Raw genomic sequence first — 63,125 nt, forward strand, 5'->3', positions numbered from 1 at the left:
TTGCTTTGTTATCATACTTACCACTAGGCCATCGGGACATTAGTATAAAATAAAGAATTGAGAATTTTCCTATCAATAACAATCAATTGGTATAATATAGTAAATTACGGAAATTAACGAAAAAGCTTCCGAAAATTAATGAGTCTCAGGTCAATATTGCCAAACAATACTTAATACACTGTGACCTACTTTGATCAAATTTTGAGGTATCCACAGCCTCTGCGGAGCAATACCCTTTTGGAAACGAAGAGTTTGGTTGTTGCCGAAAGTTGTCCTCTTTTATATAAAAATCATCGGCCACTCTCTAATAACTGTCTTCTGTAGCCACCATATGTCTGAAAATAGCAGAAACTTTGCAATAAATGTTGTGCAGATATAATGTGAATATGTTTACAAATTTAACTACAAATAAACAACTTAGAAATAAAACATTACAGGAATACCTAAAATTTATAATTAAGTTCTTTTGATGAACATTCTTATAATGTTTTTCCATGAAAAAATAGGTTACTTACATGTTAAGCATTTGAAAACAAATGAATTCAAAATGTTGTACATAATACTTTATGTACTTATATAACTACTGGGAATGGACTGTTATCTTGTGAGTGCGTGAAAAAATTAGATCATGAGACCCTGTATTTTGTCACATTAGGAGAAGTCTGTTGTGCTGGGGGCAATACTTTAAATGTGATCCCTCATGAATTATAAATCAATTGACCACCTTTACCAGTCATCTATTGACAGTTAAGGATTATGGCTGTTGCAAAAACATGACAATAGAGCAGACAGTCTGCACAGGTCTGACCAAAACATATCCATGGACACAATATATTTCCTAGACAATATTTTTAATTACTTTATTAAACTTTAATTTTTATCTTGATACCCCAAAATATTTAATACAGTCGAACTTCGTTCGCTCGAACTCGGAGGGCCTGTGCAAATTTGTTCGAGAGATCGGTAGTTCAAGCCAACCGAGGTTGAACTATTATTACGTTGATCATATGCCTAAAGGTTACATCGGTCGAATGATAATTAATTAAATGCGTCAAGATAATTGTTTGTTAGTATATCTGTTCGTCGAATATTTCATATTCAGAATTATTATCCCAGTGTTTTAATTAAGTATTAACGGTATGCTGTGTTAATCTATATTCATGCATATTGTAATTGGTTGAGTTCGATTGGGCAATCACACCAAATTTGTTGAACAATGTTCAAAATATATTTATATGTTTATAATGGGATGAATTTAATTAAAAAAAAATAAAAAATATTAATTAAAAACATTTGCAACAGCATCTATTTGTAGTCATTTACTAAAATAAACACACATACAAGTATCATTCTATAAATATATAACATTATTACGATTCACTTTACATGAACCACGGTTGTAATTAAAGCTGTCCGGGTAAACGTCATTCTTTATTGGCATGCATATTTCACTTATTTCACGAGTTATTTTCTTTTTATTGTTACCATAAACGACAAATCAACAATATTATCATACAAATAAATCGGTTACAACACCTCTTATTTTGTATCAATAACCTTAATTACCTTTGTCACGATCACGAGGTGTTAAAAACATGTGTCGCCGACTGTCATTTATTAAGGACATACCGACTTGTCTTTTTGTGTTCGACCGGAAAGGTGTGATTTTCACTAAATTTCTGCCGAAGGGACCAGAGATCAGGTTCGAGAGTTCGAACGATCGGTGTTCGAGCGATCCGAGGTAGAACAATATATATTATATAGGAATTTTGCCGGGACTGGGCGGTGAGTTTGAGGGAAGGGAGGTATTCGAGCGATCCGAGTTCGAGCGAACGAAGTTTAACTGTACTTAAAACAGTTATTGAAATGACAGCTGAGTCAATTTAAAAAATTAAGCAGCTGCCATAAAGTTTAAACAAATATTTAAAGAATGGATACAGTAATTCAATGGTAACATTGTTTACTACAAATCAACGGGTTACTAGTTCGAGTCCCAGCTCTACCAACTATAATTAACAAGGGCAATCAGTGATCACATGTGTTGCCTCATGATAGCCAATTGCATGTTGCAGCAACTGTGTAGCAGGAGACACAAAAATCATTTAAAGGTTAAAAAAAAGTTTTTTATTCAAGGGCCATAACTCAGCCCAAAATCATTCAAGCAGAAAACCTGTGTAATATGCACAAGAACTTGAGCTACCAACCAATCCTATAAAGTTTCATTGTAATTGCATTAGTGCATACATGCCATATCCCCCGCCGGGGGACAAAAACCCCCGATTTTTTGACTGTGTCTCCCGATCACCCGCCGTGGGATAGAAATCCACCGATTTTCAAAAATTCAACCAACAAAAAAAAATAAAGCATCATTTTTACCAATAAACATAATTTAACAATAGACTTAAACAATTTTTACAAGTATACATGCCTGAAGTAATATCTCCCCATTAAACAGCAGGGGTCTAAAGAATAATTGCAAATTGTTGGTTACTCCGACATGGAATATGACAATTCTCCTTTGATAAACCTGTCAATCAGTGTCAGTATTGCAAGTAATTGACCAATGACAGCGTCCGATACTGAATGCGTCGCGTATCAATTGTTGTTGGGACATGTAACCCTGCCTTGAGTTTGTTGATGGCATTGGGTCTAATTGAAGTTGATAAGAAGTAGGGAATGATGCAGATAAAAAATAATGATCAGGCAATAGAAACTCAAAGAATGACAGATTAGCAATGTTTGAAACTAGCTTTGTCTCGGTGACGGTAACCCACGAACACTGAAGAGGGATTAAAAGAGGTGAAAATCCGTTTCAACCAGATAAATAATAAATAATACCTGTTTTAACACCCAAAGGGCCAAAATAATTAAGTCAGTAGTCAGTACACTTCAAACAACCTCTACACAACTCAGCATCAATTACACAGTTTACATGTAATACTATATACAGGTATCAAGTGACGTAGCGTCTACTGCCATTTATGATAAGCATGATGCAATCGATGTGTGTTAACAAATTGATGTGTGAATTACATAATGACCTGAGCAAACTGGATTAAGATTTGTGTCAGATTTTTTTTTACTGCATATGGAGTGCCAAAGAAAGATTTTTAAATCTTGATTTTGAAATTGCATCAAATTCAAGTTTATTTGTACTAAAATGATTCAATATAAATCTAATACAAAAATAAAAATGCACTTTTACATGACATACATGCAATTAATTATATTTCTTTTACACGAATTATTATTTTAATTTACATCAAATATTTTAAAGTACCTATGTTTATTTGCAATTGGTTACATATTATTCCTTCACATTATTCAGTTATGTATGTTAGGTCACAATGAAACAAAAAAGAAACTTTCTCCAAGTTTGAATGTAGATATGTTAGTACAGTTTTTCAATCCTTTTGAAACTCGATTTTAACGTTGAATGAACATATTGGGCTTTTATACGGGATTTGAGCTGACCGATTTTGCAAACAAAACAAGTTTTACAAACTACCACATGTATATATGTGTGTACATCTAAGTGGTACCCTTGAACAACTGGCACATACTTTGAGAAAGTTTCTTTTTTGATTCAGTAAAGATGGTATTTTAATTTTCTTTAAGACTGTATTAAGAGACTCCCTATCATATGTGATCTTTTTGAAAGTCCCTTGGAAAGTCACATATGACAGTCTCTACTGTATATTGCTGAAAGAATCAACAATGTCATGTATGAAAAAGTATGTGATTAAGTTGGATGTACCACATTTCGAATACATGTTTTACATTATGTAGTTGTTATCTATTTTTGCTTAAAACTTGAAAATATCAAATGATGTTGTAGAAATGCTCATTTTCATAATAAAATGGGGGAAATTTAATTACATGTATATGTTTGCAGCGTTTTAAGATTAAGACTAATTTGTGCTTGCTTTTAAATCCTCCTACTTTTGGTCCAAATCCCCTGCTTTTTAAAACCAAACCCCCTTATCTGGGTGGCTGGAAATATGGCATGTATGTTAGTGGTATAAGAGGAGTAGTCCGTACAAATTGTAAAAAATAATAATTATTAAAGGGCCATAATTCTGAAAAATATCAATGAACATCACATGCCAATATTATGCACAACTAAACTTGGTAACAGGGTCTTTCAAATATTTCTATTTTAAAGACCCTGTTGGTAATGATCATTCCTGTAAAGTTTGGATTAATACTTAATATTTTGCGGTTCGGATCAGAATATCCGTCCCGAGGTGACCCGCCCATTGGGCAGTAACGAGGCTTGCCGAGTTATCGCCCATGGGCGGGTGACTAAGGGACGGATATTCCGATCCGAACCGCAAACATATGTCAGATATTTTTTCTTGCATATTCTACCATATTCCATTATATTTTAAATTCTTTATTTTCAATGAAAATTTTTATCATTACAACCGTAACTAATTTCTTACAACAGTGTATGAATTACAACTTAATTGATAACAGTAAAATGACGTCATCCTAAACGTGCCATTGTACAGCACGCGACTCATCTGGAACCCCCCATGCCAGATGAAATATCCGGCATGGGTAAAACTCACGGAAACGCAAGAAGAAATTGCACCAGTAGTTTCTGAGGAGTAGTCCAGACAAGCTTCTATGTAGCTGGCAACAGAAAAGAACAAGAGCCGTGTGGGGGCAACATTCAACTTTTTCTAAATGCAAACAAATAAACGGTTCAAGCAGATCTTAAATTAGAAAATTAAAATAAAAAAAAATTTCCTTGAATCTCAAAAATTCTAATAAATTCCCTGATTGTATGTTATTCATTTTGGGAAGTTTAACCAATTTCTGTTGCTAATAAGGTAAGGTCCAAAATATCAAACAAGAGGGCCTGACCCATCAAACTCATCCGAACAATTACCTAGACAAGCATTCTAACCAAGTTTCATGACAGGTGAGTCAAAAATGTTAACAAGGATTATCCATATTTGAGCAGTGTGACCTTGTTTTTTCCCGCGGTGACCCATATTCGAACTTGACCTAGAAATCATCAAAACAAACTTTCCGACCAATTTCCAGGATACTTGGATCAAAAGAGTGGCCACTAAAGTGTTAACAAGATTTTTCTATTTTTAGCTCCTGTGACCTAGTTTTTCATCTGAGATGACCCATGTCGAACTCATCCGCACAATTACCTAGACAAGCATCCTGACCAAGTTTGATGATAATTGAGTCAAAAATGTGACCACTAGAATGTTAACAAGGTTTTTCCATATTTGGGCAGTGTGTCCTAGTTTTTGACCCCAGGTGACCCATATTCGGACTTGACCTAGAAATCATCAAAACAAACTTTCAGACTAATTTCCAGGATACTTGGATCAAAACAGTAGGAACTGTGTAAAATAATGAAAGTAACTATAATAATGTATCAAACTTTAGTAAATACTCTGTTTTATTCTTTTCTAATAATTACAAGATCAAAATCATATGAATAGTATGGTTTTATATTAACAAATAATTTGTAAGTGTAGGGTTATGTCCACTATAAAATTAAAGGTTTGGGGTTTTGAAAATTCTCTAGAAAATTCATGTGTGGTGTTTTGTCCACTCTATCAAATTTTGAGGTCTGGTGTTTTGACGTGTGGAGGTTTGTCCACTCTATAAAATTTTGAGGTCTGGTGTTTTGATGGGTGGGGGTTTGTCCACTCTATAAAATTTTGAGGTCTGGTGTTTTGACGTGTGGGGGTTTGTCCACTCTATAAAATGTTCAGGTCTGGTGTTTTGACGTGTGGGGGCTTGTCCACTCTATAAAATTTTCAGGTCTGGTGTTTTGACGTGTGGGGGTTTGTCCACTCTATAAAATTTTGAGGTCTGGTGTTTTGACTTGTGAGGATTTGTTCACTCTATAAAATTTTGAGGTCTGATGTTTTGACGTGTGGGGGTTTGTTCACTCTATAAATTTTGAGGTCTGGTGTTTTGACGTGTGGGGGATTGTTCACTCTGTAAAATTTTGAGGTCTGGTGTTTTGACGTGTGGGGGTTTGTTCACTATAAAATTTTAGGTCTGGTGTGCAATATCCCGGAAGAATCCCCCGGGGACTAATCTATTTCTTCTACAGTAAACAATGGCCGACTTCACTTTCGGTGTTGATCTCGATTACACAGACGCTTTCTTCTACACATAATTTATGAAAATTTCACTTACGCACAATTCAACAGATGTTATATCTGTCATAATATATTCAGCGTCTTTGCTTCAATTAATGCATTTCAGAAGACTTACTTTGTCTTATATTTATACAATTAAACAGCAATCCTGTTAAAAGGAAAACGTAAATTCAGCAAACCTCATAAACATTACGAATTCCATGTCTACTACAGAACCGTTATAGAACAGACAAAAACAACAAAAACTTTTATCTATATATAAATATATTTCTTAATATAATCCCAGTATAGTCCCCGGGGATGATTTTTGAACTGCAATTCTCATTGAAAGGATAGTCCCCGGGGACTTCTTTTTCGAGTAAAATAGTATTCATTCCATATTATGAACAATTAAAACAGTCACCCCAAAACATCTCCAAGCCCCATTTTATAAAATATAGAAGCCCCCAAAGAAAACCCTTTTCCAGGGAATACTTCCATTCAATAGCAGGTCACATAAACTTGAAAATGAAAAATGTTTCTCTATATATAATCCCGGTATAGTCCCCGGGGATCATTTCCCATTGAAAGAATAGTCCCCAGGGACTTTTCTTTTTCGAGTAAAATAGTGTTCATTCCGTATATATATAATCAATTAAAACATTTTTTTCCAAAAATGTAAATTTATGGAATGAATGATATTGTTAGGAAAACAACAACATTATGGTTGGTATTGAATAAGCACATTTCGTACATACATGTAGTAAGTTGTTTTTTTATTCCTCTTTCATTAACGGTAAAACAATGTATTTCATACACATAATATTTACTGCAAATGTTTTTATAATTGTGTAGCCGGGCACAAACACACTATTAGGCAAGCGTCTATATGATCGTGATTAAAATAGTAAACAGTAAGTATACTACTTGTGTTCTATGTGGTAAAAATGGCAGGCCCCAGGGGGACTATTCCAGGATATTGCCTATACGTGTCAATGAAAATAACCTACCTATGCACGGCACTTCCACAACAACAACAAAATGCACGAATTTCAGATACCTGTGACATCCGTAGAAACTGTAAATAAAGAGGTTATAAATACATTGTCAAGATATGAAACTGTAGATAAAGAGTTCATAAATACATTGTCAAGATATTAATGATAAAGAGTGATATTCAGATTTTTATTTGGATTTTTTAAGTCCTTTTAGTCTTTTACCGCCATTTTGTATGTATTTCTTTTATGACTCTATACAGCCAAACGTTAATGAAATCATAACAAATGAACTACAAATGAATTGCTGCCAAAAGTTAATCAAAAACATACCTTATTACAAATATTTAATCCATAAACAATTTGATGAACAAACAGAAAAAGTAATAAATATATCTTTATCAACGCACTTCAGAACCCCTCCAAATTAAAACGAGCACAGCCAAGCGTAGTGCTCAGTGCCTCAACCAATGAAAAACAAGAATTTAAAAAATATCATTTCAGAATGAGGCAGATTCAGATTCCGAAGTAAAATATAATAATTTCTTACGTTTGAAATACTAATTAGAAGGAAATTATTTCCCTTAAGATAACGGTGTCATCGTCAAGCTATTTAGTAAAGCGTGACATGAGTGCACGATATTTTCGTGCAGTATATCGGTCTGGCAGTGAAGTCATTTTTTAATTTTCAAGTTGAGCTGACTTGAATATAAGATTGACAGTTATAATGAATTTGGTGATCGACCAAACGTTGATCTTGTTAATGGTCAAGATAATAAAATCTACAAAAAGACTGTCCCATGCTTAAAATAAGTTGAACGTTACAGGTACATTCCGCTTGCTATTTACCAAAAATTCCATGTCACGTGAGCGCCAAGTAAATAAAATTGAATGGATGGGAATTATGGCACAAAATATAAACTTTTTTTTTTACATTGCCGTACTCACTATACACTCTTGGATGGACATGATTTCATTTTATTTTTAAAAAAGAAAGTAAATAATTATGAATAAAGTATGTTTCATTTATATGTTGTAAAGCTGGACTTATATAACCATTACAAAATATTGCATATCATTACTCGAGAAGTATAGCATATATATAATCTTCATGAATACTATCTGATTGGTTGATTATCTCGTGCGCTAGTAACCTGTGGCCACGACAGAGTATCTCGTAAGCAAGACTTAATTATCTCGTGGCCACGACTTAGTAACCCGTGGCCACGACAGAGTATCTCGTGCGCAAGACTTAGTTATCTCGTGCGCACGACTTAGTAACCCGTGGCCAAGACAAAATATCACGTGCACACGACTTAATTATCTCGTGGCCACGAATTAGTAACCCGTGACCACGACAGAGTATCTCGTGCGCAAGACTTTATTATCTCGTGGCAACGTATAGCCTATAGCTTATATATTATATATCCAGCATCTTGCTGGAGATTATGATTCATGGCTTAACGGTCAATTGAAGCCTCGTAACTTTCTCATAATGGACCTCGGGCCATTATAGATATAGTTTGTGAATTGCTGATGGAGTGTTACATTAGATATATTTTGGATGGCAGTTTCATACGGTAGTGTTATTTGTTTAAAATGTACATCTACATTATAAGCGACATATCATTCAAATGTGTGGTATTTTAAAAGTTTAATACCCCGATATAACATATCAATAAGAATGAATATTTCAATACAATGGCTTTGCTATGTTGCATGGATGATAACAAGATTCTAACCTTTACATTTATGATGGACGAAATCAAACATTACATCTATAAATGAAAGAATCTGTTATGCATTTTAGAAGATGAATTTCATTTTATATTAGAATGTAATGTATACGCTGAATTGAGAAAACCTTTTATCCCATCCTATTATTGGAGAGGCCCTAATATGCAAAAATAATTGGAACTGTTAAATACAGATAAAGAAAAATTAACTCGTAATCTTGCAAATTTTGTATCTAGTGCTTTTCAGAAAGATACACTTAGAATTTAAAGTGATATAAATTCCATAAGTTGACTTTGTGTTTTACTGTTAACAAGGTCAACTTTATCATACAAGTTAGGTACTGTATCTTACTTATACACAACCATACTTTTTGCTTTATATATTGATTGTACCTGGATTGATATGAAATGTGTAAATAAACTTATTTTTCGGTGTGAATGTAAAAGTAATATGTTGATCTTGTGTTTCGTTTCGACAAGATCAAGATATTGTTATTGACAAGAATCCCTCACTTATTTTCGATGAAATATCTTTGAGAGTTAAGTATACAGTATAGGGGCAGTTTCGAGTACTCATAGTAGATATTTTTTCACGTAATGGGTTGAGTTGTTATGCTATATATTGCATGTCATTATCAGATGCATTTATAATTAAGCCTAAATGTGCTTATAGAATAGAGTTTCGGTTTTCATTTTGTTCGATGTAAAATTTCACGAAATTCCTTGAAATTAACATTATATGCGGTACAACATGAAATAGAACCGTAGATATCTTGTTCTAAAATAACTGAAAAAAATTCTCATTGTAAAATTAAATTTATACCCAAGTGGAATTCGGTAAGAATATCTGATGTCATATACAAATTAGGAAGACATTTAATTATTTGTAAACCTTCTCCGCTACCAAACTTATCATTTATTTTATTTGTGAATACTTAAACACATGTTGTTTAGACCAGACTAAGAGCTCGGGTGAAACTGCTACATGTATAACATAACAATTAACATAACAATTAAGGGGAAGTAACTCAATTACAAGTCTGAAATGAATCTAAATAAATTACCTTTCTTGATAGCATGTTAACTGTTTGTTATTTCACCATATTTGAGACATCTGTCTTATGACAGCAGCTCTACAACACACAAACCGTCAATAAGATTTGTATTAGAACTTTGTTTGTCACATTATTTTCTTAAATAAATTTATTGCTTTAATTAACAATGGCGGTCTTATCTAATGTAAAAGTCATGCAAAGTAAAACGAAAAGGCGAAAGAATATTTAATTTTATAAATGACATTTTTGATTTTGTACACAAATGTGATCTTTATATTTATGCAGATGACAACACTTTCTCATGCAGTGACACAAACATTGACAATATTTTTGAATTTTTAGGTCTGATAGTCAGTCATTGATAAAATGGTTTTCGGACAATCATATGAAAGCAAACCCAGACAAATTCCAGGCTATTGCTATCGGTAAAAAAACTAGGGATCAAAATATAATTTTCAATTTAAATGGTAGTACAATCCCATGTGATGAATCTGTTAAACTTCTAGGGGTAACTTTTGACTTTAAACTCAAATTTGATAAACATATTTCTGACATTTGTAAAAAAGTCTCAAAACAACTTAACGTGCTAAAGAGAATAGGTAAAAATTATGTAAATTAGGGAAATTAAACATAAATTACTCATTTATACTATCAAACTTTAATTACTGCCCTCTCACCTGGCACTTCTGCGGAGAAAAGTAGACCCAAAAAACTAGAGAAAATTCAAGAAAGAGCATTAAGATTCATTTATGATTCACTTTTAATACAATCTAAGCTACCAAATTTAAAATTAAGAAGAATCAGAACTATAGCCCTCGAAATTCATAAAATTATTCATAAACAAGGACCAACATACTTACACACATATATATATACCAACAATAAATAAATTTTGATTTGATTTGAACAAAACAGAAATCAACATGATGAAAAAAACAACAGAAATCAACATGAAAAAAGAAATGATTATTTCCAACCATTAGACAAACATTAAACAGTAACTACAGAAAATGTCATTTGAAAATATTAAAGAAATGTTATCTAAACAACTTAATATAGTTCTAGATCACTGGATCAAAACATAATATTTACTTACACACAATTGCTGATTTTTTAAAAACTTGTATCAACTGATTGTTTGTCAATTATTATAGACGTTGAAATATGATTTTTTTCAAAAAGGCTTATATTAAGTTTTTTTATATATATACTGGTTTGGGAGATAAACTCGGCCGAAAATGAGTGTTTTTGGGGCATATTTCATTTATTTGTTTACGTATTCTGATGAATCTTGCACCATAATAAACTTCAGCTCTTCGATTTTCCGGTAATACCATAAAAGTTATATTTAGAAACATAACAGGTAATTTTGAGAGGCCCTGGAAAAGGTACGTAAAAAGAATATTTTTAACGCGTGCGAGTAGATAATTCCGGCTCTTTGTTTTTCTTCTTAAATGATTAAGTTAAAACGTAAAATAACATGTTTAGACATTTTATTATTTCTTTGCTGTTCATTTATGTCAAATAAAAAATATTTGTTACCAAAATTGTTGAGCATTACGTTAGTATAATGAATATCTATGATAACACGATATTTATATGCAACGTACTATGTAACATATAAATCATTTTTACGTAAAAACACATGCATTATCATTTATTAACGTATAACGAAATATGTAGTTAAAGAATTAGTGATTCAAATTTATTTTTGCTTAGCTTAACAGAGTGAAGAAGAAATTAATTTAGTGGTATTCAACCTACACATTAACATATAAAAGGAGCATTTAACATCAGTCTTTCAATCCATTCCACTTAAAGATTACAATTGTGTAATCAGCCTTTTTTCTGAGTTAGCAAGACAAAAGTGAGTCTGAATTTCATCTACAAAATGTATACGTAAACGTCGTCTGCTTTACCGGTAGTCGGTCAATATATAAAAGTACCCCTGTGCGGGCCTCAAAATGAGCATCTGCTGCACATGCGCACAACAATGGGATTCCCGTACTTTTTATAGGCATGTTTTGTAAACAAACAGGTAAAAGTCTGTGTTATTTTTTAAATATCTTACCAAACTTGACAAAATTTCCAGATATTGTCGAATTCCAGCGATAGTATGAGATGGTGAGCTTGATTAGATTAAAAATTCCGATAACTCAATTAAATTATAAAAAGCCGAGTTTATCAACCAGCCGAAGTTATCTCCCCAACCAGTATGATCAGTACATGTGCTGGGATTGACAAATATGTATTTTATTTGGATTTTAAAGGTGTTTTGAGCTCCACGCCCCAAGTGTCTGTGGGTTTATATACAATGCACCTATAAATTTGTTATTACTAGAAACAGTACACAATAAAATGCTACTATGTTTTATTTAAGAAATAATATATCCCAAACAGTGATTTTATCGCTCAATAACATCACTGTTTGGAGTTCGGATGCGAGGAATTATATCACGAGGGCGTAGCCCGAGTGATATAATGATGCGCGTCCGAACGACAAACAGTGATGTTATCAAGCGATAAAATCACTGATTTGGATATATTATTTCGATTCTAACACGACATTAACAAATAAATGTTGCGGTACTTGATAGTTAAGCAAAATTGCGCCTGATTTGTTTCCGAACTTATTTTCAGCGCGTCGGATTTTTAGTGGTTACGTCACGTGTATAATGATTACGTCACATGTCTAAATATAGAACGTCAAACTGTGCATCTGTTGCATAATAACACACACTTTCTGTTCTTCTATGTTCAATAGGGAAAAATGCGGGTCGTGTTAGAATTGGGCATAAAAATACGCCGTTGTAGTCTTTCTAAACCAACGGTCAATTAAAACACTAACATTTATCTTGATTACATGTTAACCAACCGTGGGTATCCGGTGGGGTGTATAAAATATGACTTCGCAAGGCCATAGTAAAGCAATTACCGATATTTTTACTCGTAAATAAGTAAAAATAAACTTATTTTTAGTTTGTTCTACATGATCCCATTGATATTGTCACATGAATATGAAGGGTTGACCTTTAACAGTTGTCTACAGACTTAATTGACAATTTTATTGTACAGTGATAATTATAGTTCTCTATAAAAAAATTATTCTTTCAATATAGTATATTTTTACATCTTATATCAAACAAGCAATTATCAAAGTATTGTAAGAGGTAATAAAGTCCCCTTCCGGTTAGAACCACACGAGAAAGTACGTCAGCAACATTCTGAAGGACCATGGCCATTCAATTATACCATAATGGAGGACACGAATGAACTTTTGAGTCCTTAGTTTATCTGTATCATAGTAATGTGTTAAGTTTCAATGCCTTTAATAAGGAAATTATGTTTATATTAAAACAGAACAGATCAGAACAGAACAGAAATTTTATTTTCTAGACTTATACAAAGTACATCGTCTTGTTAACATGTATTGAATAATATATACAACATAATCACATAAATATATGTATGGCGAGTCATTATAATAAATATAAACATAACAATTACAAGCACCAAATTCATGAGAGGATAAACTACAATTGAGAGTTCAAAATCGAATTTCTAGGCTTTAAAGCTTCTTTGATATATTTGCAAACATTTATTAATATTTTTTTATTTTTAATACACAATAATTCAGTAAATTTAAACATAGATGGTATGTTATAATAGTAACTTTTTATATATTTTTACGTAAATCTACAAAACTTGAACACACACATATGAAATGATACTCATCCTCTATATCTAAAACATTACAGCACTGACAGTATCTTTGTTCACAAGGAATGTTATTAGTGGCATACCTTCCTGTTTGTATTTTGAGAGGATGAACAGATAGTCTTAATCGACAAAAATACATTCTTAATTTACGTGGTAAAATGTCAAGATAATTTTCGTAACTAAGACACGATTTAAAATGTTTGTAATTACATAAAACAGAACTTCGATCTAGGATACTGGCCCATTCTTGTTTATAATGATCTTTAATCTTGATTAAAAATCAAATATATTCCCGGTCCAATATGAATATAATCATGAAAACTCAGGCGCTAGACTTATAAATGTAATTGCATATGATGATGTAGGTGTTGATAATGGACATATATTTAGGTAAATCCATGAAGAAATAAGAAAGTTATAGAATAAAAAGGAAAATTCAATGTTTAAGTAGGAGATTTATCACATAAACCGCGGCGCAGGAGTGTAATAAAGCCATTTAATAAAAACGATATTACACTAGACAATATTACACTAGCGTAAATAACACTTTGACGTCACGTCATTTGCACTATAAACATAGCGTTAAACCGCGCTAATATTAGCGTTACACTATAGGCTCGTCAAAGAAAAATGACTTTTGTTAACAGTTTACCGTTCTTATTTTATATATGTGATAAATATATTATATTCGTGTAGATTCAATACTAAATTTATTGAACTCGTTGAATAAAACAATATTATGCTCGCCAGAGGCTCGCATAATATGATTTTATTCAACTCGTTCAATAAATTTAGTATTAAACCTACACTCATTCAATATCCTCTATTTATAAACCTTTTCTGGCAGTTTGAATTTAATTCTTTATGAAATGAAGATTTGAGCAAAAAATAATAATTTCTAGATAAAAAATCTAAGATGAAAATTAAGGGATAGGGGTTGGGGGCATAATTCTGGAAATAGTCAAGCTAGAGCACTGAATCTTCTCACACATGATTTAAGTGATAATAAGAAACATACATGTATACTTGAAGTTCTAAGTACAGAATAGTCACTTAAGAAACAAAAGAGTTACAGAAATCAAACTACAGTACATTTTTTTCATTAAATTTTAAGATTATTGATGACAATTTGAATTATGATAATAAAGGTGCTAGAATTATGAACCCTTGTCACATATGATGCGAATGATGATTAGAAACATATATTTCAAGTTTGACTGCCATCTACCCATTTTTTAAGTTTCAAACAAATACTTTCATTACTTTTTGGCGTTATCACAGGATCCATGTGTTATATTTGCCATATTTTAGGTCTATTTGTTGCCACAGCAACACATTTTTCAACATAGGAAGAAAATAAAAGACGTGCATAATCTGCAGCCTGCCATCTACACACATTTTAAGATTCATAAAGATATTTTCAGTACGTTTTGCGTTATCACGGGATCAAGTTTTTGTGGACTGATGGACGGAGGGGAGGGCAAATCTAATTACCATATGTCTCTTGTGACCGAAAAAAAAAAGCACTAGTTATTGAGTTTTTTCTTAAAATAAAATTAGTCATCTGTGTGCTAATTTAAATACTGCCATATACTACCTTCAGAGTATCTTTATGCTAATACATTCATCTCACATGTATAAGGGTATATCCTATAATTACTTACGCCCCATCATGAAGAGCTGAATGGAAATCGCCTACAGTCATGTATGCTTCTCTTTAATCTGCTTGACTTAACCTTTGCAAATAACACCCCATACCCAGTATGTTTATGTTAAAGCTCATATTTTTTAGATAGATTTATGGAATTGATTTTCTGATACGGTAAGATTTTTTTTCTGCTAAATTTATCAATAGTCGTGTTTTAATTAACTTATTTTGCAAGTAAGTGGTATTTGAATTAAATATTTATGTACATTTTCTTTTGTATTTAATAATGATATTCAATTACAACTTTATTTAATTCAGAAAAAAATCTGTTAGGTGAACTGATATTGTAAGTGCGTGCAAAATGCTAAAAGTAATTTCATCCTTGAACATGATTTGTTGAATATAAGTTATTGGCGCGAAGAAGTAAACTATTCAGTTTCTTTGCCTATTTATTTATTATTAGTTATTACTATTTATTTATTATTAATATAGCTCCGTGAAATTACGTTTTTTAATAGGTTGTCCCGCTAAGGCATTCGCGACATACATACATAACTCGAAACAACGAAAATACGATGGTGAAAAGTCGAAATAACGAAACCACGGTGATGAAAAGTCGAAATAACGAAACCACGATCATTAAAAGTCGAAATAACGAAACCACGATCATGAAAAGTCGAAATAACGAAACCACGATCATGAAAAGTCGAAATAACGAAACCACGATACGATGACGAAAAGTCGGAAGTGCGATGGCGATAAGTCTAAATAACGAAATCACGATGTGAAAACTCAATATATTTTCATTTTTTCACGTTTTCATGATTTCAACATCGTGGTTTCGTTATTTCGACTTTCCAACATCATATTTGTATCGAGTTATGTGTGTGTCGTGATGGCCCTAACGGGACACCGTACTGTAAATATTATCAATAAGTTTATTTTCGCGAGAAATGTTAGTTCATATGTACATTATGCCTAATTATTTATATTTATTGATTATATATTCTTGCTTAAATACCAGTTACATTAAGTTTCTTAGCCCGTGAACTGATATTTTAAGTGCATGATCACATGATCAGTACGTGGTCTACACGCACAGTTAAAATAAAATCAGTTAAAACTGAAATGCGATATGCCTGGTAAAATATTAATTGTGGGTTAGAATAAATGCATATCGTGCGTCAGTACACGTTTACGGGTAGCATGTTACAACCATAATTATTACCTGCTGGATAATGATTCGGTAAGTCTTTTTTTTTTTATCTTAATCCTTTTTTATTATCATTTTTGTTCAATTAGGTTTTAAGTCAAACCGATTCTGATCTGAGCTAGTGTGTATATTTGCGCCACTCCCCCGGGGGGGGGGGGCAAAAACACGTCTATATCAGGGAAAAGGTAAGGAGATGGTTTTTATCATATTGTTTCCTCACACGCAACACATAGTCTCAATATTTCGACTGCAAGACAGACCGATTTTATAATCTGATATTTCATATCTTTAAAGGCCTATATAGGAATGCGTTTATCAGATTAAGCTAATAATAATAATAAAGATGCGTTGAAATTATGAATGCACGTGTAATCTGAGTCTCGGTGTGATACAGTCAAATAAAGGTGGTCACCATGTACTATTTATATAACAAAATTACATTGTTAAAGCACGTACAAACTCACTTATCGTGGTTTGCCCCATCGACAGTTACCATATAAAGGCTTACAGTTTTTGTTATTTAATGAGCCTTAAAACGAATGTTGAAGAATATCGAATAACCTGTTTACATTTTTACATTTTTAAATTTGGTTTGTTTAAATCTTCAACTTAATATTTTAAGTGTATGTCGTTGAAAGGATTAATTCTTCCTTCTTCAGTTAGTTTGTTTATTCATTCGTTGAAAAAAAACAACGACAAAACACACAAACTTATCAGGATTGGGTATTTTTGCTTGTATTCTCCACATACTAGTACATGTACCTGATACAAATAAAACCGGTATCCACGCTTGTATACCACCCATTATATTTAGTTTATATGTAGTTTTACATTTTATTTAAAGGCACATTACAGCCAAGATATGCTCTAAAAAGATTTTTTATTTCTGATTTTGAACTGTTTATACTAGTTTTACCGGGGTTTCAAATAATTCCAAAATATTTATATCAAATATGCACCTCTTATATTTATGTAGCGTTTATATTTTCATTTCAAGGCTTAACATTCCGGTGAAATAAAGAGGTATTTGTATGTATAATATCAACTTGTAGTTCGCTTGATTGTGCCCCTAGGGTCAAAATTGGCTCCACCCTGGTGATCATTTAATTTAAATAGCCATACAGGAAAACATTTTAAGATTTCTTGTGAGGAACAGACATGCCCAGAGCTTACACTTATGGCATGTAACACTGTCTTGTGGATCTCTAGAAAAGTTACATAAATCATTCTCTTCCCTGTCACTTTGTTTCCATTGACTAAAATAGTAAACATGTTGTAAAATCTTCTTAGAAACTTAGATATATCTGGCTTTCAAGAACTTATATATCTTGCATGCAGTTTTTCCTGGCGGACATCTGTGACGTCCTTGGCTTGTTTGCTACACAAGCATTGTCACACGAGTCCGTCTGGGCCCGGTTTTTAGCGTTAGTTAAAATACGATTAAACAACTTAATTACATGCTTTTCAGTGGACAGCGAAATTATATAGAGGATTAAGGGACCATGAGTAAAATCGCGGGGCTTTATTTGTTATAAAATTTAAAGTCTCTGGTAAAATTAAATTTGCGTATATATGTTTATGAACTAGTTCTTGTGTGATTGGCACTACAAAACATGCGTAGGTTATTTTTTTAATTTTGGTTTAGCTATTGTTTTACTAGAATATAAGACGCAAGCGTGTGTATATATATGAACCAATTTTAACATTCTATGTGCCACTTAAAGTATTGGATTGCAACTTTATTACATATTTATTTATGCTCTAGCTGGAAAAAAGGAACATAAAGTTGTTGACTAGGGTAATTTGGAACCACGTCAAAATGCACAAATGTGTATATCATCTATTGTTTTATAATATAATTATATTCCATGTCACTCTTTGAAGATCTATGCGTAGTACTTTGACACCATAGTACCCTGTACTATCTCGTGTAGTGTCATGAAAGTATGAAAATCCTATTATTGAGTTATGATCATTTGCTGTCGGATACCAACCATTTATTTTGATTACAGGTTAATCATTCGTGGGTCGTAAGGCTATACTAGAGCAATTAACGGTAATTTTACTCGTATATTAGAAAAAATATAAACTTATCGATATCTATGCTGTTTTAGCATAAGCTATATGGCTCCAGAAGATTTAATTGGCAATTTTATTCTACTGTTATACTATAAATTGTTTAAGAAAAGTTGACTGTTTTTGATACTGAGATGTGAGATTTCATAGTTTTTTTTTAACATGCTCTGAAAAATTAATCAGAACATGCACTAAGAATGATTATCTTGTAAAGCGGGATAGTTCCTTTTTTACGGTAAACACGGGGAGGGGGAACTAATGCACGAAGGATGGAGTTCTTAGGAGTATTTCTCAGTTACACATGCTTTAAGCAACCGCCTTTCTTAAGCAGACAATATATAGTTAGGCTTACCCCCAAGTAGCGGATAAGTAATTTGTATCATTTTATACCATAGTAAACTAGTATATAACAAGGATAACCTTAACACATATGCACCGAAATGTATGATCGTGAACAATACGGAAAAAACCAACCGCGGTTAGCTCTCACTACCGATCTTTTCAACAAATTTGCACGTGCCCTATGGGTTCGAGCAAAAGAAGTCCGACTGTATGATTTTGTTATTATTTACAGTAAAAAAGCAGAGTGTCCACAACTAGGATTATAATTATAGCGGTGATGCCTATCAAACATTGACAGAAGAATTTAGTTTTTACTGTAAAAAATGATAACATACATGGTATTATTTTTGCACATCTGGATAAGTACTTTTAAGCAAATCATGTTTATTCAGTTAAGACTGATTCTAAAGATATGGAATCCAACTTTGATAAGAAAAATGTATGAAATAATCTTCCGCAAAATGGAGATTTCTGTACGTCACGTGATACTAAAGTAATAAAGAAAGGAACAAGGTCAATGAACGGCATGAACCTAATGGTGAATTAATTATATTATCAAAGATTTATTTTGTATTGTCATATGTTTACGTCTCTATGGCAAAAAAATGATACCTTTTAGAAATCAAAAAATCCGTTGAATACCTAGATAAATCTGGATAAAGGTGGTGCATATTATTTCATATTTTGCTGCAAACCATTTAAATGTAATTTGTTTCAGCATACTGATAGCATAGTTACTTAATATTCTCTAAAACTGTCAGGAATAATGGATAAAGTGAGTATTGAATTCAAAGCATATTTCATCAAGTAAGTCAATGCTCTACATCAAGCCTTTTTTCAGTCTAAAAAGTACATTATATGAAATGAAAAAAGCACAAGAAACGGAGGTAAGAAAAATACCCCTTGAACTAAAATACATCCAGAAACCAACATTATATAACCAAATTGTTTGTGCAAATGATAAGTATACTACACTTTATAATGATTTACACACTTGTTGACAAATAAATACCCTAAAACGTGAAGAAACACACTGGCGGTAACAAAAGTTATCACAAGAAATCTAGGACATTTTCATAGTTATAACAAGAACTCTGTAACATTTGAAAAATAGAGTATAAATTTTATAGCCTGGGTTTTATGTTTGTAGTTTTCTTTTAGGTAATTAGGTAATAAAGAATGGCAACAAAGATCACAAAATGGATAGGTCAATGTGTATGAATGAGCAAATGATTTGGAAATTTTACTCAAAACTACTAGGGTGATGAAAAATGGACTAAAAAGTATGTTGTTGTTTTTTTCAGACACATAATACAATATGTAAGGCAAGCTTAATCATCAAAGTTTCATTTAGCACCTCAAACTCACTTTTTAAAGATGAAAATTAGCATTTTGACGAGTGTTTTTATAGTATTCAATAAAGTTTTCCGACGAAATCCGTAACGTTTTCAAGGAATTCCGTGAAAGTTATCGTAAGAACTCCTGACAAATTACCTTAATACACGAATACATGTACACTTTTCTGCGAATTAAAAAATGCAATTGACGGTAAAAAATTTCATTTTCTGGATTGTAAATGGCGATTGAGGCATGGAATTAAAGGACTATGTTTAATATCAACTCAAAAATCCTTTATGTTTTATGACCAATAAGATACTCCTATATCATGTATATACCCCCAAAATTAGGCGAAGTGATGAGATGGACAACTTGATAGTTTTATTACCTTTCAGCATAAAAATCGTAAGTCAAAATTAAGAACAAACAAGAGTTGCAGTCGAATGACATATCCCTATCCGTTGTCATTTGTTAAAAATGCTTTTACTCTTTATGTATAGATCAAATCCATTTATATTCTCCTTCAGACTGAGGCTAGACCTCGGTTATAGTAGCTATCCTCAAGAGTTTGAAACATTCCGTCCAATAGTAATGAAAAGATTTGTTTAAATTGTTTCACGGACACACGCACGGACAAGTGACATTACCATATTTCTCATCTGAGGATAATTATATTGACATTGTATCTTTGAAAGAGTCCAGTAAAGGCTTTTATGCTTCAGGTGGGGGTCATAATAATATGACCGGAGGGTCAGTTTACAACGTTACACCGGCAAAAAAATGTTGTTTTGTTGTTTTGTTTTTGCACGTTATCAAGTACATAATGTACAGCGATAAGACAAGTTGTGGTAAAACTTGATAAAATGTGTCTCTCCAGTCAGAACGATACCTTATCATAAATTCAAATGTATTACTTTTATTGATGTTAATATATACGGAATATTATGTTGTAGTAGCTTTCTGAGGCTTTGTATTTTACTACGAGAAGCGGTGGAAAAATTGATATCTCGCGAGACCGAAGGTCGAGCGAGATATCAATTTTCCAGCGTTGCGAGTAGAAAAATACATAATCTCAGAAAGCTACTACAACATAATTTTCCTTTTATTATATACCTCTTCGTTTATTCAGAAAATTAAATGCAGTTGTCAAGAAATAAATTCATGACTGACGGATGAATACGTAATTTTTCAAATCGGCCACGCCTTTAATAATGTTGGTTCCCGTTTCCAAATGCAACGTTATACAAAGCTAAGATCGGAACCAACGTCAAAAATAGTCCGGCGCTTCCATATATGGTACCGTATTTGTCACTAACATAATACGGAAATTTCTTTCCGTTGAAGCGTATTTGCGCTTCATTATTTGCGTGTATTTTAGGGAGAAAATTTATAGGTATATAATAAATACGTTTATCTATAGCTGCCACTATTAAATGAATTCATTACAGAAGTTTAATACGCAATGTGTAAACACCGAATGATATCTAGAGCATCAGTCGAAAGGTTCGTTATTATTAACATTTGATTTTATTGTAATGGTAGGAATCGAACACGCGGCGCCTATAGACTTGAATCCAATAGACTGCGCGGACTCTACATATGACTGACTGCCTTATGGACTTCCGCCATCTGAAAGGAGGGTGATTTTTGGAAATAATACCGAGTTAGATAATAGCGGATAGCTTCCTCACGCAAATAAATAAATAAATAAATAAAGTGGCAAGTGCTTTGATCACATATTGTAAAGTAATGATTCAGTAAACGAATAACTGTAATTTATAGGATTAACTAATTTAACGCATGAAACAACAATATTGTTTGGTGACGCCAGATTAACTTAAAATTAAATATTTATCACAGTGTTTATATATTTGTTTATATACTTGAAACGATATTAATCCACCCTACTTCAGTTATTATAAATATGCTCCTCAAAATTTTATCTGTAAAGGTTTACATAGATACAGAGTTATCGAATATGCTCTATTCATTTCTTTCACAGAACTGATGCTTAATTTGTTTTAGTAGAAATATAAGGAACCGCATTGAGCGGAGAGATAATTGAAATATGTATTTATTTTTTCTCCTTTTACAGAAAAATGTTTTCCACCGTGTTGAGAAAGACGAAGCATTTGGTACATTACACCGTGACTTTTGGTTTAATCGTTGTTGTCCTGGTCTGTGTCAAAAACAATTATCTACCTTTCATACGAGGTGGGAATATATACAGGGGACCAGACCACAGGATATTGGTTTCAAAGTCCGTTACATCGCGCAATATCACCAGCCAGGTTTTCTCGCACTCCATAAAAGAATATGCAACTTTTAAGAACACAAAATTGAAGACACACGTTCAAAAGACTGGAATTACAATGGTTTATAAGAAATCTTCACCGTTTATAGATCCTGTGTTTCACGTGGACATTTCCTCTCATAAACCTACAAGGAATCATGTAGACCATACTATTCTGTTCCTGGAATCTCCAGACTGGTTCAAACAATGGTCTGCGTCTGCTAATATAGGACAGTGTCTCAAGTATACGAACTGTAAACAATCTTTTGACCGTTCTCTTTTTAGGACAAGTAAAGCGGTTGTATTTAACTTACCGGAAAGAGGCATTGACTCGGTACCTCCTATACATTTCAAAAGCCCTGACCAAGTCTGGGTGTTTTTTACTTTAGAATCACCATTACACATCAATCAAGTTTATAACAGTCGTAATTGGCACAATGTTTTCAATTGGTCTTGGACATATCATCCAAATGCTGATATATTTAATCCTTATGGTGTTTTAGTTGAAAAGAAAATAGTACCGTTTAGAAATTATTCTAGTATTTTTCGGAAGAAAACGAAGTTTGCCGCCTGGGTAGTAAGTAATTGCCATGCTCCGAGCGAACGGGACGAGTTTGTTAATATCTTAAAACGATTCATTGATGTCGATGTGTTCGGTAATTGTGGAAGTCGGGCTCCGCAGAATTTAAGTAATTATTTAAATGAACACTACAAGTTTTATCTCGGTTTTGAAAATTCCCTCTGTGAAAATTACATGACAGAGAAATTTTTTAAATATTATAAACTAGATGTTATAACAGTGCTGAGGGGACATACTAATTATACGGAGTATCTTCCTGACATTTCGTATATAAATACCTCTAACTTTTCATCAATAGCAGCGCTTGCTCAATTCATGAAGGACTTATGTGGAAACGAAGAACAATACGTAAGTTATTTAAAAGAAAAAGACAAATATACAGTGTATGAACGTGAATTTATGTTCAAAGACGCATTATGCAGATTGTGTGAAAAATTAAACAATATTGAAGAGAACAGACGGACATACGGAGACATGTATAAATGGTTAGGCCCGTGTTACGGAGCTAATGATTTGATAACTAACGCTACAAGTTCATTCGACGTTGCAGGATGAATAAAATAAACTACAATCAATGCAAATGATATATTTATAAATGAGTTTCACCGACACTGTTAAAGTCATGAGGCTACGTCACAGCATAAACCGGTCGAGGATCTTAATTAAGTGTCTCTCCGTATTCAGGCAATTGAGCAAAACAATCGGCCTCTGCAAACTAGGTAGATACGAACTTTCTCGCCTGAAAAAATTCACGAAGAATCGAAGTGAGCAGCCTTAACCAAAGGGTCATAAGAAGTTGCTCTGTTTAAAGTATCATGGAGAAGTGTAATCACATGGCAATAGACATAGAGCACCGTGTTCGCTGTCACTCCTATATGGGATAAAAAGGGCTTGTATAGCTTTTATGAGACATTTACTAGTAATATATTGAAATTATATCCTTACTGTTTTAATTTATTTCCTTTGTAGTTTTCTATTCATTCTGTCCGGAATGCAGTTTTATATCTCACGTTCTAATATAATAGTTCTATATTTGTATCAAGGCAAATATAAGCATGCCTTACCCTTCCAAAGATATTTAGCGAAATAAAATAAGACAGTTGACAATTGTTCTCTTTTTATATAAGACATACTGCATGGATACTAATAACCTTTAACCAAGATTCTCGAATAATGTACGTAACAATTGTAACTTCGGTCAACTTTATCCCGTAGTGCAGAGGGTAGGGGATTTAGTGGAAATTTTACCACCTGATCCCTGCATTCCCCGGGAGGGCTGAGGAGCCAAGGTTACAATTTACTGATGTAAAAGATGGAACAGACACATGATTTACAAGCAGAATAAAGAAAATTGATCATATACATAATGCAAACGTAGCAAAGAAATGGAAAAAAGACAATATCAAATAAGACAATATAAATACGATAAACAAATAATTTGGATGGTTTTACACTATCAACATCACTTTACAGTAAATTAAAGAGTATAAAGCTATATATCTGCTGCCATAAGTTTATAAGATCAATGTTTAAATTCTGAAAAAAGTTCTAAAATGCATGTACCTGTTTGAATGAAATATGTTTGTTTATTTCTAACAGACATCTATTCACAAAATCATTACTAAAACAGTTAAAAACCCTTCTTCAAATAGCAGCATTATATTTTGTTCTGGAACATTTAATTCGGTATACAGTAGTAAAATATTCACGTGCATGTGCGTTAAATAACAGAAACACATCATATTACAACTTTTTTTCGAGAATCAACATAAATTTGCCGTTTATAAATTTCATAAAAAAATCCATTAGATACAGTTTTATACACATTATCAAGATGTAATGAAATTGATACTGTGCAAATGAAAGGCATTTATCTTTAAATGAAACAGATGTATGATGATACTAAAATATTGTATAACAGAAGTTTTTGCAACATCAGCGTACAGTTTTCTTATACACGATGTATAATCCTGTTTATATTATCATATTCTAAGTCCAAAGTAAAAGTAAATTCTATGACACAAGTTTTCTTTCTGCCTAAATGAAAATTGTAGCAAACATCCTTCACCTTTAACCTCCGGAACAGTGTGTGATTAGTCTTTTCCACCAGTATAGACCCAGGTCAGTCTCACTATAACCTTCTCAATATTTGTATTTTGTAATTAAAATTCCTTAAACTCTGAATGGACTCCCGACTGTTTCCTTATTCAAGGCAGAGCAAATCCATTACAAAAATTTAGGACAGAGATTAATTTTGTACAGACACCGTCATGTGTGTAATCTATCAAATCTGTCTGAACTTTCTTTAAATTTCAAATCACTGTAAAACTTATGTCACTCTAACAACATTCAACAGTAGAAACTTACATTATATAGAAAAAACACCGGGAAAAAAACAGAAAAAATTTAAAACATCAGTGAATAAAAAAAGAAATGAAAGAAAAATCTAGGTACATTTGTCATATATCAATAATGGGTGACACCAACATATAAGACAGCCACAAATTAAAACGTTAGCTGGAAAATCATTTCATAAGAATAAGTGACTATTATATTCACTATGACATTATAAATATGATAATAGAATAATAGATAAATAATTAAATTTTTTATTATTTTTTATTATCCATTTGAACAAGTTTTTAAACATAAACAGGAGTAAAACATATTTTCTTTAAGGAAACACAGCAGTTAAAACGGCACTTTAGAGATAAGCTCAAATTTCCCATATGTTCTTGAAGGTAAATAAATTAAATTTGAAAATTTGTTTGTATTATTTTGATAAAAACCATACAAATCAACTTAACATAAATTTTTGTAAATTTGAGATAACAGGAGTATCCCATGCAGTAAATTATTGCTAAACCTACTTGAAAGCAAACAAATATTTTGTCAGATATCATTTTTTTCCCATACATGTATCTTGTAGATAGTCCTGTAGATAGATCTAATTGAGTAGAAGTGCAGTGCAAAGAACAGTAAATCTGCCTTGCCTATGTTTGGAATTACAATGTATCACACTTTGAACTTTGTCTGGGACATAACTCTGAAACTATAAAAGATATACTTTTCTGTGTCGAAAACCTAGTCGGGGAGCATCACCCGGTTTAACCCGCCTTTGTTTAAATATATTTCCCAATTTATAATTCTACTCCATTAATAACAACATAAACTTACATCGAAACACAGTATCCATTTCATAAAAACCTGTTTCAAATACCCTACACAAGGTTTAAACACTTAAAGAAACACTTACATAATGAACATTATACGTATTTATAAGCTTGACTACAATCCGTTTTATATGTACATGTCAAAGCAACAAATAATCCTGTTTATAAATTTCCTCATAAACCAGACCAGCTGAAGGATTGAGTATATAACAGACAAAACAATAACAAAACAAAGAGAAAAAGTCAAATACCTAATGTATTCCATATAACGCAAACAAAAATTTTATACATATATACACGTTTTTCTTAGAATGAAAATCATTAAGTTATCAATACATAATGCCTAGGAGAGCCAAAAAAGATATAAAATTTATACTGAATCAAAAATGAAGCTACACATAGGAACTTGTAAAAAAGCACAAATATTTAAAGTAATGATATGCAAATTGTAAAGTTAATTAGCAAAGAACCATGCTTTCACTTAAAATCAAGTCATATAATATAACATGATCAAAATTTGACTATAATATTTTAACATACAGCTTGATCATCTTGAATGTATTACCGTAAGTGTAGATGTGATGGGGCACTTTCTGTTTTGTTTTTCTTAAACTGGATTAATTTGATTTGTATCCAAGTTTATAGACAATCTTTTATCATATTTTTTTTCATTTAAAAAAAGAAGAAAAGTAAGCTTAACCAGAGGTCAGGATAAAAAACAAATAATAATATATTTCTTTAATAATGAACACATCATGTTTATTTATGTCATGATCTTTTTCAAAGTTCGATTCAACTCCTTCTTTCTTAGTTTTATATTTATCATCTTCAGTATCTTATGATACAAAAATCTTTCCCCACTTTTTCATTTAGATTACATTTTTACTTATTTCCTACATATGGTTAGAATAATGAGCATTGTAGTCACATGGCAACCTTATACAGCCGTACTAGTCTAATTAAACCACAGGTGACTTATGATTTAACATATTTGAGCTGAGAAGGTAACCAGCATAATTATTTTAATGTTTTGGTATTGCTTCCTTTTCCCAGATACTCGCGCCAGTGCGAGTTATTTCAGACACAAGCCTGTGTAGACATTGTGCAGTTTGTACAGCCGTTTTACAGTACTAATCAACCACAGTGACTTATAGGTCATATGATCTGTGACGTTCCAGCATAATTATTTGGTGGATTTGAAACCTTTTCAGGTGCACTTCCAGTGCATTATTTCAGACACAAGTCTGTGTAGAATTGTGCAACTTTAGTTAGCTAGACAGATTACATCTTTGCTTAAAGAATCAAGTCTCTGGCTTGATTTGAACCCACAGTGGTGAGAGGCAAAAGATTCAATGTACTCTAACCAATCAGACACAGATGCAAGTATTCAATTTACACAACTTATATTACCAACATTCACTAATTTTATAAATGAATATAGAGTTATTGTTAGGTTGCATTTTTTCTTAGTTGAACAAATATGTTCTATTTTCACTGTGCACTGGGATAACTGTGGGCTGAATCAGTCTCCTCATCTTGTTGAATTGCCTCCCTTGATGTAGGTGTAAAATGATGGGAGTGCTCCCATAATCTGAGTTTAGCCACAAGAGGCTGGCCGAGGTTCACACGTCTTTGTAAGAAATATTGAGTGTTATTCATGAAAAATGTGATCGTAACATCTACAATTAAGTTTTCCTGAAATGTAAAAGAAATATATACGACTGATACTATTTTACAATAACTTTAATAAATATAATGTTTGTTCAAGGCAGCAAAACTCATTTAAAGATCCTGTGACTTATTCTTTTCAATGTAATCTTAAATAATCATTTACTATGCTAAAAATAAACTATTCATTGAAAAGATTCTCTTTTGTTTCCATGCTTAACATGCAATACATCTTATGATGACTGATAGATATCTAAATTAGAGTACCATCACCACTTTGGTTAAAAAATATAGCGACATTCCAGCTTTACAGGTGGAGGGAGACCACTTGTGCATCTCTGTATTATATAAGGCATGAGTGGGTACTGCATGGGTACTAAATTAGAACCAGATTTTCAATCAGTAAGCCGGGTAGTTCAGCATGAAAATATTCAAACTTTCCATATTGCCACTGCTTAAAGACTGATAATTTGATAAAAAGATCTTATGCAAACCTTCAACTTTTGTATATCTTGTAAAGATATTTTTGTCACCACTCGACTGTATTGTTTAAACTCATCTACTTTTCCTTGCTGAGAAATGGGCTGAAAAAGATACAGTGATAAATTAGACATCTTTATTTTAAATTCACACTTTTTCTCTTATCTCAATTAAAATGGCAGATTTTTTTTCTCAATTTTACATTTTTAAAACTAAAGTGCATAACATGTTTAAGTTTTAAGCGTTTATTGGTAGGTAATAATCACCAAAATAGAATAGAATAAATTACTTATTGATGGTTACAATACTAACATAAGTAAAAGAGTAAAACTGACTGAATATACATATGAATACAAGTACTTATATCGAAAATGTTACAATTTTTTCAATTTTGGGATTTTTGTTTCCTAATTACAGGGGAAAAAATAAACAAAATTATCAAATCAACTTACTGGTGAGAAGTTTGTAATTTTCCCTATGCAGCTCTGTGTTCTGCCGTGGTCTATCACTGTAGTAAACACATGTAATACATTGGAAAATTCTGCCTGAAAATCTAGCTCGATCACAACACCCACTTCCTCAAAATGTATTGTTTGCTTGTCTGGTTTTTCTACAATATATAAGTAATAAGATTTCAAAATGGTCTAGATTTGCTTCCATGGATCTGTGCCTATCATGTCTAGATAATCACAGAAAACAAGTTAGTGTGTGAAGTTTCAACCCATTACATTCAGTAGTTTTGGAGATACCAACTTTAATCCAAAAACTTAACCAAAGTGTGATGCCTGCAGCACAAGAGTACAATACTTTCCCTAATCTTCAAAAAATCAAGCTAAAAATTGTATTTTGAATTACAAAATGTACTTTACTGTTATATAATTCTTTACCATGTATGAAAATTGGCAAACTATATATATTTCATATATACAGCTGTATATATTAATCAAAAGGGCAAACTAATTATTTCTATAAACACTGATAAATACTTACGATGGGCAGCATTCCATTTGATATCTCTTTGTTGAAATGCTTCAGTTTGACCTTTCTTTGATATTTTATCTGTCAGTGACCTCTGATTCTCCAGTAAATTTGACACAAGCTCGGGTATCTGTATTTTACTGTGTTTATGTACCCTGGCAAATTCTGGGACAAAAAACATGCACAGCTATTAATATATTAATAAATTAACATTAAAAGAACCATATAACACTAAAATGCATTCTGTTTAGATGATCATATTAATGTATTGAAAAGGTTTTATTTTGTAATAAATTAAGTACAAAGTAATTCCTCATCAAAGATTCAAAGTCCTAACGTCATTGTAAATTTTTACAGTATGATTGATTTATTATGAATAAAAAGTATTTTCTATTCATTCTTTACTGAAATCTGTTAGCCATTTATTATGTGTGACAAAGTATACTTGTATATCATTTATTCTGTAAGTAAATGTATTGATCTAAATGTATTTATAATTTATTTTCTATATATCATGCTAACATACCTCCTTTAACATCTGACACTAAAGCATCAATGCCAATATTTTTACGCAACAATGGTGACAAATGATTTACTAAAAGTCCTCCATTCTTGTTCTCATACGCTGCTAAGCCAACACTCCTAAAACCACAAAAGTTAAAACATCTCCATGTAAAACAATCTTTTCAGTAGATTACTGATATTTATTTTAACAGTAGATAATATATGATAATGAACATCTGCCTCGCTCAAACGCTCACCTTCCAGCACATCTATAAATTCATTTAAACAGCAATTTATATCAAGTTTTGACAGCCATAGAAGGGGCATTTTTTTTAGATAAAACTTTCCTATTACTGGTTTGTATCTTATTGAACTCCATCTGTACTTTGTATAATGTTTTCAAATCTGTTTCCTCAGGAGTTATCCTTGTTTTTAAGGATCAATCCCTAAATGTATAAAAATAGCAGTTTTATGCAACAGTTAAATTTGACTTGTATTTTTTCATATAACTTGTGAATACTTAATGATATTCAACTTATTGACCACTTCTAAAAGTTACTATCAGGAAACAATGACAACCCACCAATCAACTGACTGGTGCATTAATGTTCCAAGAAATGACATTAATTCATGTAAAATATAAGTCGTTAGATAAAAACACACAAGAAACTAAAGTACTATAACATGGTGTTGAAATATAACTTACGTTGCATAGCAAAATACTGTATTGCCTCTGTTTGTTTTAGGAACAAATTGTGGAACTCTTGTTGACTTTACTTTTGGTCTGTAAATAGAGAAAACAGATCAATACTTATTATACTGTATATGTAGTCTGTAAATAGAGAAAACACATCATTTATATTATTATATAGTCTGTAAATAGAGAAAACACATCAATTATATATGTAAAGTTTTTTTTCTTTCATTTTTCTCATTTCAGATGGGTTTAACATCACACCAAGAGTTTCAAGGTCATATGATGACTTGTAGCTTTCAATACAGGAGAAGAAAGACAGCATTATTCCAGGCATAAGTTAGCACCTGAGAAGAACCACAAACCTTCATTAAATAACTTCTCACATTAAAAGATGAAAAATTTCTCACAGGAGTTGGTGTTATCATGATAAGTGATAGAAAGTCAGTGACCTCATCCTCTATACTATAGTAGCCCTAATTAATTAATGAAACTCTGAAACTACTGTCTATCTCAATATTCAGAAAACACTTCACCTAACTAAACATTCATGTATGACATTGTAACAACAGTTAGAAACTTCTATGATGCAATCACATCCAACAAGAATACAATATATTTTACACCAATGGAGGCTTAAATTTGATTAAAAAGTTTATATTTAAATGGCATCCAGTCAATTGTAACAACAGCCCTACCATTCCTGAGGAGAGGGTTGGACTCGGCCCCTCCCTAAATGGACAGTCAAATGGTAAAATCTCTACTAAAAAGTCCTTACTTATAATTACTAGAACACATTCCCATTCTTGGCACCAGAACAAAACCACCATATTGTTCAGGCAGAATGGCAACCAATGTGGAAGTTAAAAGCTCATTTCCCGATGTAACAAGTGGAGGGCCAAGGTTACCACTGACTGATGCATTGGTCTAAGTCAAAGAAATGGAAACATAAAAATGGAGGGTAAATTTGATATGTTCACAGCTCTGCTCATAACTATCTTTAGATTCATATTCTATTTTTCAATTTAACTTAACAGACATGAGGTTTGTACTTGTAACAATCTTAAACTATCAACTTACTCTTGTCTACATATATCTAATATCATAAATATAACTGGTGGCTCCTTTTTCTGTATATTAGCCAGAATTTCCTGCGCACAAACGCACTCTTGGGCGGTGTAAGCTGCAGGGGCATCAGTCGGCACAAGATATGACATCCCGTGTTCTTCAAAACCATGTCCACAAAAGTAGAAAACGGCATACACATTTTCACCCAACAACTCTTTAAAATGTAACACAGCATTCTCTATCTCTGGTTTTGTGAGATTCAAAAGGGAGACAACTCTGAAATCCAATGCACGAAATGACTCAGAAAGCATCTGCACATCTATAGTTGATGCATTTAAAGGTGTCTCACTCTTATAGTCCGAGTTACCAATAAGTAAGGCCACTTTATCTGAAGCTGTGGGGGAAAAAATGTGAAGAAATTAAACATATTGCATCTACACAGAAACAACTTGATAGTTAAGACTACAAACATATACATGTATAGAAATATTTTCAAATATAGGTGATGAGTCTAGGAGTGCATAAATGTACAGTTTTGATAGCATAGTGCCACTGATTTCATTTGAATTTGCAGAAAATCCACACCATATTTAGTTTACTAACTATAGCTCTAACTATATTTTAGGAATCCGATTAAACCTAATAAGTTTTACCTACTTAAACACTTAACAATAAATATAATAAAAATAATTATCAGCTATTTTGTTTATTGTTTAATATTACATGCATATATATATTATTTAGATCTGATATTGCCATATATTGATAACTTACGATTGTATTCAATATTATCTCTCACATGAGGTATCTCTACTGTCAACAAGGCGCCCATCGTCATTCTTCTAGGCATGTTTTCATCTCTGATGTCAACAGAAATCTCACACTGGTAAAATCCCTCAACTCTACGATCTTGAATATTCATAAACTTGATCTCTGATGACACCTCACCTAAATAATTGAATTGATAAATTGATTTAATAGAAATTATTGACTGTTAGTTCCAAGAAACTAGTTACATACTGGTAAGTGATACTGCCAAGCTGATATGTTTAATCAAAATTACAATGTACTTAAAAACCTTTGAAGAGAGTAACTTATAAATCTACAAAAATCTGATCACTGATGATGTTTTTGAAGATTTACATTTCTGTTGAATGTTACCACGACAACAGTGTTTTACAGTGGTATAAATTCTTTAAAATGAAAAAAAGCCTCACAGAAATATTGTTCAGTTGAAGGCTAGTTGGTCTTGCCTACAAACAAGATGTATAATTATAAAACACACAGACAATAACTAACCACCAGTGATCACAATAAAATTAAGATTAAAACAAACATGCTATTCTTTGGCATAAGAAACATAATATAAGATTACCTTGAAGAGGCATTCCATCTTTGAACCACTGATATTTTAGAGGTTCACTGCACCTAGCTTCACAACTGAACAATGCACACCCTCCAAACTTTACTGACACAGATTTTGGTTGTGACACTAACAGTATTTCTGTAATACACAAAATATTCTGCAATGCTTAGAGAACTTGTGGCAATATAACAAGATGACATTTAATAAATTGTAATCCTCCCCCCACCCACTCTCTTCGGCAATGTAGAGAAAAGCAGAACATAACAGCCCCCTACTCTCCTCAGCAATGTAGAGAAAAGCAGAACATAACAGCCCCCTACTCTCCTCAGCAATGTCGAGAAAAGCAGAACATAACAGCTCCCTACTCTCCTCGGCAATGTAGAGAAAAGCAGAACATAACAGCCCCCTACTCTCCTCGGCAATGTAGAGAAAAGCAGAACATAACAACCCCCTACTCTTCTCAGCAATGTAGAGAAAAGCAGAACATAACAGCCCCCTACTCTCCTCGGCAATGTAGAGAAAAGCAGAACATAACAGCCCCCTACTCCCCTCGGCAATGTATAGAAAAGCAGAACATAACAGCTAAGTTGTATCCTGCTATCTGTCCCTGCACCTTCTTTTAATGGGATTGTTTTGAAATGGTGAATACAAAGTGTTGTGCTGGAAAATGTTTTATAATTTAACCTTTCCAATAGGGCTGTGTCTTTACAAAGACTTTGATAATTTAAAAGTCAAAGCACTCTATACATTTTTAGTTTTACAATTACAGTCAACTATCGTTATCTCGACATTGCTTTTCTCAATATTTCGTTATCTTGATGAAATTTTGAAAGTCCCGATTTTCTTCCTTCTTTATCTATATTGGAAATATTTGTTTATCTCGATATTTTTATTTCGATATTTTCAGTATCTCGATGTACAATTTCAGCCCCAACAGATATTTTCAACTATTATCCTTTGTTTATCTCGACTTATAGTTTTCTTTCCCCTGTTCCCTTCAGACGTGTGAAAAACACAAACTAGACCATAATTGCTTAATAGCGCGTGTCATAATGATGATTATGTTTGTAACATGTTTAGCTGTTTTTATAAAAGTTAAACTATTTAGGGTGTTAATTGACATATGTCCAAAATGAGTGAATTTTACGTTCTTTATAAATATTCGAACACTGTATCAATTCATTTTGACTTTAAAAGTAAATGAAATAGTGAAAGTATAGAAACGCTATCTTTGCAATATTTTTTCACAACATCACCACCAAATCAATCAGCGGTCGAACAACATCGAAAAAGACCCGATAAATAACCGGGGAGTATATCCGGATCAACCACCCTGAAAACAATGTTTTCAATATATTGGTGTATTACTGAGTAAACCTCACTATGTGTTTTTATCACAAAAACCCGTATTTCCGCTGGTAAACATCGACTAATGTTACTTTGTAAAAAATTTACTAGGCCTATGAAAACAAGACATGGGGATATCATAGTTTATTTGACATAAGGTATGCACATGTCCTTTGTAAAAATCAGTTTCTGCCTTATACAAACCCTAATATGTTTATCTCGACATTTCGTTATCTCGATATTTTTTGGACGGTCCCGATGACGGTCCCGATGACTTCGAGATAACGAGAGTCGACTGTAGTAACTTTATTTCAATCTATTGATCTGTGGGGAAAATTCCAGTCAACGTTACCTGGTTACTTAGTTGATTCAAAGGAAAAAGTTGTTAATATTTTATAAAAATAAAATGTTACTAAATAAAGACATACTAAATCTAAATAAATTAATATCACTTACCAACATTCCGCTCAGGTTTGGGAAATTTTTCTACAACAAGAACAGCAAAGGGTTAGCATAATTAGCTTTTTTTGTTACTATAACACTTTAGCTTATAAATAAACAATGTACATGTATGACTACAGCACACTTCACAGTTTAATTAACATGGCTTGTGATGACTTATGAGTTATCTTAGAAAACAATCCATTCAAAATATTTGTATTTGAAGACCTAACTAATAAATACTCAAGTAGCTACGGAGACAAAAGGTAAAAGTATATCTGAGATGATATGCATTGTTTCTCCTAAGAGGTTATTTCTAAATTCATCAATATATCACAACTTTCACATACATTTAATCAATTATACCTTTGACATATGCTGTGTTACTTTGCTCAGTCTTATATCCATTTTTGACAACACAATAATACTTGGCAAAGTCTAATATTGATGCATGCTGAACCTGTAATGTTAGAAACACATCACTCATATAATCTAACAAAAATCAACAAGCAATAAACATACTTCCTTTAACCCTTAACCAACTGAATATCTGAAATGGACTTGCCTATCTTTCAATTTGGACAAAACCATTCATCAATTTTTGGGAATTTTTAAAATATGTACAGACTGAACAGTGCAAACAGAGTGCCGATTATTCTTGGTCTGCACTGGTTGCATGGAAAGATTCAGTCACCACCAAAAAGCTAAGGGTTAAAATCAACTCTTGTTTTCAAATTCAGGATAAAATGTCTTGTTTGCTTATCAAGTGACCATTTTTTTGCCATACTGTACAGAGTAATAAAACTAACTAATCACTAGTCTGATTTACCAGAAATGCTATGACTTCATCTTTTGATTTTTTCTGACTCTAAGTCAACAATTTTTGATGATTAAATGGTAATAATTACAGACATCACTTCAAGAACAATTTATGTTATACATGTACATATACATTTGTATCTCAACCTGAGATATTTCCTTTTGATATAATACATTTGTAATGTCATACTTACAGAAAGTTTTGACCAGACTTCTCCTTCAAGTTTCAAACCATTCCTGTACCACTGATAAGAGATTGGTGGATTTCCTGATGTCTGTACAGACAATACAAACGGTTCATTCATTCCTACTAGAACATCCCTCGGGTGACCAATAATTAGACTGTAGCTCACAGAACAACCTGGAAAAATACAAAAAGAACACACAATCAAAACCCCCTTATATTAGAAACTCCATATGTCAACAATAGATATAAGGCTGATAATATTAAACTGTAAACCTCCGCTTTATCTATTTTGTTTAAAGTTGCAGTAACATTGGAAAGGTTCTGTAGCAACATTTTAAGGTTAGAATTGAGAAAGTACTGATAATATGAACACCACATTCCCGCTGGACTGCTTGAAGGAAATATATAGTGCCCATTCATGCATTAATTCTGCCATGAGCCAACAATGTTCCAAATGCTAACTGGATAGCTTCCTCACATAAAAGAATCCAAAGTCACTTTAGAATGACCTTCCTCTAGTCAAGACAGTTAAGGATGAGTCTTAATTATTTCCTTGATAAATATGGAATACTGTTAACTTACATCTTTTATCAAATGTGTCGTCAAGTCTTGGCATAAGATCAGCTGGAGCTGGAAGTGTATGCCCTATAAAAATCAATCTTAGTATCAGTATATATCTGATGGAATAAAAGAGACCTACTTTATTGAATTACAGTATTGTTAACAAATAAAACAACTCCTAAGTAGCACTTAGCATTTAGCTTCATTTTTCTAGTCAATAATGATAAAAATACCATAAAATGTCCTCCCTTTATATTTAATAAAGGAGGACAAAAGCAAATCACTAAGCCACATAATGTTTGCTCTATAAAGCTTACATATAATCTTTAAGTTACATGGCATATATATACATGCAGTAAAACTGTAAAGGTCTGTAGGACAATGATTTTGTCCTTGATTAGAAACAAAAGATGCATCCCCAAGAAAATTTTGGAAACAAAAGATGCAGCCCCAAAGGAAATTTTTGGAAACAATAGATGCACCCCCAAGAAAAATTTTGGAAACAAAAGATACATCCCAAAGAAAATTTTGGAAACAAAAGATACATCCCAAAGAAAATTTTGGAAACAAAAGATGCATCCCCAAGAAAAGTTTTGGAACAATAGAACCCCCCCAACAAAAAAAAATAAAATAAATAAATTTGGAAACAAAAGATACACCCCCAGAATTTTTTTGGAAACAAAAGATGCACCTCCAAGAAGTTTTGGAAACAAAAGATGCTCCCCCAAGAAAGCTTTGGAAACAGTTGACCTTTTTGAAAACTTAGCTAAACACCATTTTCCGGTATGTTAAGGATTTAGCTCTGGGGAATTACACCAAATGAAGTACATAACACAATTACCTTTATTATTCTTATTATTTTTCTATCATTATTTTACCGTTTACTCCTAAAGCAATTTGTAAGAAACAAGAGAAGTTTCCAAAAAAAAATGAATGGTAACAATAGATGGTTCCAAAATTAAAAAGTATCAGCATACCATTGAATAAAAAAAGGTTGGATAGGGATATGATTTGATAATATTGAAACTGAGTGAAGAAAAAAAACAACCCTCTGATAAAAGTCATCACATAACTAAAACTACACATGTGTTCAAAAACTCAAAATGTTTTACCAATTTGATTGTACAGATATATAACATCATCCCTGCTAGGCGGATTAAGACCGGAGTGTATTGGCATTGGGTTGGGAATCACTGACACTAAAGTGTGGTCTGTAATCTTTGTCTTCTTTGGATCTCGGCAGTTTGACAGCCGACATGCATATGTTCCAGCATTAGCAGATCTGAAAATAAAAATTACAATCTGATATATAAATATCTCTCTATACACGATATAATGACACAACTGATATGATTAAGAAATCTGTCAAATCCAAAAAGTTTTGCCTTATAACTGTATATGTATATATATAATAACAGTAACTTCAAACAAACATTAACATCTGTTTTTGGCATCAGATAAGCATAATCTGATACTGACAACATAAACAATAAAACTGACAAATTACCCTTATGTATACATAATCTGAAAATGGTAACATAAACATTAAATTGGACAATTTACCACTATACATGTATAAAGAATCTGTCAATATAAGGAACATACAATGTATGAATATAAAAACTGACACTGGTCACAAGAATGCAAAATATCACAATTACAACAAAACAATACATAGAATATGACATGAGCTATATAAAAACTCAGACTTTTATATCAATGCCAAAAACATAGAATTGACATTGACCTTATAAGCATAGAGTTTAGAATCATACATTGTCCACATAAACTCTGAATTGACCATTCACCACATAAATGCCTAATCTCACATTGGCCACATAAACAATAAACACAGAGGAATCTGTCAAAAGTAAATAAAGAATCTACCATTGACCACATACTAGTAAACACAGAATCTGACATTGTGATGTCACAACATCAACACAGAATCTGACATTGAGTTGTCACAACATAAACACAGAATCTGACATTGAGTTGTCACAACATAAACACAGAATCTGACATTGTGTTGTCACAACATCAACACAGAATCTGACATTGTGATGTCACAACATAAACACAGAATCTGACATTGAGTTGTCACAACATCAACACAGAATCTGACATTGAGTTGTCACAACATAAACACAGAATCTGACATTGAGTTGTCACAACATCAACACAGAATCTGACATTGAGTTGTCACAACATAAACACAGAATCTGACATTGTGATGTCACAACATCAACACAGAATCTGACATTGTGATGTCACAACATCAACACAGAATCTGACATTGTGATGTCATAACATAAACACAGAATCTGACATTGAGTTGTCACAACATCAACACAGAATCTGACATTGTGATGTCACAACATCAACACAGAATCTGACATTGTGATGTCACAACATAAACACAGAATCTGACATTGAGTTGTCACAACATCAACACAGAATCTGACATTGAGTTGTCATAACATAAACACAGAATCTGACATTGTGATGTCACAACATCAACACAGAATCTGACATTGTGATGTCACAACATCAACACAGAATCTGACATTGAGTTGTCATAACATAAACACAGAATCTGACATTGTGTTGTCACAACATCAACACAGAATCTGACATTTTGTTGTTACAACATAAACACAGAATCTGACATTGAGTTGTCACAACATCAACACAGAATCTGACATTTAGCAGTGACATGATCACAGAAATCTGTCAATTTGACATAAGTGCATGAAAATAGAATGTTACATCCGATACATCAATACAGTATTGACTAAATAAATACCATATCACAGATTTACTTTTCAAATGCCTTTAAAATGAAAATAGTAAAATAACAAATTTAAGGTTTCCATACGTAGCATCATTTAGTCTCAATACTTTCTCTGTTCTTCCAACAAGTTTCTTAAAGTCATCCTCCCCGTTCTGACAGAAGAACCACTGGTATGTTGGGTATGGCTGACCTGTAGCATCTATTTGTATCACTAATGGATCACCTTCATACACCTCTAACTCAGCCGGGGGTGTTTTAATAATCTGAATGTCCACTGAAAACAATATGCTAATTAAGAATGTAAAGATCTACAGTGATTATTATTTTACACCAACTTTATAATTATTCACAAGTGTAATGTAACTTAATGAAATTTTCCAAATTCTACCACATAATGTCATGTTAAAAATCCCAAAAACTTCCTAATCATGCATATACATGTTTATATCATAGTGTAACTTTGTTTCCATGTAATGTTACCATTACATATTTCTTTATAAAGTAACTTAAAGTGCCATTCTGACTGTTGTTTTTCACTGTTATTAATGCATTCTTAATATCATTCTGCACCTACATGTATATAGCCAGTGAAAAAAATATTATGTCTGTTATGCCTCTACTAAATCCCTACTCGACAGACCAAACATGCATACTTTGAAGTAGTATCTCCCTGTTTTTAGAGTTAAATCTCCTTACTTGGCCTTGGTAAACAGTCCACAAAGCATTTTCATATTTGGAACATAAAGTATCAAGTACAAGATTTAAAAGGGTTGCAATAATAAACATTGAACATTAACAAACCTGGAGGTGACAATTTTAAAGCGCAGGTATCAACCTCAATGGTATTTAAGTAGTTTATTAATTTTTTAACTGTCATCCCCTGTGAGCTGAGTTCTGTAAGCAACTTTGCCGAGGCACTACCAGTTGATAAAGCTGGAGACCACAATTCAATCATGGAAGGCCTGCAAGAATAAATATAGCACTTATTTCAAAGTCTTGATACATTTAAGTTACTTTAACCCTACAACATTCTGAATTCTTTAATAGCCTTGTCCAGTTTCCATTTTTGAAACTGTACATTTTATATTCCAGATATATCAAGATGAAAATCAATTCAAAGTTAGCAAGCCAACAGAAAAGAACCTGGTCAGACTGCACAGATGTACACGCTTGCTCTATACTGGTGGCTTTATGGCTCATCACTTTCAATTCCAGCAAATTAAGGGTTTATCTTCAGCTTTACTTATATAAGATAAATATGCAACCACTGACATCTGCTTTAGATAATTAACTTGGTTGTCTAGAGCACTATGTTAATATGTCTATAACCATGTGGTCTAACACTTAAAACAGGATTTTTAAAATTGTAACAATTTAATACTTAATGCAATAACTATGACTTTTAAAAGCTCATACTTTATTCGATATTCTTTTTCGACAGCACGAGCAAGAGCTCTCCAGTCTTTGTCAGCTGGATTAGTATCAAGTTTATCTCTGAGTTCGCTAAATATTTTTGCAGGCAATTCAACGATGCTATCATTTAAATCAATGCCATTTTTCAGGCCAAACTCTCCTTTTCCTGGCATTTCTGCTCTTTTCCCTGAAAATTTAGAATAAATGATGGAAATTTCTTTGCATGAATTAATCATTATTCTGAAAGTCTAAAAATTTACAGTAACTTTAGTAAATTGCTGAAATTCTTTATTTCATTAGCAAACAGTAGAACCATCTACCTACCTCTTTAGTCACTGTCTACAGACATTAGAACCATCTACCTACCTCTTAAGTCACTGCCTACAGACAGTAGAACCATCTACCTACCTCTTTAGTCACTGTCTACAGACAGTAGAACCATCTACCTACCTCTTTAGTCTCTGTCTACAGACAGTAGAACCATCTACCTACCTCTTTAGTCACTGTCTACAGACAGATTGAACCATCTACCTACCTCTTTAGTCACTGTCTACAGACAGATTGAACCATCTACCTACCTCTTTAGTCTCTGTCTACAGACAGTAGAACCATCTACCTACCTCTTTAGTCACTGTCTACAGACAGTAGAACCATCTACCTACCTCTTTAGTCACTGTCTACAGACAGATTGAACCATCTACCTACCTCTTTAGTCACTGTCTACAGACAGATTGAACCATCTACCTACCTCTTTAGTCACTGTCTACAGACAGTAGAACCATCTACCTACCTCTTTAGTCACTGTCTACAGACAGTAGAACCATCTACCTACCTCTTAAGTCACTGTCTACAGACAGTAGAACCATCTACCTACCTCTTTAGTCTCGTTTACAGACAGTAAAACCATCTACCTACCTCTTTAGTCACTGTCTACAGACAGTAGAACCATCTACCTACCTCTTTAGTCACTGTCTACAGACAGTAGAACCATCTACCTACCTCTTTAGTCACTGTCTACAGACAGTAGAACCATCTACCTACCTCTTTAGTCTCTGTCTACAGACAGATTGAACCATCTACCTACCTCTTTAGTCTCCGTCTACAGACAGTAGAACCATCTACCTACCTCTTTAGTCTCTGTCTACAGACAGTAGAACCATCTACCTACCTCTTTAGTCTCTGTCTACAGACAGATTTAGAACCATCTACCTACCTCTTTAGTCTCTGTCTACAGACAGATTGAACCATCTACCTACCTCTTTAGTCACTGTCTACAGACAGATTGAACCATCTACCTACCTCTTTAGTCACTGTCTACAGACAGATTGAACCATCTACCTACCTCTTTAGTCTCTGTCTACAGACAGTAGAACCATCTACCTACCTCTTTAGTCACTGTCTACAGACAGTAGAACCATCTACCTTCCTCTTTAGTCACTGTCTACAGACAGATTGAACCATCTACCTACCTCTTTAGTCTCTGTCTACAGACAGTAGAACCATCTACCTACCTCTTTAGTCACTGTCTACAGACAGATTGAACCATCTACCTACCTCTTTAGTCACTGTCTACAGACAGTAGAACCATCTACCTACCTCTTTAGTCACTGTCTACAGACAGTAGAACCATCTACCTACCTCTTTAGTCTCTGTCTACAGACAGTAGAACCATCTACCTACCTCTTTAGTCACTGTCTACAGACAGTAGAACCATCTACCTACCTCTTTAGTCTCTGTCTACAGACAGTAGAACCATCTACCTACCTCTTAAGTCTCTGTCTACAGACAGTAGAACCATCTACCTACCTCTTTAGTCTCTGTCTACAGACAGATTGCATCATCTACCTACCTCTTTAGTCACTGTCTACAGACAGATTGAAACCATCTACCTACCTCTTTAGTCTCTGTCTACAGACAGTAGAACCATCTACCTACCTCTTTAGTCACTGTCTACAGACAGTAGAACCATCTACCTACCTCTTTAGTCACTGTCTACAGACAGTAGAACCATCTACCTACCTCTTTAGTCTCTGTCTACAGACAGATTGAACCATCTACCTACCTCTTTAGTCTCTGTCTACAGACAGATCTACAAACAGATTGAACCATCTACCTACCTCTTTAGTCACTGTCTACAGACAGATTGAACCATCTACCTACCTCTTTAGTCTCTGTCTACAGACAGTAGAACCATCTACCTACCTCTTTAGTCACTGTCTACAGACAGTAGAACCATCTACCTACCTCTTTAGTCACTGTCTACAGACAGTAGAACCATCTACCTTCCTCTTTAGTCTCTGTCTACAGACAGATTGAACCATCTACCTACCTCTTTAGTCTCTGTCTACAGACAGTAGAACCATCTACCTACCTCTTAAGTCACTGTCTACAGACAGTAGAACCATCTACCTACCTCTTTAGTCACTGTCTACAGACAGATTAGAACCATCTACCTACCTCTTTAGTCTCTGTCTACAGACAGATTGAACCATCTACCTACCTCTTTAGTCACTGTCTACAGACAGTAGAACCATCTACCTACCTCTTTAGTCACTGTCTACAGACAGTAGAACCATCTACCTACCTCTTTAGTCTCTGTCTACAGACAGATTGAACCATCTACCTACCTCTTTAGTCACTGTCTACAGACAGATTGAACCATCTACCTACCTCTTTAGTCACTGTCTACAGACAGTAGAACCATCTACCTACCTCTTTAGTCACTGTCTACAGACAGTAGAAACCATCTCCTACCTCTTTAGTCACTGTCTACAGACAGTAAAAACCATCTACCTACCTCTTTAGTCTCTGTCTACAGACAGATTCCCAAAACCATCTACCTACCTCTTTAGTCACTGTCTACAGACAGATTTGAACATCTACCTACCTCTTTAGTCACTGTCTACAGACAGTAGAACCATCTACCTACCTCTTTAGTCTCTGTCTACAGACAGTAGAACCATCTACCTACCTCTTTAGTCTCTGTCTACAGACAGATTGCATCATTCAAAGCTTTACCATGTTTACAGTTTGTAAAAACATATTGTAACTATAAATTTCTATAAAAAACATTACATTGTTATTAATTTCCACACTGTTGACTGTTTACACCCTATTTTTAAGCAAATCATAAATGGACTTTACAGTTTTAATAAGTAAAAATTATAAAACAGTACATGTATTGAAATCTAATACAAATGTACATGAACAGTGGCACCATTTGTACTGATCTACTAGATGGGTGAATATATTCTTTTTAACTTAACAGTGTAAACTGTAATCCAAGAAAGAATCAACCTAAAACTTGTTCAGATTTCCATATCCTCCCCTGTATGTACAAGCAAGATTCTGACCCAGAGCAAAAATATCTCAGATTCTATAACATTGGCATATCACTATAATATTTTCATTAATTTGACTACATTATACCCTAAAGTTGCACAGAAAATTTTACTGATTAAAATTACTACATGTATTTTTGTATCAATTCTTTAAAGTGCCACTGTGAACCTTAGTATCAATTTATCTTATTTATAGGATAATACGTTCGCACTTCCTTTATTCTTTGATAGTACTTAGATAGTGCAGTACTACTTTATAGTTATTAAAAAGTACATTTGTATTGGTCATCTTTAGATCATTGTATTAAATGTTTCTAATATAAACTATATTGTAAATGTTGAAATATTTCAAATGTTATAATTTATACATGTATTTATCATCTGTAAATTATGTTGTAGTTTCATTTGTATGTTAACTGTACTGGTTTGGGACCTACAAAACCAGACAACCACCAAACCCTAACGGCCGGTTTTGTATGATTAATTTTTTTCTTTTTTGTTCAATGGTTGAAGATCTATCAGTGGCAAAATACATGTTTATGCTATAATTAAGTTTTTTTTTTCCAACATTCATAAATGTAAATAGTTTAATTCTATTTCAAGAATGTTGATGTTGAAAATTTGGGTGTCAAGATTGCAATACCTGACCTCTTATACTAGCTATAATCTTTTTCGGAGTTAGCAATAAGAATATCAAAAACTTCAGCATCTGTGCTGAAATATTGTATATCATGTTAAAAATATAAATTAAAACACCCAAGTTTTATCTTAATTAAATCAACGTCATGTACATATCTGTCCGAACACATGGTAACTGTAGTGTTGACAATTCAGGTAATTTTGATACCCTAATTGATGGGACTCTGATATAAGTATCAACATAATCAGACATTATAAAACACTTTTTAACTAGTTTATTAGTTAGGAGAAGGAATTATGGTGGTTTCGTCGAACTACCGGTTCGGTGAACATAATTTATGAAGGGGTGCAAAAGTGGTTCGTCAATCTTATGTTATATACAAGTGTATTATGTAGTAATTAAAGGCAAAGTAGACATGGTTCATATACATGTATATAAAGTGTTTTATCATCAATATTTTGTTATAATTAAATTATGACGCAAAGTCATTAATGAATATAACAAATATATTGTACAAGTATGTCTATATATTATACGTATTTTGATAATAATATGTTCGTTATTTTTGAGAGAGAAAAAAAAAAAAAAAATAGAAAAAAATATTATTTTGTTTGCAAATTTTAAATCATTATCAGTTTTTTTCAGGTTTTACTTATGTACGTATATATTTTCTATGATGTTGTTTGTTCACTGAGATCTTTTATATTGTGGTATGCTTTAATGTAAATATTACTATCATACTAATACCCCGGTCACATATTCACGGAATACGCCCACGGAAGAGCCACGGATTAATTCCGGCATCGTCCGTAGCTACCCGTACTGGTCAGTAGCTCTCCGTATTGTAACCGTAATCAATCGTAGTAGTCCTTGTATATCCGTAGCAATCCTTGACAATTTTTGAACATGCACAAAAATTTGCTACGGAAAAATCAACCGTAGCGTATCCCTTCTAGTCCGTATTAAACCGTATTGATACGTACTGGTCCGTACGGAAACCGTACAAGTCCGTACTGATTCGTAGTCCACCAACTTGTCAAGGATTTCCACGGTTTGGTACGGAGAACTACGTATTTGTACGGTAACCCTACGTATAAGCTACGGTTTTAATACGGATTAATACGGCATTGTCACGGAAAGCCACGATCGTAATACGTTGTACTACGGAGGGGCAGGGATTAGCACGGTCTTATACGGTTTATTGCGTTGCAACACGAAACGGCACGGAATGGTACGGTCCACCACTGTTTAATACGGATAAATTAAGTAGCATGTACTTTTAAAGGGTATAAATACTACCTTCTTGTTAAAAAGTGAACATTCAATAAATGATAATTGCCATTTACTGGCTGCAACTTTATGTTGAAATGGCTCAGAATGTGGAGGCAGTGATCGAGCTGCTTGATGACATGCATAGACGTAAAAATATATTAATATCGTGCCACAATTCATAAGTAATAGAATAACATTTAATGTTACATATTTTACAAACATTGAGTCGTGAAATTGGAGTTAATATGTACATTAAACGAAGTGTATCATAAGCCTCGGACGCTGGCCTTTGAGTGATAATAAGATTAATTAACATGCAAGTTTTTTACATATTTTTAAACGATAATTAATGAAATTGTAAAATGAACAGCAAATTTTAAAATTAGAAGAGAAACAGTATTGATCGACATTTTTCATTAATGATCTAATCAGGTAAGAGAAGACAGACGAAATGGTGGACTAAAGATGGGCTTTTACGAAGACCCCTTCATGTTCATGGCCGAACTTGTTAAGGATCCGGCGTCCTTCAAGAAATTCACTTAAATCGGACCTGATATGTCTCCGGGATTGGACACGATGAGTCCGAATCCTCTCCGCCAAAATCATTGAACTCTGCAATTCGTTTTCTATGTGTTGTTTTCTTGTGACGCATTTTGCAAATGAGCATGCATGAGGTTGTGGTAGGATATAATAGGTCCGTATAGATCCGTGGCAATTCGTTCTTCTCCGTATCAATTCGTTCTTCTCCGTATCAGACCGTACTTATTCGTACTAACCCGTGCTTATACCGTAGCAGACCGTAGTGTATCCGTAGTGCGTCCGTCTTGATTCGTGTCACTCCGTATCAAACCGTGTCGGTCCGTAACAATCCGTGTCTCTCCGGGGGCTTTTGGTGGTAAATCCGTAGGACTCCGTACTCGTACCGTTGTGTGTCCGTACTGGAACCGTAGCAGACTACGGAATTTCACATTTCCGTGGTAATCCGTGAACGATTAGACCGTAGCTCTTCCGTGGCATTATCCGTGAATATGTGACCGGGGCATTAAGAAAATAAATAATAGGTTTAAATTTTCAATATTTTGTCTTTAATTGCATGGAAATCTGTGATAAACCACACATTAAGACCCACGATAATTGATGTGCCCTGAAATGATAATACAATAGATATTGTTCACACTATATAAATTAAGTTCGCTGAAACCACTACTTTTTCAGATCTCTAGCTTTAAAATTATGAAATCAGTGTGGAAAAATGTTCAAAAAGTGTCAGGTTGATGGTCCCTGACCAGTAAATTTTAATGTTCTTTCATGTTTTTATGTGTTTAAAAATAAAGCTTTAACAATTTATTAAAAGTTGCTGTTAGTTGACTGTTCAATTTTTAAAAAAATAATATTAAAGAAAATAAACAACTAAAAGCTTTATTTGTTGTTGAAATATTTATTATAGAAAAAATAAATGATAAGGGGTGAAGTGTCTTACTGATCATGGACATGGGAGTGGACAGTCTGAGAGATTACCTACAGGTCTGAGGGGTGAAGTGACTGGGGAGTGACTGAGGAGTGCACAGACGCTTGGGGTTATGTGCGTGGCTCCCCTTCTTGATCCGCACTTGTATACACCATGCCTATTTTTATCGTGCAAACCGTACGTCAAAATATTTTTGCATATTATTACGACCTGGTCACATGTCTTGAACATAAAACATGTTTTCCGCTATTTTAACCACGTTTAAAAAAGTCCCTAGAATATCATAATTTCATGAAGATAACAACGTACGCTTTTCTTTGATGTGAGATGACTGGAATGAGTTTTCGGCACTGTTTTGCGCTTTCATTTTCATGCCGAGAACCAAAACCCCGCAGCGGTTACTTCCCCTAATCAGTACAGAAACCAAATCAAGAAGACTGACGGAAAGGGCCGAGTAGTTGCGATTGAATTTCTTTTTCCCAGCGATTTTCCCGCTGTAATTTACGGGAAACATTCCAGTGGTCATGAATTCGTAAAGAAGCATGTGACTCAGTTATGAAAATATAATTAAATGTGCAAAGCTTGGAAGAAAGGTACGATCTGATAATAACATGCAGTTATTTATTAAAGGAATATATGCATCGACTGATTTACACCAGAAATAAATGGCATGCGATAACATAAATACCTGAAATATATGTAGGTCAGTTGTGTTTACATTTCGAAGCTTGGTATCTTCAGGAAATTGAAGCGTTGGAAAAAAATTGACTTTTTAAAACGTTATGAAATTCTATTCAAACTTGTTCATGTGTTAGACACTTAACCGTCTCATAATTAATATAAGCACAAATTTAAAACTTATTCTTGTAATAAACAATACTTTTAGTTTTTAATATTCAGGGGCGGAGAAGGGCGGGGTCCATACTCCAAGTGTCTGCGGTAGCAAATGTACTTTATCATCATTCATCGATATATGTATTTAAATAAGTTTGGTTACACAATGATCAAAAAGTAAGTTTGGTTACACAATAATCAAAAAGTAAGTTTGGTTACACAATAATCAAAAAGTAACTACTAATCTCAAAGTAACTCTGATAAAAAAAAAGACCCGTCGTATTTACCTGTTTACTCGTGCACGTATATTTTATAACCGTTGGGTCGAATAATTTTGAGAACGAACTTATAAGGAAATAACTCGATAATAACTGCTGCTTGCAGTTGTTGATACTCCACCCTTTAGATATATATATTTTTGAACACATTAAACAGTTTTATTTCAGTATCCATTTTTGTTTAACTGGTTTAAAACTGCTAACAATACTTTGTTATTTTGGGGAATACCTCCCGGAAGTACTCTAATCTGTAATATGTCAAATGACGTCATCTATCTTATAACCAATCAATTAAACACGGAAAAAACTTTAATAATCAAAGCACAGAAGGCGCTGACGACCCAAACAAAAAAACTAAATACATTCATCTTTTATTGGTTCCAAAAAATAAATATTTGGCATCATTCGGTGAATCACTGGAAAATTATATTTCTTTAAGGACAAACATGTATGAATGGTGATATATACGGGGTTCGTTCTCTCAGTGCCTGAATTCAGGAGCAGACTAACCCTCATTAAACCTAGAACACGCACGCACATACGCACACGTGCACACTCTAAGTGTATTTTAGGTAACATTTACCAAACAACACATGAATGATCCTTTGGTGTTGCCCTGTTGATCTGATGGATCTCTACCAAGACTGTTCAAATTATAGTACTGCATGTATAGTAATAGAAAGAGCATCGAAACACGAGGCTATCTGATTTGTACGAGGGGTCGTAGCCCCCGAGTATTAAGCAAATTGCCGAGTGTTTTGATGTTCTTTCTCTTTTGTATCATAGTCAAACATAAAAAACACGTTCCCTGTTGTCACAATATGAAAACCCGGGAGAAAGTAACCAATGAACGAGCATCTGAATATGATATTTCTGTCGCTTTCCCTTTCTCTTCCGTCACATTAAGTAAACCCCAGCAAAAATGAGCCAATCAATGAGCATGCTCTGCAGTGCGGGTAACTATATAATACCTGTACTGAAGTTAACGCACTGTGCATGTATATGTATACGATTTAACTCTGACACATTTTCAACAGAAAGGTCCCCAAACAATGATACAATTGTTTGTCATTGCATGACCACTGTGTATTTTGTTTAAGTATAGACCGCTATAAATTGTACTTCCTTAGAAAGGACAAACATGCATTTTTTAACGTTTAAATAATAGTTGTAGAGAATGCTCGCTTCTTGTTAACCCTAAATGCGAAATTATTTGTCATAAAAGTAGCAAAATGTAAACAAAGCAGTATTTTGACTTCCATACAAAATATCAATTCACTATAACTGTACTTATTGCCAAAAAGCAACAGTTGAAACATATAGGTTAGGTAATTAGCCAATAAGTTACTTTTTGGATAATTAAAAGTACACCAAAATTAAAAAGCTTTTCAGAAACATAAATAAAAGCATTTCTGAGGCATAATGGGCCTAATAAGCATAAATTGATGTACATCTATTGCCATTAATGAATTATTATTTAAAAGATATTCCAGAACTTTTAATTTAACGCTTCAAAAGCAGCGTCAGCATCTTTGTTTTTTCGGCATCTGATGATATAGTTTATACTTAGAACTGATATGTTAAAGGTGGAGTTTCTCGTAGTGACCTAAATTTTATATTTTTTTACATCATGCTAAACATGTTTAAGTACACGTTTAAGTACTATTTATGAAAATGTAAAGCTCAAAGAACTCGGATCATTTTTCGTGGAAGCACGAGAAATCATCTAAAGCCCGAGCTAGTATATATACGCAAGGCATTAAAATATACGTCTGATTCGGTAATTCCGTGTACATTAATTTTTTGTATAATGAATTACCGAGACTGTCATTGCAGTCAGCTATTTTAGTCACGCACGTGCTATAACGACGCGTATCCGTTTGCGCATTTTTTTCCTTATGCCGGCTCGCCACGGCGAGCCGGTATTACGGTAGGATTTTACTGAGAAACAACCTAAAACTCCGAAGCCATCCAAAAATTTAATCGAAGCTTGGCTTCCAGCTTTCTACAAAATTTATCTATCAGGGCTAGGATCCAAAATTATTTAGCCAATCAAATTTAATCTTACATAGCGTCAAAAAACCTTCAATTTTCACGCCATTTTTAAAAACCAGCAAGTATTGTTTTGAGCGCAAAGATATAATGATGATTAAAATGTTTGTCTTAATGAATTCTTTTCAATAAATCATATTTACACTGACTTCTGATTTAGCGATTTCACCTGTTTTCTCTGTAGTAAGTTTTCGTTTGGTTAATTAACATAAGTGTACATCTGGTTCTGTGCATTTTTTTTCCCGGTCATTTTATCCTTTCCGGTATTTAGTGTATGTATTTACTAGCCGGGATCCGGGACGCTCGGGATCCGGGATTGTATAAGATATGGAGGAAAAACCTAATGAACTATATTTGTGTTGATTGTTGTCGTAATAAAAGGCCATTAAACGTTTTTTTTATTGTATATAATGAACGTTAAATTAATTTAACTTAGAATATAGATATATTTAGAGCTATTTATTAACAAACTTAAAATGCGAAAATCACAATACTTATAATTATATGCCTAATTAATTGGAAAAATCAAAGACTATTTTCTTGAATTGGCCAAATCCCGGGATCCCTATATGTTTTAAAACGATCCCAGCTTTTCTGAAAACTATATCCTTGAACTGGCCAATCCGTGAGATCTATTTACATTTTGATACGATCCCGGCTTTTTCTGAAAACTATATTCTTGAACTGGTCAATTCCCGGGATCCCTATATGTTTTAATAGGATCCCGGCTTATCTGAAAAACATCTTCTTAGACTGGTCAATTTCCGGGATCCCTATATTTTTTAATAGGATCCCGGCTTTTCTGGCTGAATTGATTGACAACTTGTGTTTACTTTAGGACTTGTGCCTCTCATTCCAATACTAAATAACATACATGTATTACAACTTAATTTTGTATAAAGAGACATCTTTATGAAATCGACCTATCTAACACTTTGTGGTCAAGGTCAACAGGCCATATAGTAAATGTGCATAGACATAGGTTCTTCATTCTATCTGTTTACATGCACCTTCTTATATACTCATACTCATCTTGGTTAAACTGAGAGAACTTTATATGTCACTTTCAGTCAATGAGTTTAAGATTTTGAATTTACTGGCCCGAATTCCAGTTTTGAATTTATTCTACTAAATAATTAACAAAATTTTCTTAAATTTACACTGGCCTGAACTTATATACACTGGCCATCGGGCACCGGGCCAGTGTTGACTTCACTTTTATTTTGATGTTCGCTGAAGTCTCTTCAGCTAACAGAACTGTCATTTTTACATTTAAACACACCCCTTGAAAAAATTACGAAGCGAGTCGCTACTAGCTTTTTTAAAAGCTAACCTTGTCCACACTTATAACATTCTTAACTAGCGGGGCCATCCGTCTATCGAACAGGTTAAACTGGTGAGTTATCTTCCCGGCGCTTTATATTGATAAAAAGAAGTGTAAGACATACATGTATGGAAGACAACACATAAAAAACATACTGTGGTTCTTTAATTTCATGTTTCATAAGATCTAGTATAGTGTTGCATTAAAAAATAAGCATACACTAAAATAGTTTCCTCGGAGTATCGAACCTGCAACTACTTGCATAAAAGGCAAGCATCTTGCCTCTGCCATGTTGCGAATTCTCCGTATATGAAAATTAAAAGTAAGCAGTAAAAGAGTGAAAAAAGGTTCTTTCTTTCCCTTCCTTGCATTTGGAATCGCCCAAGTAAATAAACATTCTAACTGTATGATTTATCAGTTGTAGAAAACCGATCCTTCTATTGGCAGACAATACGTCACGCTTCCGAATTCGCCCGATATACACAACATTAAAATTGTTCAATATACTTTATTAATGTAAGCTTGAATAAAGCATGCATCAATGTTCAGCAGATGAAAAAGTTCAGTTTCAAAAGTTTATAATTATCAATAAAATACTTTAATTTGCAAGATTTCACTACATTGATGATGACTGTTGACTGGTTTTCGGTATCTTTTTACATGCTATTGTGTTATCAGGAAAGATAACTTATTTAGAAAACATTTCACACTTGTAATTGCGTTACTTTCCCTTTAATTGTTATGTAAGCATAATTCTCTTGTCATCATCACATGCTTCTTGCAATTTGGAATTTCTTTTGTTCTAAGATAAATATCTAAATGTTGAGCGTTTTCTTAGACTCGTTCAAGTGGGTTGACTGTGTTGAGTTTTGTCATTTTTACATAATCAATTATTTCTAATCATTTCTCTAAGCCACAAATACAGGAATTATAATTTCATTTTTTATGTATCGATATCATAATGTCACATGGTACAGGCACCAAAGGCTCCGTGGATACGATGCTTTTATTTCCATAATCACAAGTTTCATAACTTACAAAATGTCAACAAGAAATCAACAAGAAATCAACAAGAAATGGCTCTCCACACATCGATGGTGCATTTGAAACTAATTTCTCATTTATGCGTGTTTTTGTTTGTTTCTTGTTTTTTGTTGTTGTTTTCTGTTTTGTTTTTTCTTGCTGTTCAAAATACTGGTTTTTGTTGTTCAAAATACTTTATAAAGACTTTATAAAATATATCTGTCAGCAAGGACATGGATTTAATATGTAGCAGACAATAGACTGTAATTAAGTCTATATTGCGAAAGTATTTGCACTATTTCATATAGTTTAATATTAATTTTGAAAGTTAGAAACAATCACATTAATCTCGAAGTTTTTTAAAATCAAACGTTGACTTGTTATATATATACAATTTCATTTGATGTTAAATGATTATATTTTTTTCCTTTTATGCAACTTACGATTTCATCTTCGTTAATTCATGAAGTTGAAATCTTGAATTCGTGAAGTTGAAGTCGTGAATTCGTGAAGTTGAAATTGTCAATTGATGAAGAATTCGTGAAGTTGAAATCGTGAAGTAGAATTCGTGAAATTGAAATCGTGAATTCATGAAGATGAACAGAGAATTCAAGAAGTCGAAATGTCAGCACTGGTCTATTTAAAACCTTATGGTTATAGGGATTTAAACTGAAAATAGTTGTTCGAGATAAATGTTCCATTTGATGCAGGTCAAGATCAGTAACGTAAATGCAAAATTTCAGATTATTCGTTAACTCCGTTTTTACAAGAATTCTAATACCCCAGGTGGGGGTAACGCTCGACGTTTCTTTACTTTTTCTAAAGGCAAACAACTAAACGGTTGAAATTTAAATCTTTTAAAAGAAAATTTAAAAAAAGTGTTTTCTTTTCTCATTTTAAAAGGTCTTGTTATTTTGTACAAGTATGAATCATTTTCATATATAGATGAAAAGTTAAGAAAATATAAGCGAAATTCAATAATTTGACCTTGACGGTCAAAGTCATGTAAAGTTCAAAGTTATTTCTAAATTATTCAACGTGTCTGTTTGGAAACCAGTCTTGTTTTGTCCACTTGTGAATCAAATCTTAACCAAAATTCAATAATTTAACAATCAAGGTTATTTTAAAGCTCGAGGTCAAAGTCTGTTTATCCAAAATTTACATCAGCCGGGAATATTTGCCGCGCTATAATTAAATTGGCGTTTGTACAAAAATATGGCAGGCATAATTGCCTTCATGAAGCAATACCAGTTACTTGTATCGAACTCGTATACGTCAAATCAATTTGGATTTCACTTTGTATTTACATTTTGTTTGTGAACGCTGGATCTTTCTTGTTTCAATCGTCTGTTTCTGTTTGGCTGTTGCCAAGCGTGAGGTTTGACTTTGGTTTTGTCATGATCCGTTAATAAAGTCATTACCTAGTATGTCAACTTCTAGTATACCGTTGGTTCTGCAGCATTGTAACACCGCACTTTGGGGTCAAACGCACATTGAGGTCCGACCCAGAGTGCGTTACGCACTTTGGGGTCCAATTTTGACCCCAAAGTGCGTTAAACAGGTACATATGTATTTTTTAACATCAGACAAGCAACCGCACTTTGGGGTCTGTAACACCGAACTTTGGGGTCAAACGCACTTTGGGGTTCGACCCCAGAGTGCGTTACGCATTTTGGGGTCCAATTTCGACCCCAAAGTGCGTTAAACAGGTACATAAACATTTTAATATCAGACAAACGACCGCACTTTGGGGTCATAGAAAATTAATATTCATTATGTTTTAAATAATATATTGAAGTCAAAGCCAATGGTAAACAAAAAATCAAGGTATTAAATAGACGCAAAACATGTGCCCTGAATTATAGTTGAATCAATAGGGATTTAAATGGTCTTGATTAGTAAGTGAAGAACTTTCACCAAATAAATCACCAAATAAAGAATTTGTATCAATTATTAAGTTTCAAATATTTTTTCTCAAATTTTCCATTTATTTTAAAAGAATGTACACCTTTCATTAACTCCATTGTTTTTAGCTAAATGCATTATTTTCCCGTTTTTTATTTACACATTTTATAGAAATGTGATAGTCTTAGCATAGACAAAGGTATAAATTCTGGGAAATCTTAGTTAGACATTTCAGTAAAAATGTGCCTGATAAGATGTTGAAAGAGCCATTTATTTAGCTAAATGTGACATATATGATTCTTGACTAGGTGTAGATGCGGCTCCGTACAGGCAGTACTAAAATATCAACTATTTAAGTAGTCGCACATTACGAGCGGAGCTTCAGAACATTGTAAAATTCTCACTGGGGGTATAAAGCGGATTTAGGGGTATCGACCCCCCCCCCCCCCGAGGGTTAGAAATAACGTTTAAAAGGCTCATTATGCTTTTATTTGTTTTTCTTAAAAGCTTTTTTATTTTGATGTTCATCTATATTATCCAAAAAAATACACATTGGCCAATTACCTGAACCATATTTTTCATCTGTTGCTTTTTGGCAATGATGAGTACAGTAATAGTGAATAAGTATTTTATATGGAAGTCAAATACTACAGTGTTTTGACTTATTTTATGACAAATAATTTCACATTCATCGGTACTTTATTCACGTAACAAGCTTCTTACATTTCTCAGATACCATTATTTTAACATTATAAAATTCATGATTGCTCTTTCTAAAGAAGTATGTAAGATTTCCCATAAAAAAGCCTCTGGCGAACGGTTGTTACCCCTTAAGTTTGTTGATAAGCTTAATAATGTATTTGTAAAAATCACTATTTACAGTCCGATCGAAAAACTTGATGTTTCACCAGAACATTGCAATAGAGTATATTTATAGTTCTTTGGAAAAAAATATTAACTGCATTTTATTTTATTCCCAAAAGTTATCAAGTAAATGACCGACAGAACGGGATATTTTTCGCAGCATCTTTTAATTCTGGGAATACACAATTTCTGTATTAGAGTATTTTGAACGGTGGCATAAGTGACATTTTTTTTTTTTTTTTTTTTTTTGATACTTTTTTTCTTTTTCGTACATATTTTTTGTTTGTTTGTCGTACATATTTTTTTTTTAGTTTTGAATACATACTTTTTTTTAGTTTTTCATACATATTCTTTTTTAGTTTGCATACATATTTTATTTTAGTTTTTTGTACATATTTCATTTTTGTTTTTTCGTACATATTTTTACACGACGCCATTTGCAAAGTAGAGGTTTGGATAATTACACCATTTGTAAAACACCATTTTCAAACACTCCACCATCTGTAAATTACAGTACCCCATTTGCAAATGCCATTTGCAAATACCAACATTTTCATTTTTGGAGGTATCGAAAAAATAACAATACTTTTTAGTATATAAATAAATATATAGTCCGCGGGAATCCAAAGAAAGGTTCTGCATATGGTCTCGATGTGGTTAACATTTGTCACAAGGTGCCTCTTAAAATCTTTCATGGGGTTTCGGAGATAAAGAGCGGACATGAAACCCAAGTCTTTATCCTTTGACTTGTAGGTGTGACCCCGACCTTGAGCCGGCACACCTGCATATAAGTTCTGCACATTATCTGGATGTGCTAACTTCTCCAAATCCCTCCAGAGGCGTGCACGTCGCGGAGAAGGCACACGGCAGGTCAAGGTCAAATCATCTTAAGTACCAGAGGTGATTGGTTGACCTGTCGTGACTAACTCTGGAGGGTGGCGCTAACAAGAGCCGTTTTATGTCAACCGCCTGTTTGCAGCCGTCACGGAACTTGATGCTTTTCCGGTATTGTCTTTCCTCCACCGAACGAAGAACAGGACTTAGGAAGATCGGCATGAAAAAGACGTCCCCGATGAGACTACTAGAGTGGACCGGCATGGACGCTGAGATCTCGGACATATGGAATTTCCGGCGCCGAGCTAAAATAAACCGAAAAACAACAACACGATGTGCTAAAGAATTGACCTAAGTTTCATAATTCTCAATTCTCAGAGGGTGGGGTTGAGTGGTGCATATTCATGGAATTATAACTGATCACCATTCAACAGCCCTTTCCAAATAGACACTGATATAATAGTATATGATAATAAAAAACAATAATTATATAAAATATATATAATATAAAAAATGGGCCGAAAAGGGTCGGCCGAAACCAGACTTGCCCGGCCGAAAACGACTGGGCGATTCCAAAAAAAAGGGCCGAGATGTGACCAAACCACTGTGCTAGTTTTTATACTCAACTATGGGCTGTTATGAGATTTGAAGGCTTTTTGATTGGCCTAAAATATGTATGAAAACAAAAAATAAAATATGTACGAAAAACAAAAATAAATAATGAATGCAAAACTAAAAAAATATGTATGCATTACTAAAAAAATATGTACTAGTATGCAAAAATAAAATAAAATATGTATACAAAACTAAAAACAAAACAAAAATGCAAATGTCACTTTTATGCCACCGTCATTTTGTTATATGAACACAATTTTTAGATATTTCAAGTGGTAAAATTAATGAAACTTTTATCACTTAAGCCATCTTGAACCCCACCTCAAATATTCAAATGTCACAGATAGAAAATAAGTCAGTACTCAGTATTTAAGCAGAACTCAGATGGCACCTTTAGACCTCTTGAACCCAAAGTGCGTTGATATGTAGCATATTAACGCACTTTGGGGTCAATTTACCAATTTTGACCCCAAAGTGCGTTGGACCCCAAAGTGCGGTGCGAAGTTTAACGCACTTTGGGGTCGGACCCCAAAGTGCGTTTGACCCCAAAGTGCGGTGTTACAGAGCATGTTGTTACCGAGGCTAAGGTCCAGTCAACATTTTTGCCAAGTTTCATCAGTACTGATGCATTTTTCATAGTTTCATTGCAGTTTGTTACATGAAAACGGCCATTTTGGACAAAATTTAATAATTTTCACATTTTATAACAGGATTTTAGATGCCCTCTGCTATTTAGCATGCATGTTAAATTTAATTGGGAAAAAAAAAAAAGGATACTTTTCTTGGGGGGGGGGGGAGGGCCATTAAAAAAAAAAAAAAAAAAAAAAAAAAAAAAAAAAAAAAAAAAAAAAAAAAAAACTAAGTATTTTACAAACATCTCTTATTATTTAATATCCAGTGCTATAACTGCAACCAGCGACAACAATAGTAATTATTGATAGCAACTATTTTGACATGTTCATTAATGTCTTGATGCAGATATGAACTTTATGATATCAGTTTTATACTTTATTTCTGCTGTATTGTTTCTAAATGTCATTTAGACTATAATCAGGTGAGCAATATAAGGGTCATCATTCACCTCTTGTTATAGATATTTGGCTGGAAGCTTTGCCTAGTTGATTTCTCAAAAGTATCATATAAGTCATGCCTCTTAGGTCCAAAATGGCCCTACCCTGGGGTCACTTTGTTTACAAAGGCTTGTATAGTAAAAATGACTTTAAAACTTTCTTCTTGGAAACTGCAATGCCCAGATCTTTAATATCTTTGGAAATGGTGTGTATTTCTTTCAGGACAAATTTCAATATTGATGGATATAGAAGTTTGAACATAAGTATAATAATGTCACCTAAAACACATATAAATCCTCTTATGTGAAGAACTTGGCATGTAGCATTTCCTAGCAAATGTTTACATATATTTTATAAATTATGCAGTTTCTGGGAATAAAATGACACACCAAATGTAAATGTAAATACTTACTTCTGCCATTTAACCCAAATGTGACCTTTTTAAGTATGCACTCAGGTGAACAATCAAAGGCCCAATCAGGGCCCTCTTGTTTTTGAAAAGTTTTTTTCTTGGCTCTTGCAAAGAAATTGGCAATTTACTGGTTCATTATCCAGGGGAAACCGGGTTTATTCGATCATCTGTTGCAATATTGACTAATATGTTTAAAATTGGCATTAAAAAACAGAAAAACAAAGCAAATTTTCCCCAGTGATGTTATTAATTTAATGTGATGGTACTTAGTTCATTATTTCCTAAATTAAAAGAATCTGTTTTTTACTGTTTCAGGAACTGGATCCTTCATGCGTTGAACAAGAAGTTGTAGTTATAAAATGTTGGATTAACCTAGGGACCCAATTAGTTTTGGTATTAACCACAGCAAATTCATATATTAGTCTTATTTCCAATGTGGGCCTTCTCTTAAAAAGAAAAAAAAAACATATAGGGACAAAAAATAATAACTTTTAAACATGTATAAAAATGTGTCATTTCTAGGGAATAAAATAACCCTTAATTTTGTTGTTTATCTTAACTTAATTTTCCAAAGTCATATTTCATGTTCAATATTCTTGGACAGACACTCAAACAATTTAATTTAAAACATATATGCACTGTATTGCATCATTTAATTTACTCCCATTTTTTCATATTTAGTTAACTTAAATAAATATGTATTAGGTTATGCCATTTAATACAATATTTTTTGTGAGCTAGACCCTTGAATTGTGCATTGGTAAATTTCTGTCATGTAATTTTGCCGCTTTAAAACAAGTACCGCCATTGGTATTGCATCTGTCAAGGGGAACGGGGGATAACCAGTTAAAGAGCTTCCCAAAGTCCCACTGGGCCGAGATCTTTGGGTTGACTGTAAAATGATTTTAGCAATTCGTTTTTTGTAATTTACAAACATTATTAAGGTAGTTTGTGTTTCCTTTTACCCCATATAATACAACAATAGTCCCTAATGGGCAGTATATATGCATTGTAAAACATTAATTTCATATACACATTTTTTTCAATAAAGCAATTTTTCCATTGAGTTTTTTTTACAAACATTGTCAATTCGCAATACTTTGCCAGTTCAGTTTATCATTTGTCAGAACCTGATACAATGTCAATCACTTGTTATATGATTATATGATACAATGTCAATCACTTGTTATATGATAACATGATACAATGTCAATCACTTGTTATATGATAACATGATACAATGTCAATCACTTGTTATATGATAACATGATACAATGTCAATCACTTGTTATATGATAACATGATACAATGTCAATCACTTGTTATATGATAACATGATACATTGTCAATCACTTGTTATATGATAACATGATACATTGTCAATCACTTGTTATATGATAACATGATACATTGTCAATCACTTGTTATATGATAACATGATACATTGTCAATCACTTGTTATATGATAACATGATACATTGTCAATCACTTAACATTATACAATGACAGTCTAGTTTATCACTCAATATATGATTACATGATACTATAGTAATTGTCAGAGCCCAGTTTATCAGATTGTTCAAAAATATAAGCCCTGGGTTTTTCCAAATTGATCCACAAGGCTTTGGGGGTTTTTTTTTCCCCCCTGGGGGGTTTTTTCCCATTTTATTTTTTTATGTATTTTGGGAAAACTTTTAAAAAAATTTGGGGCGGCGGGGAAATGCAAGGCTTACTATTTGCATGAAATTGTTTTAAATATTTTTGGGCTGTAAATGCGGGAATTTTTGTCAAGTTAAAAGGTTTAAAAATTTTTTTACAAAATTTTTATATATTATTTTAGAACATATTTATGGGGGTTTTTTACTTTTAACAGTTTCAGTTCCCCCCCATTTATTTCTAGGATGTGAGTTTCCCCCTTGATTATTTTATTTTTCTTTTTTTTCCCCGTTTCTGAAAAAATTAAAGTTTAAAAATTTTTCACAATGGAAAAATTTAAAGATTTAAAAATGGGGATGTAACCAAAAAAAAATGCCAATTATGTTAGTCTTGCTGATATGTCTTTATTTAATGTAGAAAACAGAAGCTGAAAATTACTTCTTTACTATGTATTTAAAATTGTTCATAACCAGTTGCCATTCTACATAAAAATTTGTACTTTGTAAAATCATACTACTTGGCCGAATTAATATATTAGATTAACATAACGGATTTTAGGATAGTGCAAAAATGAAAGGGAAATTATTGCCTACAAACCATTAAAAACTAATGGGGATCATATTACAAAATTCTTTATTAAAAACCCACTAACAAGAAAAAGCTTTAAAGAAACTTTTGTTTATTGAGTGTAGTTTACTAGAATTCAGTCTCTTTGAAAAACTTCCAAATTCTTCATTGTTTTTATATTAATTGTAATTATTGGAATTTGTTCTTTGTCCTAGATTGCCATTGAAAACTTGGAGATTTTTTCACCATCTACTCTTTAAACATTACATTTATAACTAAATAAGTATGGGAACAAAAATTAATAATTATAATATCTAGCCCAATCACAAATGAGTTTATACAATTAGTCTAGCGTAAGCTGTACATTTTGTGTTTTTTTCCTGTGATACAGATATTTTTGTGACATTTATAACTACCACCATAGTAAATTGGATAATTTTGATAAATGTGGTTTTTGCTTTACCTTTCAGCTTGAAGTAATATGAAGTAATATGGAGAAATAATCTAAGATCACCCTTGGCGTCCCATGTCCAGTGACTTTCAGATTTTAAAGTTTTTTGTGCAGTAAATTTATTTCTTTTACTATAACTAATTTATTTTTTTAAAGGTTTATCAATTTTCAAAACCTTCAAATATATTTTTCCCTTTTATCTTTTAAATTTTTTAAATTTTTTTTGTAAACTTTTTTAAATTTTCATAACTGTTGGAGCAATATTTTTAGAATTATTTCCCCTTAAACTTAAAAAAATGTTATCTTTATTATGACTTCTTTATTTCTTAATACTTCAAATACTTCATACTTCAAATACATTTATGTACATCATGTGTGACAAGATTCATAACTCTAGCATGAATATTTTTAGAATAATTCCCCCCATGAACTTAGAATTATGTTAAAATTTTGTTTTTACTATCCCTTCTTCATTTCTTAAGGTATATCCTTGAACTTAGATTTTTTCTATAAATTTTTTTTCTTATTTTTTTTTAAAAAAAATCAACCCCCAAATATCTTTAAAAATTATGACAAGGTTTAAAAAATTTCTACCCGGAAAAATTTTTTTCAAAAATTATCAAAAAATTTAAATTTTTTTAAAAACTTGTAATTTATTTGAAAAGTTTTATCTTTGTTGTCATAAAAATATATGATCTACTTTTAGACTTAAGACAATTGTTCTTTGTCATTACTCACATCATGCATGACAACGCACATTCATTTCAAGCGTCCCGTACCTGTTGGCAACTGATTCGTATGTTGCCGTTACCGTCCCGTCCGCAAACTTTAAACATTGTTTCATAAGTTTGTAATTTTTTTTATTTCTTAGTGTATTGTCTTTCATACTACCCTTTCCAGACACATTGAATGCGCCTGATAAGTTATTTTCAAAGATATTAATAAGATTTTTCTGTAAAAAACACACAAAAAAAAAAGTTAATATTCATTGTAGAATGCTATAGTACTTACAAGCAATATATACAAAATAAAACAGTCTGATACAAAATTTGAATTTTTTGTTCTATTTGCGTCATACAAACACAGTATGGTGACTTTGACGTTGACCAGGTGCCCGTCCTGGCCCTTATTTCAGACAGAAAAAGGAAACCCTGAAAAAAAACAGCGAGTTTTTTGTAAAAAATAAACTGGGCCGTAACGATTTTTCTTAATATGAAAAAAAAATACTTAGTCCCTAGGGGAAATTTTAAACCCCTTTGCGGGAAGGGGAAAATAAATGGACACTAGTTTAGTTATAAACTAGCTTAGGTACGCAAAGCAATATACTTAGAAAGAATATTTGTATGCACCAAACTGTTCGAAAAAGAATTTTTCGATATTTAGGGGGTGTTTTTCGAACAAATTTGCGGATTTTGGTGGGGACATTTAAATGGGAAGTGGAAAACATTAAAAACGGCGTTTTTCGATATAAAAAAGGGGCCCCCAAAAATCAGACTCAAAAGACTTTTTTTTCAAAATGTTGGCATTTGGGCATTTTTTAACCTTGAAAAATGTTGAGAATTGACCCATGGGGTCATTTTCTAACGGGGGTCAAATTAAATGTTACACCGACAGGTAGGTCTAAACTGGCATAACAATCTTGCCCATAAAAATATCTAAGTATATTTTCTCCAGTTTACTTCAATAACGAAAATCAACATTGTTTTCCTTACACGGACAGCGATATTTTGATACTTCGTCTGGTCCCGGTTTGATTGATGGGCGGGATGATTTTCCGAGTCAAAATGAAAATGCGAAAACAAAAATACCCGGTAACAAACAGATTAAAAATGCAAGGGAAATTACTTAAGAGAGCAGAGTGTGGTTTTCCCTTTTTTTCCTTGACTTACACTTTTGGAGAATCTGTGT

General features: G+C 32.9%; 2 protein-coding genes across 4 annotated transcripts; one reads left to right on the plus strand and one right to left on the minus strand.

Moving 5' to 3' along the window:
* Nucleotides 1-16,366: 16,366 nt before the first annotated feature.
* Nucleotides 16,367-23,806, plus strand: LOC132747215 (alpha-(1,3)-fucosyltransferase C-like). 3 transcript variants are annotated; one of them, XM_060736547.1, is made up of 3 exons: nt 16,369-16,522; nt 20,069-20,190; nt 22,341-23,806. In XM_060736547.1, exon 3 carries the CDS (start codon nt 22,345-22,347, stop codon nt 23,671-23,673), a length of 1,329 nt encoding a protein of 442 aa, XP_060592530.1. In that variant the 5' UTR covers nt 16,369-16,522; nt 20,069-20,190; nt 22,341-22,344; the 3' UTR covers nt 23,674-23,806. The 3 variants fall into 3 exon arrangements, with proteins under 3 accessions (XP_060592529.1, XP_060592530.1, XP_060592527.1); XM_060736546.1 differs by lacking the exon at nt 20,069-20,190 and having other exon boundaries at nt 16,367-16,522; XM_060736544.1 differs by lacking the exons at nt 16,369-16,522; nt 20,069-20,190 and adding an exon at nt 21,644-21,748.
* A 3,857-nt stretch (nt 23,807-27,663) lies between these two features.
* Nucleotides 27,664-48,706, minus strand: LOC132747216 (mucosa-associated lymphoid tissue lymphoma translocation protein 1-like). The gene is made up of 18 exons (XM_060736548.1): nt 48,454-48,706; nt 40,615-40,798; nt 40,000-40,160; nt 39,283-39,472; nt 37,517-37,686; nt 36,426-36,488; nt 35,851-36,017; nt 35,204-35,297; nt 34,853-34,882; nt 33,059-33,187; nt 32,458-32,631; nt 31,696-32,077; nt 30,628-30,705; nt 29,944-30,059; nt 29,430-29,582; nt 28,892-29,049; nt 28,454-28,543; nt 27,664-27,986 (listed from the first exon to the last, which is right to left on the minus strand). The coding sequence occupies exons 2-18, from the start codon at nt 40,782-40,784 to the stop codon at nt 27,783-27,785; spliced, it is 2,529 nt and encodes an 842-aa protein (XP_060592531.1). The 5' UTR covers nt 40,785-40,798; nt 48,454-48,706; the 3' UTR covers nt 27,664-27,782.
* Nucleotides 48,707-63,125: the final 14,419 nt, after the last annotated feature.

The sequence above is a fragment of the Ruditapes philippinarum genome, unplaced genomic scaffold (assembly GCF_026571515.1).
Source record: "Ruditapes philippinarum isolate M1 unplaced genomic scaffold, ASM2657151v2 ctg1878_1_1_1_1, whole genome shotgun sequence".
Taxonomy (NCBI): Eukaryota; Metazoa; Mollusca; class Bivalvia; order Venerida; family Veneridae; genus Ruditapes; species Ruditapes philippinarum.

Coding starts and splice junctions, on each gene's coding strand:
- LOC132747216 (XM_060736548.1), bottom strand. CDS start 40,784: ATGCCAGGAAAAGGAGAGTTTGGCCTGAAAAATGGCATTGATTTAAAT. Junction 39,473..39,999: donor TTTAAAATTGTCACCTCCAG/GTTTGTTAATGT, acceptor TATTGTTTTCAG/TGGACATTCAGATTATTAAA. Junction 29,583..29,943: donor AGTGTCAGATGTTAAAGGAG/GTATGTTAGCAT, acceptor TTTTTGTCCCAG/AATTTGCCAGGGTACATAAA.
- LOC132747215 (XM_060736544.1), top strand. CDS start 21,708: ATGTGTAAACACCGAATGATATCTAGAGCATCAGTCGAAAG. Junction 21,749..22,340: donor TCTAGAGCATCAGTCGAAAG/GTTCGTTATTAT, acceptor CTCCTTTTACAG/AAAAATGTTTTCCACCGTGT.